The sequence below is a fragment of the Aegilops tauschii genome, chromosome 5 (genome assembly GCF_002575655.3).
Source record: "Aegilops tauschii subsp. strangulata cultivar AL8/78 chromosome 5, Aet v6.0, whole genome shotgun sequence".
Classification (NCBI taxonomy): Eukaryota; Viridiplantae; Streptophyta; class Magnoliopsida; order Poales; family Poaceae; genus Aegilops; species Aegilops tauschii.
This window is the reverse complement of record NC_053039.3, coordinates 573,340,391-573,412,479: the sequence shown is the minus strand read 5'-3', so window position 1 is coordinate 573,412,479 and position 72,089 is coordinate 573,340,391. Positions and strand designations below refer to the sequence as shown.

General features: G+C 46.7%; 2 protein-coding genes across 3 annotated transcripts; both read left to right on the top strand.

Moving 5' to 3' along the window:
- The first annotated feature begins 38,312 nt into the window (after nt 1-38,312).
- On the top strand, nt 38,313-54,581 carry LOC109732277 (probable WRKY transcription factor 14). Its single transcript, XM_073499556.1, has 3 exons — nt 38,313-38,464; nt 53,974-54,421; nt 54,573-54,581. The coding sequence occupies exons 1-3, from the start codon at nt 38,313-38,315 to the stop codon at nt 54,579-54,581; spliced, it is 609 nt and encodes a 202-aa protein (XP_073355657.1).
- Nucleotides 54,582-68,885: 14,304 nt separating this feature from the next.
- LOC109732287 (uncharacterized) lies at nt 68,886-70,659 on the top strand. Of its 2 annotated transcripts, none has more exons than XM_045228218.2 (2): nt 68,886-69,811; nt 70,282-70,659. In XM_045228218.2, the coding sequence occupies exons 1-2, from the start codon at nt 69,378-69,380 to the stop codon at nt 70,505-70,507; spliced, it is 660 nt and encodes a 219-aa protein (XP_045084153.1). In that variant the 5' UTR covers nt 68,886-69,377; the 3' UTR covers nt 70,508-70,659. The 2 variants fall into 2 exon arrangements, with proteins under 2 accessions (XP_045084153.1, XP_045084154.1); XM_045228219.2 differs by having other exon boundaries at nt 68,891-69,811; nt 70,321-70,659.
- Nucleotides 70,660-72,089: the final 1,430 nt, after the last annotated feature.

Here is a 72,089-nt window from a genome sequence, read left to right as displayed (position 1 = left end):
TAGATCGAACAGCAATCCTCATCCCTCTCATCAGCATATACAATTCCGGCAAGGATTTGATTTATATGCCAAAATGCATGGTAAATGCCAAAAAATGTCTTAAATATAGCATACGAGACCTGAAATGTGCCAACAAATTAAATCTGTGGTATAGTGGTGATTTCTTACCGTGGGAAAAAATTAGAGGCGAAACGATAAACTCACGTCTTCATTTCAAATAAAATTATGCTGTTTGTGCACACGAGCGCTTAGAGGCAATCGTTTGCATAGGCCTTTCTACACGGCGACCGCAGATATTTTTTCACCCTTTTCACCTAGGCCGCCAACACCCCCCACCGCGCGCCCGCGTTTCACTCAATTAGTCCACCCAATCACCATCCCCAACTCCCCCTCCCCTAGATCCACAACATGACCCTCTCCGGCGCCGGCGTGCTCAACCCGGCCTTGTGCTCGCTCTTCGGCGTCAACCCTACCTCCACTGTCGTTCCCAACACGCGGCTGCCCACACCTTGCTGTATTCGTTTGCTCGCCAGCCACCCTCGAGCATATCGATCCTGTAACCCTCGCCTCTCCTGTGGTTCTGCCGTGTTTTCATTATGAAACCTGTTAGTTACTGCTCTCCATCGCGGTGAGGCATATTTCCTCGCAACCCGTCTTCCTATTTCGTTCTGTATGTTCCCAAATTGGCTATAAAATAACGGAGAGCATATTTATGTTCATTATCTACCTTCCAAACTAGTACATATAAGCTATATTTGTTCCAATAAGTTACTGTCCATTTACAGAACATGGGTGCCCAAGTCACAGAAACTTCACAAATAAGCTGTACATTTTCTAAATTATTGCATGAAATGTTTAGACAACTTGATACCAAGTTGTTAGCTTCATGCTTATCCTCCTTTCCCGAGTTTCACATGTGTTATCTGTAGATGCCGAGTAGCAGCGATAGCACTCATGCTTCAGGCGATGTATCTTCATCTGATTCCGACAACCCTAGGTGTTCAGCAGATGGTGAGGGATCAAGTAATCTGGAATGGGATAGAGCTGCAGCAATTACCCTTTCGGTCAGGACACGGAGGAACGCTCCATGGAAGCCCACACACCAGCCTAAAGGTGTATATGAAGTAACCGACATCGACTTAAAGTCTTGGGCTCCAACTAAACCAGATAAAGCACACACAAAGTTCAGGAGTGTGTGTGGATTTGTTGGCGGGGCAAGGTTCAACATCAATCTGTCAGGGTTTCGGAAGGCTCACACAGAAACACGTCAAAGGATAGCTCGGGAGATCATGGATCATTTCAACATTCCAGAGCAGTGGAGAATGCAGGTGGAACAAGCTGCACGGAAGAAGGCTAGGGATGCTTGGAGAAACTAGAAGCACGTGTTGTACAAGAAGTACTTGAGTGAAGGCAAGGACCCAATCCTCGCATAGCCCCAAATTACAAAGGCAGACTGGGCAAAATTCAAAAGGGTCAGGGCAACTACAGAGTTTTCTAGGAAGAGTGCCAAGAAATAGGAACTTGAGAAGAGGAACACACACACCCGCCGTATGGGTGTGGCAGGATACAACAACATGAAACCGATATGGGACCAGGAGGAGAAAGAAGCAGTAGCTGCGGGTGGGAAAACCAGCCTTTAATGAAATCAGGGGCGAACGTGCTAGAGACTACTTGCGGGCACGTGCAAGGATGCGGGATGACGGAACTGATTACTTTGAAAACACGCATGACGAAAAACTTTATCGCGTGATGTTAAAGGCTTCCGAGATCCCTGGAAGGTTCTATAGGAACTCAGGGCCATGTGCCATTCTGTCCGATGCTCTGGAAACAAGAGAGCCCCTGGTCATGCAAGGGGTATAGGTCTTAATGTCCCGCACAAGAGGGCTTTCACACTCAGCAAAGAAGAGAAGCTCAGCATGAAAAAAGAGAGGAGTGAAATGAATGAATTGTATGAAAGGCTGAGGAAGGACATATATCCGACTGTTCAAAAGGAAATTGAGGAGTCAATGATGATGCAAAAGTCTCTAACAATGACAGATAGCTAGCAGATGTGAGGGGAGGAGGGCATGGAGGATGCTGATTATTGCGCGACAACACCGCACAAGAGTAGCCGTGCATCAGCTGACCCCAGCGACACTGAGACTGCAGCTGCTCATGATGATGCTATATCTGATCTATCTGGAACGAAAGACAGACTGAAGGGTGTGCTTAGACATTATGAAGGTACACTAATATGTGCAACAGCCTGGGTTTGCCCACCCTTCTTGGAAGAGGGCCTCTTGTTGGACAATTTTCCATTGAGGTCGGGATGTATGAAGTGCTACATGACTGAACTAAAGCCTGGATTCAATGAATTTGCGCTGAAGAATATCCTAGGGGACTTTGATGAGCATAGGACCTTGGGAGAAACACTGTTACATCACATCCAGTGGCCACAAAAGGAGATAGACTTCATGGATGAGACCCCTGAAGCCCCGCCAAGAGCAACCAATGTCGCCCCTCAACCGGTGACGCTCTCCTTGCCATGGAAGCTCTCGCATGCTTCCCCAGGGAACCTAATACTCGTATTCCGACGGCTGATGCATCAACCTGTGATCAGCCCGCCTGACTTTGTGCTGTACAGGCCATGTGATCGTCCGCCCCAGAGCAGCCAGTGGCAAGGCCTACAACTGCTGAAGACGCACCACCAGTTCAGATGCCGGCCGCTGAAGCAGCGGGGGGATACCTAGCTACACCACATGCTCAGCAGACCAACCTGGTGGAATAGAGTGCTAAGTAGTCTGATGCTTCGGAACCGCCTGCTAAGCAGTCTGTAGGTCCAGAACCGACTCCTCATCAGTCCATCGGTCCGCAGCCGCGTGATCAGCATACCAATGCGTCAACACTGCCTGCTCACCAAACCAATGCGTTGGCATGGCCTCCTCAGCACACCGACAAGTTGGCACCACCTGCGCATAAACTCGACATAGCTTCAACGCATGGTCAGCAGTGTGATGCCTCTGCTCCTACAGCCCAGCAGTCCATCACAGCAACACCACCAGCTCAGCAGTCCGGCATAGCTAAACCGTTTGCTAAGCAGTCCATCGCAGCTTTACCGTCTGCTCGGCAGTCTGCCTTTCAGCCAACCAAACCTTGGACCAGAGCTACTTCAAGTACTAAGAAGGAAGCGGGCAAAAAGGCTGCACCCATGAGGACGCGCGGCCCGAGAGCAAAGAAGAAAGAGAACGATTACCTCTTACTTAAAGCACTCATCGCCCAGAACCAAATTAACAGCAAGTAGTTCGAATCAGAGGGTAATATTATTTTTGACGGCATGAATGATGTAGAAATAGATTTGTTGCTTGCTAAAAATAAAGCATACGTACTTGAAGCACGCAATTACGTCCACGACCAACCACTTCTTGTTTGCGAACACTTTTATGAGTGCAACTCCAGTTGCCGCGAGTTACATAAATATTGCATGGATCAAATGTTAGCAGGTCATCATGTTCTGCTAGTCTGCTACAACAGAGATCATTTCCAACATGATGCTGGTTCCATCAGTGTGAGTTTCAGGGACTTACATCTCTTCTTCAACTTCGACGAGCTTTATGCCACTCTTGTTAGATGCCTGATTTTGTATGTACTTAACAAACTCTGATCAACTTCTCCATACAAGGTTGTAAACGATAAACAACTAACTGCATTTTATTCCTCTCAGGGGATTGAACGCGCAGAGAATAAAAAGGGAGAGTGTGTATTTCATAGATCCTACATTAGCGAATGACACAACATTATTACATGGTAAGGATGAACGGGAGTGGGCCATTAACAGGTCGCCCGTATCATCGAAAACACGTCCCATGCAGAATCATATCTCTAGCCATATCATGAATTGTAAGTCAAATAAACAACCATGCATACACTGATTGTCTTTCAGATTTCGACATAATTCGTAAGTTCATGCCTCTCTTAATATGTAGCAATCACTGGATCTTGGTATTCATTGTTCCAAACGAGAACATAGTTTACTACATGGATTCTCTCAGAGACTCAAAAAACGCTCAGGATCTGACGCATCTTCAGCAATTCATGGATAGGTATTGAATTCTATGATGTTGAAATTAATTTGAATTCATGTCTAGTTCAATAATTGATGTTGTCAAAATTCACCTTCATTTGCAGTTTCCTCGGGTTGTGGAAAACTAAACAGGGAACCTGTTCAAGAAAGAACTACCTCTGCAACACGAGATCGTTTCTCCGGTAACACACCGAAATCCGTTATTTTCAGAAAATGTATCCAATAGTCTGCAAATACCTTTTCTTATGCTAGTCAAATGTTCGAGCTTCTAAATAAACCTCTTTCTATTTCTCTCCAAAGAAAAAAAATACATCTAACACCGGTTAGGTTGTTCCTAACAGGACAAATACATGACTAATTATGTACAAAATATTTTAGTGTCCTCAGCAACAAGCACGGAACAACCATTGTGGATACTATGTTTGCCGACACATGATCTCCATCTGCAAATCTACTGATAGTTGTGAAGATGCTCACCAATTAGTACCAATAAGTCTATCTTAATTAATATCTTCTACTCCACTCATATGGCACATTCTGATCTTAAAAATACTGCAGCTCATCTTAGAACCGAGGATCACTGGACCGCTCCCCGCTGATGAATTGCGGATGATTTGGAGATTTATCAACGACTTCTTCCTGGATCACTACATCAATCCCACTGGTGATAATGAAGATTTCAGCATGCCTTCTCCTAAAACATTGAGTAAGAGTTAGCCGCTAAACATATACACATGGATCCATTGTTTTCCATCTGATAAGGTCTTCGTATTTCGTACACTATGATTAATTATGTTATGCATATATATGTCGACAAATCATTGGAATTTAGCTACCATTTGTTCAGTTGCAATTGTTGCGAAATTTGATGAATGTTCTTCCTATGGACACTATTTGTTCAATTGCATATTGTGGCAAATTTGCCTTTTGCACCCCGATTCAAATGGGATATTTTTGCTTTAAGCTCGCAATTGCTCTGCACACTGTTCAACTAAATGAGTGTGTGCGATCCACATCAGAAAGCATACGTCAATCATAGTGGAACCGTCGGTGATACACAACAGGTCGCAGATGATTTGCAGCACTACCACGTCTGCGTAGGGGCTCCGGAACCGTTCGTGATACCACATTATCACACACGAGAGCTTGGAGTAAACCGTGCCCAATGTAAAATACCATCCCAGTCATAAATTTTTCAGGAAACGTGTGGGATCCCAAAAGAAAAGCACACGTCACTCTTACCGCAACCGTCAGTGATACACAAGAAATCACAAATGGTCTGCATCTCTAGTATGTGTGCGAAGGGGCTCTTGAACCGTTTGTCATAGGACATCATCGTACAGGGTTAATTGTTCGGAAACGTGTGCGATGGAGTCTTGCATGGCAGACGAGTCCCGCAGAAAACTCGTGTGCGATGGGGCACATATCGCACACAGTTCATATGTAGGTCCGTGTGCCTTACATACTCTTTCCCAAACGGTTCATTACGACACACCATTTGGTTTCACTGCGTCATTAGAAATGTTTAATCACCGATCCCACACATGTGAAAGAATTTTGTGTGTGCTACATCGCACACGATTTCATTTGGCAAGGCCTCTGCATCCTATTGCACGCACTCACTCGGCGACAGAATGCCGTCGCGGAAAGGGGTTAAAAACTGTTTGTATAGCACCTCGCTGTACCAGTGAAAGAGCATCACCATACTTTTCAAGCAAAGAAGCAATTTCATAAGCACCCTTAAAAACAACAAATTCTTCTATTTGTTCTACATAATAGTACTAGAAGGGGAGCCTTGGCGCAGTGGTAAAGATGTTGCCTTGTGACCATGAGGTCACGGGTTCAAGTCCTGGAAACAGCCTCTTACAGAAATGTAGGGAAAGGCTGCGTACTATAGACCCAAAGTGGGCGGACCCTTCCCCGGACCCTGCAAAAGCGAGAGCTACATGCACTGGGCTGCCCTTTTTTTGTTCTACATAATAGTAATCATATACACCATTAGAATAAGAGGCCAATGTTTCATTATGATTAAATTCACATTAAAAGGAAAGGTGTTGAATCTCCATTCTAGAGCAACAAGTAAAATCTGTCGGAGTAAATAGCCACGGGTAGCCTAACCGACTCCCCTGGCTTCTCAAGAAATTATCAGACCATTTGAGCCTTCAAGCATTCGAAGCGCAGGGCCGCCTTCCCCCGGCCGGCTATCCCAGGGGCCGACTCTCAGAAGGCGACCCATTCCCAGAAACCTCCCCCAAGATAGCTACGAGATGGCCGACTCCAGGAAGCCGGCTCCAAAAGTACCGACTCCCAAAAGCCGGCCATGAAGAACACCGACTCCCAAAAGCCGGCCATGAAGAACGCCGACTCCAAGAAGCCGGCCAAGACCGCACCCACCAAAACTATGCCCACATAACGGAGATAAGACGGGGCGTGGCCACAGTACAGCCCACTACCCCCGAATCCCGAAGCAGGCATGGCCACAGGACGCCGTACGGGTCAGCCATCTCCCGTCCGGCGCGGCACTGTAGCCATGTTGGCCTCGACGTCATCCACAACAGACGCCAGTTTGGCCCGCGGGCGGCGGGCCCCTTTAGCCAGAGAGACGCTCGAAGGCAACCCGGCCTTCCCCTAGTCGGCCAGGGGCGTAGCCGGCCCCCAGAAGCCGGCTACCCCCTCCCTCGAAACATGTGCCACATTAAGGAGACAAGACGAGGTAAGGCTACAGTGAGAGCCCACAAGGCGGCACACTGTAGCCACGCTTACCTCGACAAAGCCCTCGTCATCAGGGGCGAGGCTACAGTAACCAGCCGCCGACAAGACCCCCAAGCGGTGGGGCCGGCCTGTCGACCAAGAGGCCGGCAGCCGGCGGGACCCACCATTCGGCGGGCCCCCAAGGCCGGCGGAGAAGTCGGCGGGCACAGACACTTACGGCTGGGGCCCGCACCCAGCCGGATTACTATTGTACCCCTGGGGGGTAGGCCTATATAAACCCCCTGGGGCACCCATGCAAAGGGTTGGTCTCATAGAGTTACACACACAGCATATAGAGAGGAAAGGGAGAGCTAGCCTTGCTCTTCTTCTCCCTCGAATCCGACAGCTCAAGGAGCACTTGTAGCTACTCGTTTTGATCTAGTGATCATGCGGAGACCCCGTAGAGCAGGACTAGGGGTGTTATCTCCACGGAGAGCCCCGAACCTGGGTAAGATTCGCCGGCGTGCATGTCTTTGCCTCATCCCGTTTCCAGGCACCGGCGACGTCTTACTGGCTCCCACAATGATAAGCCACCCGGTGGTATATGCCGCACCTACCACCCGACATTTGGCGCCCACCTTGGGGCCAGGTGCACCGTCGTCCGGAGACCTGTTCTTGACGGGAACCCTTTTTCTCCCCCGCGAGCGCAGCCAGCCTGCTGCGCCCGATGGCGTTTGCCCTGACGCGCTGCAAGGCGTCGACGACGCCTGCGCAGCGAGCTGCCTCGCCGATCTGCTCGGCGAGACTCGCATCTTCGATGAGCCCGCGTCCGATGCGAGCACGGACTACCCCGAGAGCCGCCTCGTCAGCCTCCTCGACCAACTTCACGTCTCCAGCGAGCTTGCTGTAGACTTGGAGTCGGTCGGCTCCACCGACCCGATGCTTGTCGACTCCGACACGGCATCGCTCGACGCCTACCCCTCCGATGTGGTGGTCTTCGATGACCCTCTCCCTCGAGCTGACAGCGGCAGCAGCGCTGTCAGCGAACTGTTGGTCATCAGCCACGTCGCCAACTCGGGCGAGAACGCCCACGACGCCCTGCAAGCGGTGATGCACGACTTATCCATCCCCATCCCGGCCGACGCCGACGCCGACGCCGAGACCTTGGAGGCACGCCGCCTCGCCCTCATCGCGGAAGGCCAGAAGATAGCCTCCATGAGACGCCTCACCGAGGCTCGCCAGCGCGAAGTCGACCGCGCCGCCTTTGGCACGCCGCCTCGTGGCGGGCCGAGCCGAGACGGCTTCGTCCATAAGCGCGGCGCAGCCATCGCCAGCATGCTGGGGGCAGACCGCCCCGTCTACACCACCCCGCTCGAGAACCTGCGAGCCGCTCAGGCGGCCGCTGAAGAGCTAAATGGGCTAGGAGCCGATGACCTCCCCTACATGACAAGGCGGATCCAGCAGCTGATTGACGCGACCGCAGAATGGCACGAAGCCGGCGCCCGCGCTGAGGGTCCGCCCCCGCACCGGGAGCACGCCGCGACATCCCGGTCGCCGACTGCGAGCGGTGCCCGCGTGAGGAAAGACAAGGAGCCGGCTGCTAGCCGCAGCCGGACTCGTATCACCATCGAGCGCGACGCGGAAGGCCGCCCTCGAGCGGTGGAGCGTGAAGGAAATCCGCCTCCTCCCCCGCCTCGAGGGGAGATATACCCCACCCCGCCGCCTATCACGCATCCGACTCTTGGTGGTCGACTGGGCCACCGCGAAGGAGTCGGCGAGAACGACGCCCGCCACCGGATCGACCGCCTGGCTCGGTCCCTGGTGCTAGAAGAAGAAGATGATGTCGGTCCGCCATGCTTTGGCCCCCGCATCCGCGACGAGCCCTTCCCCAAAGGGTTCTCGCTCCCCAGAGACACGCCTAAGTACAACGGCTCTGTGAAGCCGGAAGATTGGCTCATCGACTACTCTACCGCTGTCAGCATAGCCAACGGCAATCGGCGCGTAGCCGTGAAGTACGTCCCCCTCATGCTACAGGGCACGGCGCGCACCTGGCTCAACAGCCTCAAGCCCTACAGCATCAACAGCTGGCTGGAGTTCACGGAAGTCTTTGTCCGTAACTTCACCAGCACGTACAAGCGGCCTCCGAAGCCTCGCCAACTCTCCCTATGCGTCCAAGGGCCAAACGAGTCGACCCGCGACTACCTCACGCGGTGGGCCGAGCTCCGCAATTCCTACGAGGGGGTGCACGAGGTTCAGGCCATCGAGTACTTCACCGCCGGGTGCCGAGAGGGCACCCTCCTCAAGCACCGACTCCTCTGCGACGAGCCGGCTACCCTCGACGAACTGCTGATCATCGCGGACAAGTACGCCACGGCCGACTCCTCTATGAAGACTGAGCTTCGAGTGGACGCCTCTGGGAAGGTGATCGCTCCGGCTCCCAAGACGCCGGCTGGCGACTCCAATCGGCGCCCCTACCAGAATGATCACAAGCGCAAGGCCCCTATGCCGCCCTCCACCAGTCGGCAAGTGGCCACAGTTGAAGATGAGCAGCCCGAAGAGCGGCCCGCTCCCAAGAAGAAGGGTGGTAGGCCGGCTTGGCAGCCGGCTTTCTCCTACGAGCAGACTCTCGACGCCCCTTGCAAGTTCCACAGCGGCGCGAAGCCGTCCAACCACACGACCCGAAAATGCCACTGGCTCACGCGAATCTCCAAGGGCGAGGGGCTGGTGCCGCCTCCGCCACCCGGCCCGCCGCCTCCAGCCCCCAGCAGCCGGCGGCTGGACCAACAGTCGGAGCCATTCAAGATGAGTTCCCTGAAGAGCACGCCGCCTACGTCGTCTTCACAAGCCAAGTTGAAGACAAGCGTAGTCGGCGCCGTCAGCACCAAGAGGTCAACGCAGTCGCCTCTAGCACCCCCGAGTTCATGCACTGGTCCGAGAAGCCCATCAACTGGAGCCAGGCCGACCACCCAGAGGTGATGCCATCCACTGGCTCCTACGCACTAGTCTTGGATGTCACCCTCACGACGGAGAGGCGAGCTGCCCGATTCTCCCGTGTCCTGATTGATGGTGGAAGCAGTATCAATATACTGTACTGCGATACCATGGAGAAGCTGAATATCAAGGCAAAGCAGCTCATGCCAAGCCGGACCGTGTTCCATGGCATCGTGCCCGGCTTGTCTTCTTCCCCGATCGGCAAGATCAAGATGGATGTTCTCTTCGGAGACAAGGATCATTTTCGCCGAGAAGCGATCTGGTTTGAGGTAGTGGATCTGGAGAGCCCCTACCATTCTTTGCTTGGCCGACCTGCTCTGGCCAAGTTCATGGCTGTGCCCCACTACGCCTACCTGAAGATGAAGATGCCGAGCTCGAAGGGGATCATCACTATAGCCGGCGACTACAAGAAGTCCATCGAGTGCGCTATGGCCAGCAGTCGGCTGGCCGAGTCCCTCGTAGTGGCAGAAGAGAAGAAGATGCTGGAACGGGTTGTGGCCATGGCCGGCAAGCAGCCGGCCTTGTCCCCCAACCCCAAAGATTATGATGCTCAGGGCTCCTTCCAGCAGGCCAAGGAGACGAAGAAAATACCTCTGGACCCGGAGAATCCGGAAAGGTTTGCTGTCATTGGGGCAAACCTGGACTGCAAATAGGAAGGCGAGCTCGTCGACTTCCTCCATGAGAATCGAGACGTCTTTGCATGGTCCCCAAAGGACATGCCGGGTGTCCCGAAGGATTTCGCCGAGCACAAATTACACGTCCGAGCCGACGCGAAGCCGGTCAAGCAGCCCCTCCACCGACTGTCAGAAGAGAAGCGAAGAATTGTAGGAGAAGCGATAGCCCGGCTCCTCGCCTCTGGCTTTATTATGGAAGTATTTTTTCCAGAGTGGCTTGCCAACCCAGTCTTGGTATTGAAGAAGAACAACAAGTGGCGCATGTGTATAGACTACACCAGCCTCAACAAGGCCTGCCCCAAGGATCTGTTTGCTTTGCCACGGATTGACCAAGTGATAGACTCTACGGCCGGATGCGAGCTTTTAAGTTTTTTGGATGCCTACTCAGGGTACCATCAAATCAAGTTGGACCCAGCAGACTGCCTGAAGACTGCCTTCATCACACCATTCGGAGCTTTCTGTTACCTGACTATGACATTCGGCTTAAGGAATGCCGGTGCCACTTTTCAGCGTTGCATGCAGAAATGCCTCCTCAAGCAACTCGGCAGAAATGCCCACGTCTACGTAGACGACATTGTGGTGAAGACAGAAAAGCGCGGCACCCTGCTGGAGGACCTCAAAGAAACGTTTGCCAACTTGCGCCGATTCCAGATCAAGCTCAACCCCGAGAAATGCGTGTTCGGAGTACCAGCCGGCCAGCTGCTAGGCTTTCTGGTCTCTGAACGCGGCATCGAGTGCAACCCTATGAAGATCAAGGCCATCGAGAGGATGGAGATTCCCACCAAATTTCGAGATGTGCAGAAGTTCACTGGGTGCCTGGCCTCCTTAAACCACTTTATCAGCCGGCTAGGAGAGAAGGCCCTTCCCCTTTACCGACTCATGAAGAAATCCACTCATTTCGAGTGGAATGACCAAGCCGACCAAGCCTTCCATGAGTTGAAGAAAATGCTGACTACTCCACCTGTCCTGGCGGCCCCGACTGAGAAGGAGCCCATGCTCCTTTACATTGCCGCGACTAGCCGAGTGGTCAGTACAGTTGTCGTGGTCCAACGCCCGGAAGAAGGCCGAGCCCAACTAGTCCAAAGGCCGGTGTATTATCTAAGCGAAGTACTATCCAGCTCAAAGCAAAACTACCCGCATTACCAGAAGATGTGCTATGGGGTGTACTTCGCCGCCAAGAACCTGAAGACCTACTTCCAAGAGCATCCCATCACGGTCGTGTGCACCGCCCCGCTTGCCGAGATCATAGGCAGCCGGGATGCATCCGGCCGGGTGGCTAAATGGGCCATTGCATTGGCACCGTACACAATCTTCTACCAACCCCGCACCGCCATCAAGTCCCAAGCGTTGGCCGACATCCTCGTCGACTGGGCCGAGACCCAGTACCTACCGCCGGCTCCCGACTCTACCCATTGGCGGATGCACTTCGACGGGTCCAAGATGCGCACCGGCTTGGGAGCCGGCATCATCCTCACATCTCCCAAAGGCGACAAACTCAGATACACGCTGCAAATCCACTTCGCCGCCTCCAACAATGTGGCCGAGTACGAGGCGCTCATACATGGGCTCCGGCTGGCCAAAGAACTCGGCATACGCCGGATCCTGTGTTATGGCAACTCAGACTTGGTGGTCCAGCAGTCATCTGGCGACTGGGACGCCAAGGATGCAAACATGACGAGCTATCGATTCCTCGTCCAGCAGATCAGTGGGTACTTCGAAGGGTGCGAGTTCCTTCACGTACCAAGGGCCGACAACGACCAAGCAGATGCCCTGGCACGGATCGGCTCCACCCGACAGGCTATACCAACCGGTTTCTCCCTCCAGCGCCTCCTCAAGCCGTCCATCAAGCCGTCTCCAGAGTCGGACTCTATCTTTGTACCGCCTGTCCCCGATGCAGCCGGATCCGACTTGAGGAACCCCGCAGGCGGCACGGGGACTTCGACAACCGGCCCGGGGACTGCCGTAGTCGCACCCGGCTCGGGGACTTCAGAACCCGGCCCGGGGACTGCAGCAGTCGGGCCGGGGACTACAGCAACACAAGAAGCGGTGGCCGACTCCAATTCCACGCCACCCGACCCACCCACCCGAGTCATGGTGGCCGTACTAACAGTAGAAGAAGTCACAGCTCCATCATGGCCCCAGCCCATCCTCAAATTCCTAGTCAACAGAGAGCTGCCGGCTGATGAGATCTCAGCAAGACTAGTGCAACGACGAGCTGGAGCATATGCAATAATAAACAGAGAGCTTGTCAAGCGCAGTGTCACTAGAGTCTTCCAGCGCAGCGTCGAGCCAGAGAAAGGAGTGACAATCCTCAAGGATATCCATCAAGGTGAATGCGGCCACCACGCAGCCTCAAGATCACTTGTGGCCAAAGCTTTCCGCCACAGTTTTTTTGGCCGACTGCTTTGAAGATGCCAAAGAGATAGTCAAGAGCTGCAGAGGATGCCAAGTCTTAAGTTCCAAGCAACACCTGCCGGCTTTTGCACTGAAGACCATTCCCCTCACCTGGCCCTTTGCCGTCTGGGGACTGGACATGGTGGGCCCATTCAAGACAGCCCGCGGCGGCTTGACACATCTGCTTGTCGCCGTGGACAAGTTTACCAAGTGGATCGAAGCGAAGCCGATCAAGAAGCTGAACGGGCCGACTGCCGTGACGTTCGTCACCGACATCACTACTCGGTACCGCGTACCGCACAACATCATCACCGACAACGGCACAAACTTTGCCAAAGGAGCACTGGCACGTTTCTGCGCGACGCAGGGTATCCGACTGGACTTAGCATCCGTTGCCCACCCGCAGTCAAACGGCCAGGTTGAGCGAGCAAATGGACTCATCCTCTCCGGCATCAAGCCCCGACTGGTCGTACCACTGGAGCGATCGGCCGGCTGCTGGCTCGATGAGCTGCCGGCTGTCCTCTGGAGCCTGCGTGCTACCCCTAACAAGTCAACCGGCTTCACTCCGTTCTTCCTTGTATATGGTGCCGAGGCTGTCATCCCAACTGACATCCAGTTCGACTCGCCTCGGGTCACCATGTACACGGAGGCGGAGGCCAAGGAAGCGCGAGAAGACGGTGTCGACCTGCTGGAAGAAGGCCGGCTGTTAGCACTCAGCCGGTCCGCCATCTACCAGCAGGGGTTGCGCCGTTACCACAACCGCAAGGTCAAGCTAAGATCTTTCCAGGAGGGCGACCTTGTGCTTCAGCTGATCCAGCGAACAGCCGGCCAGCACAAGCTCTCGGCCCCTTGGGAAGGCCCTTTCATCATCAGCAAGGCACTAGGCAACGACTCCTACTACCCGATCGACGCGCAAAAACCAAGAGCACGCAAGAGGGATGATTCTGGCAAGGAGTCGGAGCGACCATGGAATGCGAACCTCCTGAGAAGATTTTATAGTTAAAAGCAGTATGTATCATGCTACCCTTTTGTATTAAGTACGAAAACAACAGGCCCCTCGAGGGGCAGTCGGGGACTGCCTTCATTTATCTATGAGTGACGAGTGTCATATCCATGAATGTATTATTACATTTGATTTTTTGTCTAGCACCGGGTTCGACTAGTCGGCCCGGGGACTGGCCGCCTTAAGCTATATTAAAGTTCTACATGAAGTCAGACAAGTAGTGTGCCGGCTCCCGAGTCCTCTCTTGTTGAAAGTCGCAGCTCGAAGAACCGACTGTCCGACTAGCAAGAGCCAAGACAGAAAGGATGCCCACACGAAAAACGGCTAAGGACTAATGAACTTGTATAGCGAAAGGACGGCCTCCAACCACGCTTGCCGGCTGTCAAAACAGCCGGCTAGCCGGCTTCCCAAACACTTCGCGATAATCCAACAAAGCTAGAGTACTTGCCCTCCCAACTGGCCAAGCACTTCTCCAGCCACAGATTGCAGAGCAACTGTCTGACTGGGGAGGCGGCAACCAAGGGAGGGCGGCAAAGGAAACAGCAGAAGGATGAAAAGCGAAGAACAAGGAAAAGCCAAACACATGCATAGTCATATCTACATATAAAGCCCCCAACAGGCCGGCAATCAACATAGTTCGAATACACCCCCAGTGGGTGGAATTGTGCAAACTTAACAAAATATTGTTCTAAAAGTGATAAGACAGGAAAATAAAGATAGCAGACTAGACTAAAGGCGCGGTGTGGGAGCCGGGTTGGTCGGTGGAGACGGCGTCACCAGCAGAAGGAGTGGCCGGCTAGCGGGTCTCGGCTTGATCATCGCCGGCGGCATGCGGTGCACCCGCGCGTGCCGTGCTGCTGGAGGCACGGTCAAGCTGAGGCTAGCCGGCCGCTCCACCATCCGGCCCGGCGTCTTCACCCTCCTCCTCCTCCTGTTCGCCCTCGTCGCTAGAGTCGATCTCCTCCGCCGAGTCTTCGCTGTCTGCCGGGTTCAGCCCGAACCATTCCTCCGGCTGGGCAACACCGTTGTCGTCCACCTCAGGGGCGAAGGCGCTGGTGTCGGTGTAGTCGGCGATCGCTGAAGCCCGTCGGATGATAGCCGGCCGCGCCGGCTCCAGCTCCGTGTCGGCCTGCTGCCGCCAGGTGGTCAGCTGGTCCAGACTCAGCCCGGGATACCAGGCCTTGACGAACTCCAGCACCCGCCTGGCGCCGGACCGAGCCGCCGAAGCCTTCCAGGCTTCGAAGCGGCCGACCACCACCTCCAGCCAGTCGGCAGTCCGACCGGGGGTGCGGGGAACCACTTCGCCAGGCCAGAGGGTGGCCAACATCTGCGCCCCGACACGTTGAAGCCGGTAGAGCAGGCGATGAGCCGGCTGGAGGCGGGCTTGGATCGCCATGACCTGCTCCTCCAGTGACCGGCGAGCGTTTGGCGCAATCTCGGCGCCAGCCTGCCTCTGTGCTTCGCGGCGGGCCTCGATGATCTGGTTGGCGGCGGTGGAGTAGCCAGGGAAGTACTTTGCGCAAGAAAGAAAGAGAAAGAAGAGAAAACACCAAGATAAAAAACGAGCCAAAACGGCAAGCGGCAAGAAAGGACGAAGAAGAAGGCGGCTTACCGTCAACCAAATCCTCGATCTGGCCATAACCATTGATCAACGTCTACTTCACTTCGGCCCAGCTAGCCGCCTCTGTCTCGTACTCGGCCTGGAGGGCGGCCTCGCTGTCCTGCACCACCTTCAGGGCCGCCTTGTGGCTCTCCTCCTGGTCGGCCAACCTCTTGGCCAGGCGGTCACGCTCCTGCGCCAAGGCGGCAAACTCGGCCTCCTTAACACGGAGGGCAGCCTGAGGAAGATCCGACCCGACTGCTCAGCAGTCGCCCGAATCTCGGGGACTACACCCAGTGGGTGCGCTGACGCACCCCCACGTGAGATAAAGGACGAAGCACTTACCCCGGCTCTCAGATAGGTCAGCGGTCTTCTGGGTCAGCTCCCGAGCCTGGGAGTTGAAGGCAGCCGCGCGAAGGTTGTGGTAGTCCTGCAAGACAAGCAGAAGAGCGAAGTAAGAGCAAGAATAGCAAAACTAGATCCGCGAAGAAGTTCCAAGCCGCCTCTCAGCAGCCGACTCGGAACTCGGGGACTACACCCAGTGGGTGCGCTGACGCGCCCCCACGGAAGAAACCATGATCAAAAAAGCAAGAAAAGAAGACAAACCCGGATGGCCGCCCGCGTCGCAAGGAACTCGTCGTTGTACTTCCTCAGTGCCGTAGCCTGGGCTTGAAGCCGGGTCCGGACGTACTGCGCGGCCACATTCATCACGGCCGTCCCCCCGCCCGGCGTCCACCCCGAGCTGGCGCTGGCCGCCTCCATATCCTGGGCCGACGAGCTGGAGCCCCCGGCCGGCTGCGGCTCCGATGCAGCCTTCGGCGGCTCTGATGCGGCCTTCCCCGTGCGCTGGCGCGACGGCGTCCGGACCACCAGATCAGTCTTCGCGGCCGGCTCGCCCCCGACCGATTGCATAGGCGGCAGGTCAGGCCGGCCGCCTTGAGTCGCCCCAGTCGGCGGGGCCGGTGCCGCCACCCTCTCCAGGATGACGATGTCGTCCTCCCGCTCCAGCCCCGGCTGGTCACCGCCGGCTTCTTCTGGCGAGGGCCCTGGGGCCCCAGGCGCCGCGACGCGCAGTGGGGTGATTAGCAAGGCCCCCTCCGCCATCGCCGCAGCCGCAGCCTCCGCTTGGGCCTTGGCCGCGGCGTCAGCAAGCGCCTTCGCCGCCTCCTGCTCCTGCGCCGCCTTGGCGGCGGCCGCCCTCAATGCCTCCGCCTCCCGCGCCTCCCGCTCCTCCCGCACCTCCCGCGCGTTCCGCTCTGTCGCCGCCTGAATATCGGCACGGGGGTCCACGCGGCGAGTAGTGCTCCCAGATCCTCCCGGCGACCCAACGGCGGAGGCGGCAGCAGCCCGCTCGAGCGATAATGGAGCCCTGGTTTTTTGGAGAAAATACAAGGACTCAGGAGCTACCAGAGAAAAGAAAAAAACAAGAATACACGAAGGAGTATATACTTACGCCGACACCGTCTGCGGCTGCCTCACCGCCTTGCGGAAGCGGGCCGCCTTCGCGGCTGCCTCCTCCCGCCGGGTCGCCGCCGCCCCGCCTCTGGGCTTCTTCGGCCGACTACCGAACAAGCCCGGCGCGGCACGACGCTTTTGCCCGCCGCCCCGAGCAGGCGGCGCGGCGGAGGAACCCGCGCCGGCTGGCGGCGTGGGACGACCTCCGTCTCGTCATCATCCGGCCAATCGTCGAAGCTAACTCCAAGCCCGGAGCCGCCTGCCTCGCCGCCGGCTTGGCCACCGCCCGCCTCGGTGTTGTCGTCCATGGCGGCCGCCCCCAAGTCGGGGTCCTCCAGATCGTGCTCCGCCCGGTCGGGGATGAATCGGCGCTCCGCGTCCGACCCGCCTGCAGGCCGAAGAAGAGGGCTCTGTCGAGACAAGCCGACTAGTCAGAGGCGGCCAAAAGGAACTCGGCGATAAAACTGAGAGAGGAGATAGAGAAAAAGAGAACATACCGTGGGTGGCGGGTGAGCTCGGCAATATGGCTCCTTGCCAAACTACCACTCTGTGGAGAGCTTGAAGTTCGCAAGGTAGTTCACCATATGGGCCACTTCGTCGTGCGGCATGTCTTTGGTGCACATCCGACTCGGATCGAGCTGGCCGCTCATCTGACAGATCAGATGAGGGCGGCTCTGGAGCGGAAGCACCCGGCGCGTGACGAAGGCGGCCAGCAGGTCGGGCCCCGATAGGCCCTCCGACTGGATCATCACCCGCAGTCGGGCGACAGCTGCGGCTCCAGCCGGCGTCAGCGTCACGGCCCGATAGGACCACTGGGGCCGCCTACCCACCGGCGGGCCGGCTTCGTAAGCCGGCAGATTGACGTAGTCGCCCTGCAGGGCGACGTTCTTCACATAGAAGTATGGCTTCTGCCATAGCTTCACCGACTGGATCAGCGTGATGACGAGGAAGGGGTTGTCGGCAGTCACCCTCCGCATCGCGATGAAGGCGTCACTCTGAGCCGGCACGCCCTGCATACGCGTGCCCAGCTTGGACTGGAAGAACTCCCCCCAGAGCTCGAGGGTGGGGAGGATGCCGAGGTAGCCTTCGCACAAGGTGACGAAGGCGGACAGCAGCACCACCGTGTTCAGGGTGAGGTGGTGCGGCTGGAGTTGGTAGAACTCGAGAAAGGAGCAGAAGAAGGCGCTCGCGGGCAAGCCGATGCCGCGCAAGAAATGCGAGTGGAAGACTACCTGCTCGCCTTCCTCCGGCTCCGGCGTGATCTCCTTCTCCGGCGCGAGACGGACCCGCACCTTGTCCGCACTGGGCAGCCGCCGCATCTTGCGGAGGAACTCGACGTGATCCTCATGGACGTTGGAGCCGTCCCAATCCCCGCCGTACTGCATCGCGCCGTAGGGCTGGCGAGAATGAGCGCGGCGGCGAAGAATCGAGTGGTAAAACGGTGCGGCGGCGAGGCGCTATTGCAAGGAAGAGCAGAAAGAAGAAGATGGCGGAGAGGAGAGGGGCGTGCGAGTGCCTGCCGCTTCCCCCCTACTTATAGCTTCGCACGGCGAAGCCGAGGAGGCGAGGCGTCGGGTGGGACGTGGGATTAACTGCACCCACTCCCCCCACGCCCCGCGATTATTACGCCCTAAAGGCGTGCCGAAACCGCCGCAGGAAGCCGTGCGGGCTGCTTTGGGCCACAGAGAATCCGCGCCTGGGCCCGGGCGCAGGAGTGGTGGGCCCCCGACCTGCGGCGACGTCTCGTCGCGCGCGTGGGCTGGCATGCTTTTTAGCCAAGGGATGCCACGTGTTTCGTAGGCGGCAAGTGGCCGGCCCGCGGCCCGGTGCGCGCGGCGGCAGACTCCCACCCTCCGACTTCAAAAAAATTCGCCAAGACGGCGCGCCAAGCCGAAGCTGGCTCCCAGCTGTCGGCTTGTCAAGATAGGAAGCTGACCGAGCCTCTCGACCCCCACCCCACCTCGAAGCTCAATCAGCTTCGGGGACTACTGTCGGAGTAAATAGCCACGGGTAGCCTAACCGACTCCCCCTGGCTTCTCAAGAAATTATCAGGCCATTTGAGCCTTCAAGCATTCGAAGCGCAGGGCCGCCTTCCCCCGGCCGGCTATCCCAGGGGCCGACTCTCAGAAGGCGACCCATTCCCAGAAACCTCGCCCAAGATAGCTACGAGATGGCCGACTCCAGGAAGCCGGCTCCAAAAGGACCGACTCCCAAAAGCCGGCCATGAAGAACACCAACTCCCAAAAGCCGGCCATGAAGAACGCCGACTCCAAGAAGCCGGCCAAGACCGCACCCACCAAAACTATGCCCACATAACGGAGATAAGATGGGGTGTGGCCACAGTACAGCCCACTACCCCCGAATCCCGAAGCAGGCATGGCCACAGGACGCCGTACGGGTCAGCCATCTCCCGTCCGGCGTGGCACTGTAGCCATGTTGGCCTCGACGTCATCCATGACAGACGCCAGTACGGCCCGTGGGCGGCGGGCCCCTTTAGCCAGAGAGACGCTCGAAGGCAACCCGGCCTTCCCCTAGTCGGCCAGGGGCGTAGCCGGCCCCCAGAAGGCGGCTACCCCCTCCCTCGAAACATGTGCCACACTAAGGAGACAAGATGAGGTAAGGCTACAGTGAGAGCCCACAAGGCGGCACACTGTAGCCACGCTTACCTCGACAAAGCCCTCGTCATCAGGGGCGAGGCTACAGTAACCAGCCACCGACAAGACCCCCAAGCGGTGGGGCCGGCCTGTCGACCAAGAGGCCGGCAGCCGGCAGGACCCACCAGTCGGCGGGCCCCCAAGGCCGGCGGAGAAGTCGGCGGGCACAGACACTGACGGCTGGGGTCGCACCCAGCCGGATTACTATTGTACCCCTGGGGGGTAGGCCTATATAAACCCCCCGGGGCACCCATGCAAAGGGTTGGTCTCATAGAGTTACACACACACACCATATAGAGAGGAAAGGGGGAGCTAGCCTTGCTCTTCTTCTCCCTCGAATCCGACAGCTCAAGGAGCACTTGTAGCTACTCGTTTTGATCTAGTGATCATGCGGAGACCCCGCAGAGCAGGACTAGGGGTGTTACCTCCACGGAGAGCCCCGAACCTACGTAAGATTCGACGGCGTGCATGTCTTCGCCTCATCCCGTCTCCAGGCACCGGCGACGTCTTACTAGCTCCCACAATGATAAGCCACCCGTTGGCATATGTCGCACCTACCACCCGACAAAATCATACATGGGGCCCAAATTATAAGCATACCAATGTACCAATGTAACATTTTATGTGATCCAATAAGGGTTTCCCTTTTTGATTCAAGCAATAATCCCTAAAGTATTCATGTTTATCCAAAGTATATCCCATTACCATTTTGAACAGAGATTTATCAGAATTATCGAAGTAATATTTAGTGTTCCACACATAAGCAACATCAAGGGTCTTAGAAGGTTCCTCATCTCCATGGGTTGCAAGTGCAACTAATTTTTTTGTGTGTTTTGTGTTCCATATCCATAAATAAATATAGAGAACAACAAAGAACAAAAAATAAAATATACTTAGTGATAAAGCAAACGAGCTCACATTAGAACACTCTCCATGCTATTGCTCCCCGGCAATGACACTATAAAAGGTCTTGATAACCCACAAGTGTAGGGGATCGATTGTAGCCTTTTAGGTGAGTAAGAGTGTCGAACCCAACAAAGAGCTAAAGGTAGAATTAATATTCTGTCTAGTTCTATAAACCATTGATACAACTCTATGCACACTAAATGTTTGCCTTACCTAGAAACAAGAAATAAACTACTTTGCAACTCTAATGGGATAGGTTTGCAAGATAATAAAGAACATGCACATAAGAGTTAGTTGTTGTTTAAATAAAAGAACAATAAAGTAAATATAGCGATTTGCGGAATTGTCCCTAGGCAATTGATAACTAAAGAGATAATCTTCATTACAATTTTATGTGTGGGAGAGGCCTCTACTAACATATCATCCCTTACTTGGAATTTTATGCACTTATTATTGGAAATATTAGCAAGCACTACTACGAAATACCTTATGCACAGAATCTTACCAACAGTGCCGTTTAAAATAAGGCGCTACTGCTACTTAGCAGTAGCGCGTGACAACGAACCGCGCTACTGATATCCACATAGCAGTAGCGCGTCAGGAGGAAACAACGCTACTACTTCAATTGCCACGACGTTGCCGCCATACTAGGTATAGTAGCAGCGCCTTTTCATAACCATGCTACTGCTATTGAACTTAGCAGTAGCGCTTTTCGCAAACCCTCGCTACTGCTAAGTTTAGTCCCCTCCTTGCAACTAAGTTTAGTCCCACCTCGCTCCGCAAACATGGTGTTTACCACCATAAATATGTTACTGCTCCAACTATCACAACCACTTGGTCTTCATTGAACTCTGTAGGATTTGTGGTCGCAATATGAATCTTCACTGGTTCCTAAACCGGTGAGGTTTCATACTAACAATTTAGATTCTACACAAAAAGATCATTGATAACCAATGTATTTTTGATTATTTTTTTACATGCTTAGCCTTAGTAGTAGCGCGTTTTCGCAGAAGCCGCTACTACTGTCGGCATGGCAGTAGCACGGCAAGAAGAAAGAGCGCTACTGCTATGGTGTTTAGCAGTAGCGCTTTACCCTAACGTGCGCTACTGCTAAAGCCATCCTATCTTCTCCACTGGCCGCCCCTCACTCTCCCCTCTCCACTCCACTCTCACTCTCCCCCGCACCCCGTCGCCGCCTGCCGCCACCGACACTCCTGCTCCTCCTCCATCGAGATAGTTTCTCAATCCCTCCTTCCACCTCCCTCCCCTCCTCGTCCCTAGCTCTCTCGATCCCTCCCTCCCTCCCTCCTTCCACCTCCCCTCCTCACTCCCGCCTCCTCCCTCCGACCTCCCTCCCTGCCTCATCCATCCTCCTCCTCTCTGCCTCATCCGTCCTCCTCCTCCCTTCCTCCCTCACTCACATTGCATTGTTTGTAGTAAGAAATTTTAGTAAGAAATTTTTAGGTATTAAATTTAGTAACAGAACTTTGTAGTAAGAAATTTAGGGTAGAACTAGGGTAATAGAAATTTAAGTAAGTTTTGAATAGAGTAGAACACTTACATTGCATTGTTTTTCGTAAGTGTTTAATAGAACTAGTTAATTTAGTAAGTGGTTAGCAGAACTAGTTTAGAGAGAGAGACCTATATTGCCAAATTTAGTTATGTTAGGATTATATATAAGATATATTGAAATGTTTTTGTTAATATTTTCAACCATTGAAATGCAATGAGCATCAAGTTTGAATGCTCATGTGGCACAGGGTACGTAGATCACCGAAAAGCCGGTCGACAATGCCAAGAAGATCACCGACGACACCCTCACCCTCGATAGCCATCGTCTGTAGTGAATAAACATGTATAACTAGTGTTGTGTACTAGCTAGTGTTGCTCAAATATGATGTAGATATAAACATGTATATCTAGTGTTTCTCAAATAGGATATGTGCTTGCCCAAGTGGCCTATGTTTGCAGGGATCACCTCCGAGTGGCCTATGTTTTGCCGGAGTGTTGATTAATTTCTGTTCCGAAAAATTTCAGGCGCTCGATATGTCCTTTTGTAGCAAAGGCCGTGCCGTATTTTTTCGTGAATTTTGGTATGGCTTCTGCTATAATATAGGAAATATCGAGTGTGTTCGAAATGCCGGAAAGAGCATTAAACAACATTTTGGGTTTTGCTGTCGAGTTATAATCTTTGAATTTTGAACACATGAGATGTATGATGATGGGATCCCGGAGTGTGGGAAATGCTACGATTACCGGGGTTTGTGCGATAGGTTTCCTCACCTGCAAAATGATAGGTTTTCACCATCAAGCTGGGAGAGACCTTTGATGTTTGTACCGTACGCAACGACAAGCATTTCATCGTAATTAATATCATCACTTGTGCTTCGTTTGTTCGACGTGTAATTTCTTGATTTTTTTCAATTCGATTAGGTTCACTTAAGAACTAAACATGGTTATGAGTTTCTGGTTAAGCTGTACAATGCGATCAATCACTCCCATTTCGGTTGCTCTAATTGGAAAGCTCTCTGCAAGGCATATGGATTTGAGGAGGGTATGCAAATAAGATTTGATATTTGTTTCGAAGATTATGATGATGATAATATTGACATCTGGGTGGATGTGGATATGCCTCCAGTTTTTCCTAGATGTGAGTTTGTCAAACTAATTTGTTAAGTTAAGTACTTTATATTGTTAATTGAAAAATATTTGGTGTTCGTCGGTACTAAACTTATTTATTTCTAATTGTCAGTTTATTTCTTATCTTCAAGAAATACTCGGAAGGTTGTAGATAGCACATACTACAGTTATGACTCCGATCTTAATTGTCAGGAGAAAGGTTATCTTGTCTCATTCATAGAAGATATTGAGGCCTCTAAAACAAATCACTATATCAGCCCAAATTTTACTAGATACGTGCCACTAGTCCATAAATTGCTTGATGGTAACTTCATTGCCAAAAACTTGGTAAGATTTTGTTAATGATGGTAACTTCATTGCATACATCATTCTTAACTAAACTACATTACTATTATATATGTTACTATTACATTTTTCAACAGAGGCTTCCAAAGGAGGTTGTGCCTGACTTGATGTTTATCGAAGGTGATATGCATATGGTTAGCTTACGACCAACTCCTTCAAAGGCTTACCACAGTGCATACTCAATTTCTTCAAACGATGGAAGGCTTAAAACCAAAGAATGGAGCAAAGTGATGAATGCGCACACGCAACTAATTGGAGACAAAATGAATGTGCGCAAGCCACAAGTTGGAGATAGGTTTATCTCCATTCTCCATTATGGAGATGGACCGGTTTATCTGTTTTATGGTATTTTACCTGGGAGACAGGAGTAGGTCCTAGGTATTAAGAACAATTAGTTAGTGTTGATTATATACGACTATGATGATGATGAGAAGTTGTTATTATGTGCTACAGTGTGTTAGAGTTGATGATGATGATGAGGAGGAGGAGGAGTAGTGATTATGAGTACTATGATGATGATGATGATGAGGAGTTGTTATTATAACTAGTGACCAAGTTGTTATATGATATCTCATGGATGAAAATGATGATGAGGAGGAGTTGCTATATGACAATGATGTATTATGATGATAAGTTATTAATGATATTATGATGATGATGATGTGTTATTATATCATTGGGTGAAAGAACCGCGAATTAGGTTCAAGTGGACGAATCCAAAGAGACCAAGTTGGATTAGCACAACTTGGTCACTTTGGATCCATCCACTTGAAACTAATTCGTGGTTCTTTGACCCAATGATGTAATAACACATTATGATGTAAGAACAATCTCTAAATTGCTATTGTATGAAAACTTGCATACCAGTGTATGAATACGACATAAAATAAATAAGAAATAGAATACTACATAATAGTAGTAGCGCGGGTCAGAGAGGCGCTGCTAGTAACTACCAATAGAGCGTTCTTGAGACGGTGCTACTGCTAAGTAGGTATAGCAGTAGCACTAGAAAACAAACACTACTGCTATACGTTAGCTGTAGCGCCTTATCAGTAGCGCGGTGCCCCGCGCTACTGCTAGGCTTTTCCCTAGTAGAGAAGCATCCGCAGCTACTAACAAGTTCATTAAGGTAAAACCTAACAATAGCATTAAGATAGATTAGCCCCCTTCATCCCATATGTAATGAATCCTACACTCGGCCCGTGTAATTCCTTCGCTCCGGCCGACCTATGCATAGTTATCTCAACATACAACTAATCCTAGGATGTGATCCATCACTAGTAGAATATAGGGCTTTGGTCCAGGCCATGCCAGCCCATTAGTACCAGTTCAGTCACGAACCGGGACCAATGGGGGAATATGTCCCGGTTCGTGAGCCCAGGGGGCCGGCCAGGCCTCGTGCGACATTGGTCCCGGTTCGTCTGGACCCTTTGGTCCCAGTTCCAGACACGAACCTAGACCAATGGGCCTCGCTCCCGAACTGCATCCGTTGGTCCAGGTTCGTGGCTAGAACCGAGACCAAAGGGGGGCCTTCAGTCCTGGTTCCAGCCACGAACCGAGACCGATGAGGTGCCTATATATACCCTCGCCCGCGAGCAGAGCCCTCCACTACTCTGTTTTTTCTGGCCGGCGAGCGGGGAGCTTTGTGGTGCTCTAGTTCACCTCCTATGCACATGAGGTGTTCGATGAAATGCCCGAACCACACTACTTAAGCTTTCTCCTCTCCAAGCTCCACCTCCAAGCTCTATTTTCCTCAAGATTTGTCTAGGTTTAGCGGTACGTCACGTCCCGTCCCCGTCTTCACCATCGTCGATCGCCCGCGCTGATCTCGTCGCCGGCACCACCGTGGTGAGCCTCTTGTTCTTATCTTCTTTCTAAAAAAATTCTTACTTGTATGATTTAGATAGATGTTTAATTTTCTTACTTTTATTATTGTTTGTTATTATATACTGCGATGGTTTTGGTGTCCGCTCCCGTCGGCCCTCGTCCTGTCTATGATTCGGATGTGGTATATATTATATTTTATAACTATTTGGTTCATTCATTGTTTATGACAATTATGCCGACCTACGTGACATAGAATTTATTTATCTAGGAGGTATGTGAACCGGAAATTCCAACCGACCCTATTTTCAAGAGGTTAAATTTAGTTGAAGAAGAAAACAATTACTAGAAGGAAAAATTAAAAAAAATTAGGAGGAGAAGCTGATATTGGAGTTGCATGTTGCGGATATCGTCGATGATCACAAGATCAAGATGTATGCAATGCGCTTGAAGATTAGAAAGATTGGAAAATATGCCATTCATACTAAGGCTTGGTATCATTATGCCGTTGGATCAATTGTTACCTTGCTTCCGATTATGATCGCTTTTGTTGTTGCATCGAAATGTTGTACATAGTTTCAATGTATGGTTTAATTAGATGCTCTGGAGAACTATGTATGTACTTTGGTTTTAATGTGATGATGAACTTCTATTAATTTGGTCACTTATGTATTCATGATGTTCTGTAATGGTTTTTGACAAACTTAATTATATATAATGCACACAGATGAACCGGCAATGGATGTCCGGCCACAGACTCACCTTCGAGTACATTAAGGGCATTCATAATTTTGTCGAAGTGGCTGAGGCAAACAAGCAGAATGGTTTTATCTGTTGTCCATGACCTATATGTGGGAATACGAAGTCTTACTCTGACCGGAAAATCCTTCACACCCACCTTCTTTGTAAGGGTTTCATGCCACACTATAATGTTTGGACCAAGCACGGAGAAAGAGGGGTTATGATGGAAGACAATGAAGAAGAAGAGGATGATGACAACTATGCGCCCCCTGAATACGGTGATGCTGCAACGGGGGCAGCTGAAGATCAAGAGGAACTAGACGATGTGCCCGATGATGATCTTTGCCGGGTCATTGTTGATACAAAGCGACAATGCAAAAGTCAAAAGGAGAAGCTGAAGTTCGATCGCATGTTAAAGGATCACAAAAAAGGGTTGTACCCCAATTGCGAAGATGGCAACACAAAGCTCGGTACCGTACTGGAATTGCTGAAGTGGAAGGCAGAGAATGGTGTGCCTGACAAAGGATTTGAGAAGCTACTGAAAATATTGAAGAAGAAGCTTCCAAAGGATAACGAATTGCCCGACAATACGTACGTAGCAAAGAAGGTTGTATGCCCTATAGGATTGGAGGTGCAGAACATACATGCTTGCCCTAATGACTGCATCCTCTACCGCGGTGCGTACGAGGATTTGAACGCATGCCCGGTATGCGGTGCATTGCGGTATAAGATCAGACGAGATGACCCTGGTGATGTTGACGGCGCGCGCCCCAGGAAGAGGGTTCCTGCCAAGGTAACATGGTATGCTCCTATAATACCAAGGTTGAAACATCTATTCAGAAACAATGATCATGCCAAGTTGATGCGATGGCATAGAGAGGACCGTAAGAAAGACGAGAAGTTGAGAGCACCCGCTGATGGGTCGCAATGGAGAAAAATCGAGAGAAAGTACTGGGAGGAGTTTGCAGGTGACGCAAGAAATGTATGGTTTGGTTTAAGAGCGGATGGTATTAATCCTTTTGGGGAGCAGAGCAGCAATCACAACACCTGGCCCATGAGTCTATGTATCTATAACCTTCCTCCTTGGCTGTGCATGAAGCGGAAGTTCATTATGATGCCAGTTCTCATCCAAGGACCTAAGCAACAAGGCAATGACATTGATGTGTACCTAAGGCAATTAGTTGAAGAACTTTTATAGCTGTGGAATGGAAACGGTGTACGTGTGTGGGATGAGCACACACAGGAGGAATTTGACCCGCATGCGTTGCTGTTTGTAACCATCAATGATTGGCATGCTCTCAGTAACCTTTCAGGACAGACAAACAAGGGATACCACGCGTGCACACACTCTTTAGTTGACACCGAAAGTATATACCTGGAAAAATGCAGGAAGAATGTGTACCTGGGGCATCATCGATTTCTTCCGACCAACCATCAATGTCGAAAGAAAGGAAGACATTTCAAAGGCGAGGCAGATCACAGGAAGAAGCCCGCCATGCGTACCGGTGATCACATACTTGCTATGGTCAATGGTTGACAGGTAATCTTTGGAAAGGGTCCCGGCGGACTATCTGTTCTGAATGATGCTGAGGGAAACACACCCATGTGGAAGAAGAGATCTATATTTTGGGACCTACCCTGCTGGAAATACCTAGAGGTCCGCTCATCAATCAACGTGATGCACGTGACGAAGTACCTTTGCGTGAACCTGCTAGGCTTCTTGGGCATGTATGGGAAAACAAAAGATACACCGGAGGCACGGGAGGACCAGCAACGTGTGCACGAAAAAGACGGCATGCCTCCAAAGCAGTATGAAGGTCCTACGAGCTACGCTCTTACCAAAGAAGAGAAGGAAATCTTCTTTGAATGCCTCCTCAGTATGAAGGTCCCATCTGGCTTCTCGTTGAATATAAAGGGAATAATAAATATGCCAGAGAAAAAGTTTCAGAACCTAAAGTCTCATGACTGCCACATGATTATGACGAAAGTGCTTCCGGTTGCATTGAGGGGGCTTCTACCGGAAAATGTTCGATTAGCCATTGTGAAGCTATGTTCATTCCTCAATGCAATCTCCCAGAAGGTGATCGATCCAGAAATCCTACCAAGGTTAAGGGGTGATGTGGCGCAATGTCTTGTTAGTTTCGAGCTGGTGTTCCCACCATCCTTCTTCAATTTCATGACGCACGTCCTAGTTCATCTAGTCGACGAGATTGTCGTTCTGGGCCCCGTATTTCTACACAATATGTTCCCCTTTGAGATGTTCATGGGAGTCCTAAAGAAATATGTCCGTAACCGCACTAGGCCAGAAGGAAGCATCTCCATGGGCCATCAAACAAAGGATGTCATTGGGTTTTGTGTTGACTTCATTCCTGACCTTAATAATATTGGTTTCCCTCAATCGCGGTACGAGGGGAGACTGACTAGAAAAGGCACACTAGGAGGGGACTCAATAATATGCAGGGTCGGGCATTTTTGGTCTCAAGCACACTACATAGTTCTACAGAACTCTACCTTGGTGACCGCGTATGTCGATGAACACAAGAACACTCTGCGCTCCAAACACCCGGAGTAGTGTGACGACTGGATTACATGTGAACACATCAGGAATTTTGGCAGTTGGTTGCAAACATGTCTCAGGGGCGACAACACTGTTTCTGATGAGCTGTACTCGTTGGCCAGGGGACCATCTTCGACTGTATTGACTTACAAAGGGTATGAGATAAATGGGAATACATTTTACACGATCGCCCAAGATCAAAAGGGCACCAACCAAAACAGCGGTGCCCGCTTTGATACAACAATCAAGAGGGGAAAGGACACATATTATGGTTACATAGTGGACATATGGGAACTTGACTACGGACATGATTTTAAGGTCCCTTTGTTTCAGTGCAAATGGGTCAATCTGTCAGGAGGCGGGGTACAGCTAGACCCACAGTACGGAATGACAACAGTGGATCTGAACAATCTTGGGTACGCAGACGAACCATTCGTCCTAGCCAATGATGTGGCACAGGTTGTCTACGTGAAGGACATGTCTACCAAACCGAGAAAAAGAAAAGATAAGGAAGCGAATACATCATACGATGAGCCAAAGCGCCACATAGTTATTTCTGGAAAAAGAGACATCGTGGGATTGGAGGGCAAGACAGACATGTCCGAAGATTATGAAAAGTTTCAAGAAATTCCTCCCTTCAAAGTCAAGGCTGACCCAAGCACCGTGTTAAACGATGAAGATTATCCATGGTTACAACGCAATAAGCAGAGGACAGAAGCGAAGAAAAAGTGAAGACTTTCTCTCCACAACTATTATGATGATGCCTTTGATCTAGAATATCACTGCAGTTACATGTGAAGAAATGAAATGCCTTTTGTAACAGATGAGTTTTCGTCAGAAACCCTGATACTTCGAAAGAGATTGTCCATTTTGTACACGAAGTGCATCCAGTTTTTGCCGTAACCCACTAAACTTTTTACCACATGCTATGTGGGTGAAATGATGATACCATCCAACTTTCAACCTTTTCAGAGTTCATTTGTAGTGTTTTTCAATTTCAAGGTCATATAGCTCAAAAAATCAGTAAATGCATTAAAAATAACAAATGAAGTCAGAAAGGGTTCAAAATTGATGATGTGGCTTTGAATGGTGCATTTTGAACACACAAAAAGTCTGGAGTTCAAATAAGTTCAAAATAATGAAATGCCTTTTATAACAGATGAGTTTTCGTCCAAAACCCTGATACTTCGAAAGAGATTGTCCATTTTGTACACGAAGTGCATCCACTTTTCGCCGTAACCCTCTCAAATTTTTATCACATGCTATGTTGGTGAAATGATGATACCATGCCAACTTTCAACCTTTTTAGAGTTCATTTTTAGTGTTATTAAATTTCAGGGTCATTTAGCTATAAAAAATATCAGTAAATGCATTAAAAATAACAAATGAAGTCAAAATGGTTGAAAATTGATGATGTGGCTTTGAATGGTGCATATTGAACACACAAAAAGTTTGGAGTTCAAATAAGTTCAAAAAAAGAAAGGCCTTTTGTAACAGATGAGTTTTTGTCCAAAACCTTGATACTTCGAAAGAGATTGTCCATTTTGTACACGAAGTGTATCCTGTTTTTGCTGTAACCCTCTCAACTTTTTAGCACATGCTATGTGGGTGAAATGATGATACCATGCCGACTTTCAACCTTTTCAGAGTTCATTTGTAGTGTTTTTCAATTTCAGGGTCATTTAGCTCAAAAAACAGTAAATGCATTAAAAATAACAAATGGAGTCAGAAAGGGTTGAAAATTGATGACGTGGCTTTGAATGGTGGATTTTGAACACACAAAAGGTCTAGAGTTCAAATAAGTTCAAAAAATGAAATGCCTTTTGTAACAGATGAGTTTTCGTCCGAAACCCCGATACTTCGAAAGAGATGGTCAATTTTGTACACGAAGTGCATCCATTCTTTGCCGTAACTCGGCCTTCTCCACTTTTTAGCACATGCTATGTGGGTGAAATGATGATACCATGCCAACTTTAAACCTTTTCGGAGTTCATTTGTGGTGTTTTCCAATTTCAGGGCCATTTAGCTCAAAAAAATCAATAGATGCATTAAAAATAACAAATGAAGTCAAAAAGGGTTGAAAATTGATGATGTGGCTATGAATGGTGCATTTTAAACACACGAAAAGTCTAGAGTTCAAATAAGTTCAAAAAATGAAATCCCTTTGTAACAGATGAGTTTTCGTCCGAAACCCTGATACTTCGAAAGAGCTTGTCCATTTTGTACACGAAGTGCATCAAGTTTTTGTCGTAACCCACTCAACTTTTTAGCACATTGTATGTGGGTGAAATGATGATACGATGCCAATTTTCAAACTCTTCAGACTTCATTTGAAGTGCTTTTCAATTTCAGGGTCATTTAGCTAAAAATGAACTAATATAAAAAATAATGAACTAGAATTTTTTTTATGAAACTCTAGTAGCAAAAATAATGAACTAAAGAATGAACTAAAAAACTTTAATGAAACTCTAATAGCAAAAAGAATGAAATAGAAAACTTTAATGAAACTCTGATAGCAAAAGGAATCAACTAAAAATCCTTTATAAACCTCTAGTATTTTTGAAACTAAAATTATATCAAATTTATGCAACTAAAATTATCAAAGTATTTTTTGTTCAAAACATTAATAGCAAAAAGAAATTTCATAAAGAAATTTTTTGTTTGAAACTTTAATAGCAAACTAAAATAACAAAATCTGTTTTTGATTAAAACAGATATTTCAAATAACCTAAAATTTACCAAATTGAATATAATGATAAAACACAGTAATATTAAATAGCAGGAAAAAGAATCACTCAAAAAATCTATTTTTATAGTAAAGTTATTCACAAACTAGTGATTCACACAAATTGCACAAAATTCAAATTTAAACTATTCAAATTAGAAAACTAATGGCACTAAAAGAAAGTTTATAATTTTTATTAGCTAAAAGCAAAAAGAATCACTCAAAAATAGTAAGTATTTTGCTGTAAGTAGAAAGAAAATAAAGTAAATAAAGCAAAAAAGAAAACAAAAAAATGGAAAAAATGAAAAAATGCCACCTACTCGGCCACCACAGCCTGAATACGACTAGAAACCCAACCATGGGCCAGGAATCAGGCCCACAGAAGGCCCAGTAGGCCCACAAGCAGCATAGTGTGTGATTAGGCCCAGTAAGCCTGCATTTGAGAGGAGCTCAACAGGGCAGCCGCAATGGGGCTTATAAACCACTCCGAGCTCCTCTCAACTAGCGAGGTGGGACTAAACTTTTGGTCGCGGGCAGCACAAGGCCTTTGGTCCCGGTTGGTAGCACCAACGGGGACGAAAGGGGCGCATTGGTACCGGTTCATGGCACCAACCGGGACCAATGCCCCCCTTTAGTCCCGGTTGGTGCCACCAACCGGGACCAAAGGTCTCTTTTCAGCAGCCCTAAGGGTGCCATTGGTCCCGGTTGGTGCCACGAACGGGGACCAATGCTCTGTGTATATAAGCAGGACTTGTCAAAATTTTCAGTTTCATCGACCATTTGCCCCCCGACGACGCCGAGCTCATCGACGCCGCCAGGCTGCCCATGCTTGCCGTCGCCGCCCCGTGGTCGCCGTCGCCGCCCGCTCCTCGTCGTCGTCGGCCCGCGCCCCCGCCCTGCCCCGACGCGCCGCCCCGGCCCGTGCCCCTACCCCGACACGCCGCCCCGGCCTGTGCCCCTGCCCCGATGCCACCCCACGCCCCCGGCCTGCCCCAAAGCCGCCCCGCGCCCCCGGCCTGCCCCGACCACGCCCTGCCCCAACCACACGCCACCGCCACGTTCAGTCTGGCCGACCTTCCTCTCTGTGTTTATACACACAGAACATACATACATATATACATTTTTATAAAAATGCAAAAAACAAATCATCATATATATGAACAAAAAATCTGAAAAATAGGAGGTCGCTTCCCGCCCTTTGGGCTGCTGAAAAGAGGTCGTTGGTCCCAGTTGGTGGCACCAACCGGGACTAAAGGTGGCGTTGGTCCCGGTTGGTGGCACCAACCGGGACTAAAGGTGGCGTTGGTCCCGGTTGGTGCGACGAACCGGGACCAAAGCATTTCCTATATAAGGAACACTTGGCGAAAATTCACAATTTCATCGCGAGTTGCCCCCGACGACGCCGACCTCCTCGACGCTGCAAGGCTGCCCCGCCGCCGTCGCCGTCGCCCGTGCCCCCAAGCCCACGACGAAGTTGTCCGCCGCCCCCGAGCCCACACCGATGCCGTCTGCCACCCACGGCGTCGCCCGGCCGCGCCCCTGCGCCACGACCCGCCCCCACCGTCGCTGTCGTCGCCGGCCACGCCCCTGCCCCGGCCCGCGCCCCCCACCGTGGCCGTCGCCGACGCCCTCACTGCCCCCGCCGTCACCCTCGCCTGCCGCCCCCGATGTGAGCCGCCACCGCCACGGCTCTCTTCAGTGCTTTTTTCTTCATATAATGTTTATTATTTTTTTGTTCATTGCATTTTTTTCATATATATATAATGTATATATGTATGTGGTAGCTATATGATGAATGGATGTGGCTATGTATGTATGAATATAATGTTAATAATTTTTTTTTGTTTATATATGTTTTTTTTCATATATGTATTAATTTTTTATTTAGGTTGTTAGTAGATATCGATTTTAGGTTAGTGTAGAGGAAAAGTAAAATTAGTAAGTACTACTTGATTTTAGGTTAGTGCTTAGTAGTTGAACTAGTTGATTTAATAAAACTACTTTATTTTACTATATATAGAAGTAGTTTATTTTTAGTAAGTACTACTTTATTTTATTTATAGTAAGTGCTTAGTAGTTGAACTAGTTTATTTAAAAAAAATACTTTATTTTACTATATGTTGAAGTAGTTTGTTTTTAGTAAGTACTACTTTATTTTATTTATAGTAAGTGCTTAGTAGCTAGTTGAACCAGTTGATTTAATAAAACTACTTTATTTTACTATATATAGAAGTAGTTTATTTTTAGCAAGAAAATTAATAGAACTAGTTTATATTTTTAGTTAAAGCAATTATTCCTGCATCGACGTCGACGATGCCAATCCCGCATCCTCGTCGTCGACTCGGCGGAGGAGGCCGGCTTGATCAGAGGGGCCATGTCCGGGACTGGGCTCCGCCGGGCTGGTTTTGGGAGGTGCTACCTTCCGGGGGGCGTAGGTTGGTGAGGAGCCAGCCTGTCGTTGACCTGATCCTTGTTTGGTGGCGGTCGCGTGGGCCAGTGACGGTGCCAAGGCTTCCGGACACCGCGGAGGTGGTACGTCACCGTGTCAGCGAGGAGGACCAGCACGTCCATCGCTACATGGTTGCGTTGGAAGGCAGGTTCGACAATACCCGGCAGGTTCTTCAGGGATCTCACTGGAGCTATGATCCTGTGATGGTTCCTTCCCTTTGGGTGTCCACCACCCGCGCCGATACCCGTCGGGCGCTACGGTTCTAGCTGCACTTGCGATATGTATGATAGTATTCGAGGTGTATTAGTGATAATATTCGACGATGTACGGACGTATGGAGATGATGTAGTTTTGCTTATAATTGAATGCATCCTAATTTGAATACTACTTTATTTTGTGATTTGATTTTGCTTATTGAATGCTCAAATTGGAAAACTACTCCTACTTTGAATGCTAAAATTGGAGAGCACTATGCAAGGCGTATGCATATGATTAGTTGATAGCTTATAGGGTTTTTGTTTTCGCAGAAATCTAGGAGCCCCCCTCCATCATCCCCGCCGTCGTTCCCGTCACCGACCCCCTCCGACCTCGAGGTGAGACCAGCCACGAACCGGTTTTAGAAAGATAATTAAACGATATTTCGGGTTGACTTTAAGTCTATTGAGTCTCCACCATATATGAGAGGACAAAGAATCCCGACTGTTGTCGTGGGGGTAGCTTCTCCTTCGTTCCCGTGTGCTAGAAAATTTGGGGTAATGCACTCGGGTACGAAAGGAAGGAGCTACCATCACCGACGGTCGCAAATGTCTGAGAGGAATCAGTGAGGGAGAGTTCCACCATATATATATATATATATATATACCATATATATATATATATATATATATATATATATATATATGAGAGGACGAAGAATCCCGACTGTTGTCGTGGGGGTCGCTTCTCCTTCATTCCCGTGTGCTAGGCATTTTGGTGTAATGCACTCGGGGATGAAATGAGGAGCGACCATCACCAACGGTCGAATGTATACACCACGTGAGCTGAGAGTTCTGAAGAAAAGACTCGACAAACCGATAGTCAACCCGTGATGAATAATAATGATCTAACTTAGGTTTTTAGTACATATATTTAATTGTAGATGTTTAATATTTGAATTATGAACATAGGAAATGTCGTACTCGGACGACGAAAGTCTCCCGGGGGAGTGCGACTGGTGCCAGGACGACCGAGGTCTGTGCGACAGGCCTCACCAGGACGAAGATCGGCACTTCAGTATTAAGCTGGAGGAGACCTTCGATGTTGAAACGGTACGCAACGACGACAAGTGTAATTTTTCGTAATTAAGCACAACTTCAACTATTTCAACGTGTACTTTTCATCTTTTACAATTCGACTAGCTTATCCCATGCCATGCAATACGCTACGTCTTGGAGAGGATGGGTTTTGAAGACCATGAAAGTATGGAAACAAAGAAAATTCACCCGAAGGACCCATCATGATATAGATTTTGAAGTAAATCTGTATAATTCTGAGAGCGTAACCCATTTTGGTTGCAAAAATTGGGAAGCATTTTGCAAGATGTATGGTTTTGATGAGGGTATGCTTGTCACCATGGATCTTGGTGATCCTGACATCGAGCAAGACAATATGGACATTTGGGTCCTTGTTGATACGCCTCCAATTCTACCGCTATATGAGTTTCTCAAACATAGTTATTAGCTAATTTATATTGTTCATTTCAAAATAGTTGACAGCTTATTTTCATTGACAACTTATTTTCATTGTTCAAACAATGTGCGGAACATGGTAGACAGAACCTACTACACCGATGGCTCTGAGTTAACTTATAAGGAGAAAACTCATCTGGTCGGATTTTGTACTGATCTTGAAAATTACAATATCTATTGTAAAACTCCTCCACATTATGGTCAATACGTGCCACTAGTGCACGTGTTGAACTACGGTAACTACTATGGAGATACCCTAGTAAGATTTCTTGCTATTACGACATCCGTGCATCTTTTGCATACTTCTAAAACTAGTACATCATTGCTAACTATGAAGTTATTACTATGTTTTTCAACAGATAATCCCAGAGGATTGTGTGCCTCATTTGATGTATCAGAATGGTATCCTTGATGTTTTGAACATACAACCAGGTCATCCTACGAATCTCAACTGTCCATACCGGATTTCTAAAAGAAGTGGAGACATGAAAATCAAAGAATGGAAAAAATGTATGGACAGTCGCAAGGAGGTTCTTGGAAGCAAAAGGAAGCGAAGCGCAAAAATTGGAGACAGGATGATCTCCATTCCCCATAATGGAGAGTCGGGGTCTATATTGTTTTATGCTATTTTACCTTAAAGCGGGTATTTAGGTCCTACCTAATACCGATGATCATGTGCTAAGAACAATTAAGTAGGGTTGGTTCGATGACTATGAGGATGATGATCGTATGACTTGTTATTAATAACGAGTAGAAGTTGTATGATGATGATTAGTAGGACTTGTTATTATGATGATGCATGATGCGGGCATGAAGAGTTATTATATATCAGTGGGTGAAATGAACATGGATTGGAATGAAGTGAAGGCAACAAGCATGTGGTGCATGTCGAAAGTAGTACTAATCCAAACTTGATCAAGTTAGGATTAATATTACTTTCGACATGCACCACATGTTGCCTTCACATTAATCTAAGCCATGTTTAGGCATAGCAGTAGTGTTGGTAAATCAAGCACGGAAATAAGAGAGGACAGTTCGCTCTGTTAGCTAGCTTACACACCCTAAATTACCCACTAAACCCTCCCCCTTTCAAAAAAAACAAAAACCCCAGCCACTGAACTGGTGACGCGTGGATGCCTTTTGGTCCCGGTTGGTGTCACCAACCGGGACCAAAGGCCCTCCGGCATGGGCTGGCCGCAGCGGCACGTGGAGGCCCATCTGTCCCGGTTCGTGTAAGAACCGGGACTAAAGGGCTAGGGCATTAATAACGACCCTTTAGTCCCGGTTCAACAACCCGGACAAAAGGCCCTTACCAACCGGGACAGATGACCCTTTTTCTACTAGTGGGTGGCTACCTCAATGCCCGGCCGTTGTGGGACAAGGCTGAGCAAGACCTGCTTGCTAAAGGGGTCGAACCAGAGACACTGAACTGGCCAGACCGTTCAAGGACTTGGATCTTCGGGGTTGGGGGAACCTTGGACCCTGAAACAGGGAAGTGCCGTTGGATGGAGGAGCAAATTGAAATACCCGTCAAGAAGCTTCAGAAGTGTATCGCCGCAGCGCAGCAAGGGACGATTGTTCCCGACAGAGAGAATGATGAGCTCACCGAGGCCCTCAGGAATCCTGAGCACCCTTGACGAACACGAGGCACGGCAGGTTCTGTTGCGTGGAAGGTTTGGTTTCCCGGCATAGGCAGTTGCAAAACCCAGTAGAGGAAGAGGAAACTGGAGCAGAGCGAACTACAGAAGCTGAATGCAAGGGTACGAAAGCTAGAGGAATAAGTTGAGAGCCAGCGATGTGCCGGATCTACCCCAGAAACTACCCCGCCATCTCAGCAGAGAAGCAGCGTGGCTTCCACCGAGCTTGTTCAGCAGCCAGCTACCCCGTGGATGCTATCACGGAGGCTCAGCATTGCCAGCTTACGACGCAATGGCAGCACCTCAACGTCAAGGCGGCTGTCGGCTCTGTTGCACCTCCTCAACCCGACGCAAGTTTTCACTGTCGTCCAATTCCACAAGGCTATGCTGTTGTGATGGTGGATGAAGTAACGGAGGGATTTGAGGAGCTGGAACTTGACCACCCTACAGGTGAAGGGGATACTCAGCTAAGTCTTGCTCTGAAGACTCCATGTCTATGGCGGAAGGAGCACATCAAGCTTCCGAACTGGACGCCTCCGCCTCCGCCTCCTCCTCGTCCTCCGGCAAGTCAGGGCACTATGTCTCCTCCTCCTCCGGCGAATGATCAGGGCACTCCGCCTCCTTCTCCGGCTGCTCCGGTGCATGGGGGCGGCACTCTGCCTCCTTCTACGCCTGCTCTGGCGCGTCCGAGCAGCCCGCCTTCTCCTCCACCTCGTCATCAACGATGGAAGACAGAAGCCGCTGCTCCGCCTTCTCCGGCGCGTCGGAGCACTCCGCCTCCTTCTACTACTCGTCAGCTGCAACGGAAGAGAGATGTCGCCGCTCCGGCGTCCAGCAGTATAGCCAGAGGCGGGAGGCAATATAGATTCGGTCCATCTCTCAAGCCTCTAGAGAAGTTACCATACGAGATGACCGAGGAGCAAAACGCGAAGATCTGTAAAGCCCAAGTGAAGGACTTTTTTGCAAAGAAAAATCCACCTCCGAAGAAGCCGATAGATCTGGTGAAAGCGAAGCGGACTATCGATGCCCTGAAGCGACCACCACCGTCTCCGCCGCAAACCAACTATGAGCGCATTATTGAAAGGACATATAAGAAAGTGGAGCGGTCGGGAAGTACTTGCAGTCATCGAATGTTAGCAGAATGAAGAAGTGGAAAAAAATCCCCAGCTCGATGAACAAGCGAACCAATCCTGTCCCCCGCTCAAGGTGTCTAGCGATATCGTCGCTAATCATCCGGGGATGGTGCCCGGTACCAATCCTGCATATTACCTGCCCGATGATGCACAGTTTGATACAATGGAGGTGAACGAATTCAAATACCGGTATGGGAAGCCTCTCGTCAAACCTGGTCATCCTCCTCTAACAACAATGATGCAAAGATTGCATGAGTGGTACATGGACACCTGCAGCGAGTCTGGGAAGGATACTTTGACGCTGAGAATTAAAGAGGAGCACCACCTCGTTGGAATTGATCTGTTGTCTGTTCCATTTGAGGAGTTCTTCCAGTTTCACAATCAAAAGGCCATCGATAAAATAATTGTCACTTGCTACTGTCTGTAAGTACTACTTCTGTAAGTAAGTCTCTATATATAGATCAGCTCTTTCATTGCATGTATATATAATTATCCTCACTATATTATGCAGATTGAAGATCGTCGAATGCAGAAAAGCACAAATCTATGATATTGGGTTCAGTAACACAAATCTCATAGATGAATGGACGTTTAAATATAATGCCACAGAAACCGAGGCCAACTTGCTACAATCGTTGCTTCAAAATCAAAGCAAAGAGAAAATACTTTCCTTACAACTTCAAGTGAGTGTTACTGTCTTGTGCATATTCGGTTTCCCTTATTACTCGAGGTTATAGTAACGTAATTGATGAGTTATGCATGCGTGTGCAGCTTCCACTTTATTCTGCTGGAGATTAAGCTTGAGCTGGGAGTAGTAACCGTCTTAGACTCAAGACGAAAAGATCCCCAGGAGTATGCGAACATGACTGAAATGCTCCAGAAGTAAGTTCAATCAATCATTATCGCACCATATCGGCAACTTTGTTCATTTCCTGATATGAAGTAATTATTTTCTTTGTCTCGCAGGGTTTGTAAAGAGTTCACCGCAAAAGATCCGGGACTGCCGGGGGAGCTTCGATTTACACACCTGAAAGTAAGTACTACTAGCTAGTTCCGCACATCACCCATTGATTCTAGCCAGTTTCATCAATACCATTTAGCATGCTTGCTTATCAGTTTGATTGACCTCTATTTCTCGTAAAGTGCTTGTGGCAGGAAGCTGGGAATGATTACTGTGGATACTATGTTTACGAGTTCATCTACAACGCGACGTCCTCTAAGCGGGGCTACTCTAAAAAACAACATGAAGTGCGTAAGCAATAATATTCACAATTTTATTTTATTACCATCATTTGTGTTGAGTTTCATTCATATATATGTATTGAACCCATTCTTCAAATTAGATGTGGCACATGTTTATGAACTCCTACCAGAAGATCGCATACGAGCAATTAAAGAGGAATTGGCGGGATTCTTTCTTGACCATGTCATAAATAAAGCCAGAGAATACCATGTGGAATTTGACATTAGATGTTAGGGAATTGTAAGAGACCTTATATTGTAAGAGACCTTATATTGTATATATTGTTATAAGAAAACTTGTTGTTCGACAAATCTCTCGGAGAAGGAGAGGTCGATCACTTCTCTCTGTATATGTTCATGACTATCTTGTGTACTTAATGGTTTCCTTCATTTTCTAATTACTAGCTAGCGTGTCGAGTCCTCTCTATACGTATAGTATGTAGCATCGACCAAGCACGGAGATAGGAGAGGACACTTCTCTCTATTAGCTAGCTAACACAATATATGAAACCCCTAAATTAACCCTACAAAACCCCCAAAACCCCCATACCCCACCCCCCTTTCAAAAAATACAAAAACCCCAGCCTCTGAACTGCTGACGCGTGGATGCTTTTTGGTCCCAGTTGGTGCTACCAACCAGGACAAAAGGCCCCCCTGCCTGGGCAAGCCGCAGTGTCCAGATGGAGCCCCATCTGTCTCGGTTCGTAGGCGAACCGGGACTAAAGGTATTGGGCTTTAGTCCCGACCCTTTAGTCCTGGTTCCAGAACCGGGACAAATGGGCCTCTGGAACCGGGACAAATGGGACTTTTTCTACTAGTGCATATACGTGCGCATTCATATTATGGGCACCAAAGGACATGCAACTCAAACCAATCATGATCACCAATTAACCCATAGGGTAAAAAGAAACAACTCAGACATAATAGCGATGAGACAAATCATTGGATAATAATTATAGCATCAAAAACCATGTTCAAGTAGGTGATATGTCCATTTTGCATCATGTTTTCCTGCTATTATTTATAAAAAAAATTCTCGATTTATAAAGCAATTCGAATGCCTTTTCTCTCTTATTTTGCAAGTTTCACTTGAAGAGGGAGATTGCCGACAGCTAGAATTCTGGACCTGAAAAAGCTACAACATAGATAGATATTCTCCTGAGCTCCAAATGACCTGAAAATTTATAGAGAATTATTTTGGAATTGATAAAAATACTGGAAGAAGAATCATCGGGAGGGGCCCACTAGTGAGCCAGAAGCTCAGGTGGTGCCCCCTAGGTCATGCCAGGTGAGCTCGTGGCTCCACCACAGGCCTCTGTGGCCCCCTTCTCCTACAAGATCCTATTTTCTCTAGAAAAAAATAGAAAAATAATTTCGGGATGAAGCACCATCATCTTGAGGTGGAACCTCGGCAGGAGCCCTTTTGCTCTCCAGCGGAGCGATTCCGCCAGGGATACTACCCCTCGGGAGGGGAAATCGAAGCCATCAACATCACCAACAATCCTCTCATCGTGGGAGGACCAATCTTCATCAAAATCTTCCCCAACACCATATCGTCTCAAACCCTAGTTCATCTGTTGTATTCAATCTTTGTCCCTATACCTCATATTGGTACCTATGGGTTGCTACTAGTGTTGATTACATGTTGTAGTTGATGCTAGTTGGTTCATTTGGTGGAAGATTATATGTTCAGATTCTTAAGCATATTCAATACACCTCTGATCTTGAACATGAATATGATTTATGAGTAGTTACTTTTGTTCTTGAGGACATGGGAGAAGTCTTGTTATAAGTAATCATGTGAAGTTGGTATTCATTCGATATTTTGATGATATGTATGTTGTACTTCCTTTAGAGGTGTCATGTGAACGTCGACTACATGACACTTCACCATATTTCACTACTAGGAAAAAGCCTAGCAGTAGCGCGGGCGCCCTTGCTACTGCTACGGCGCTACAACTAACTTTTATCAGTAGCGTGGGTAAGACTGCGCTACTATTATCCATAGGTAGCAGTGGCGTGTGTTAGGTAATATCGCTACTGCTAATAGCTGCAACGCCTCAATAACAAGCTTGCTACTGCTAAGGACACGCTGCTGCTACACACATACCCCACGCTACTGTCATTATTTTTTGATTTTTTTCTGCAGCATATTTCCTTTGTATTTGTACAGGTTTTATACAGTAGTCTCATCATATGATTTTATGATTGTGATGGGTTATTATATCAGTGCGTGAAAGAGATGTGTATTAGGTTCAAGTGGAGGCAACATGGTGCAAATCGAAAGTACTACTAATCCAAACTTGGTCACTTTGATCAAACAACTCAGCATCATCATTATCATAATAGCAAGTCATACTCATCATCATCATAGTCATCTAATAACTCATCATTATAGCAGATCACTCATCAGCATAATAAAAACTCCTCCTCACATGATCATGAGTACTAGCTAGCTAGGACCTGTTATCCTCTCTAAGGTAAAACAACATAAAACAGGATAGCCCCTGACTCTCCATTATGGAGAATGGAGATTATCATATCTCCAATTTGTGGGCATCACACCATGTTGCCTCCAAGTAGCTCGCTGTGATTATTCATAACTTTTTTCCATTCTTTGATTGTGAGGTCTTCATCTCTTTTAGAAATCGTGTATGCACAGCGGAGAACCATAGACGGACTTGGTTGTAAGCTCATAATATCAATGTAACCTTTCGTATGCATCATATGAGGCACAAAATCCTTTGGGATTTTCTGTTGAGAGCATAATAATAATGTAGTAAGCATATTTTATCTTTAATTAGAAGAATGTATGTTCAAGATGCACTAGTGTCATAATAGTAAATATTTTACCATGCCATTTCCATGGATGTTGTCGTAGTTCAACACGTGGACTAGTGGCATGTATTGACCATAATGTGGAGGAATTTCATAATTGTTATTGAAAGTCTCAACATCAATAATAAATGAGACAAGATGATCTTTATCCTCGAAAGTTAGTCCAGAGCCATCAGTCTAGTAGGTTTTGTCTACTATCTTTCGCACATTTCTTGAAGAATGGAAATAAGTTGTCAATAGAAATAAGCCGTCAATATTTTTTTTAATAAACAAGGTAAATTACTTAACAAATTTATTTGTCAAACTCCCAAAGATGTAGAATTGGAAGCATGTCCACATCCACCCAAATGTCGATATTGTCGTCAATTTCATCTTCGGGACGAATATCGAAGGTTATTTTCATATCCTCCTTAAATTCATAGGACTTGCAAAGTCCTCTCCAAGTTGAGCAACCAAAATGCGAGCTATTTGGTAAATTAAATAGCTTAACCAAAAAAGTTAAATCACACTTTCTCCTCAGGTGAGCTCTCTTCATTTCTGTTCTCTCCCTATCTTCGAAACCTAGCTTTTCCAAGACATACGGTCTTGCATGACATGGGATGAACTATTCGAATTGTAAAAAAAAATGGAAATTACACGTTGAAGCCAAAAATCACAAGTCTGGCTTAATTACGCAAAAATACTTGTCGTCAAAAACGTCGAAAGTCTCCTTCAGCATGATGGTGAAGCACCTACCATTTTGTAGATGAGGCATCCTGTCGCACATACCCCGTGCATCTTCGCAGTAGTCGCACTCAGGGATCATATCGTCGTTAGACATATCCTGTGTTCATAAGTCAAAGATTATAAATCGACGACAAACAATAGGAACTCAACACACAAATAATTAATATTCATCACGGGTTGATTGTTTGTTTGTCGAGACTTTTGTTGAAAACTCCTATCTCACGTGGTGTATATGGTGGGCACTCCATCTCTGATATATTTGACCATCGGTGATGGTCTCTCCTCCCTTCGTCCCTGAGTGCATTACACCAAAATGTCTAGCACACGGGAATGAAGGAGAAGTGACCCCCACGACAACAATCGGGATTCTTCCTCTCTGACATTTGCGACCGTTGGTGGTGGTAGCTAGCTCCTCCTTTCATTCCAAAGTGCATTAGACAAAAATGTCTAGCACCTTGGAATGAAGAAAAGCTACCCCCACTACAACAGTCGGAATTCTCCGTCCTCTCTCATATATGGTGGACACTCCCTCACTGATTTTTCGACCGTCGGTGATGGTCGCTCTTCTCTTCCTTCCCATGCATTACCGAAAGGTCTATCGTGGGAAGGAAGAGGAAGAGCGACCCCCACAACAACAGTCGAAATTCTTCTTCTCTCATATATGGTGGACACTCTCCCTCGCTATTTTTTTGACTGTCATGTAAGGAGCCCCGACAGACTTAAAGTCAACCCGAAATGTCGCTTAACTCTCTTTATGGCAAATCCAAGGCACTTGATATTTACTAAATTCTAGCACAAGTCATGCTAAAATGCAGGAAAAATCTGGCATGATCTTTGCTGAAAAGGACATATCAAACGCCTGAAATTTGCCAGAACGAAAATGAATCAACATTCTGATAAAACATAGGCCACTCGGATTTTCCCTGTGATACAAAGATGACATACACATAAAATGATGTTTAAAATTGAAATTCTATCCGTATCAATTATTATTTAGAAAAACTAGCTTCACATTGCCACAACTACTCTTCTACTACTACTACATCTAGAACCTGAACATTTCATTTAGACATGAAGCATAACTAAAGACACTAGTTATACTCTATTTAACACCAAGGAGAAGACAAGGAGGAGGTGGACATTTAGTTACCGACTCAGGTGTAGAGGAGTAGAGGAAGCTCTGACGACGATCACTCCAGCAGGGAGATGCGACACTGCAAAGCCTGCATATTCCATCGAGTGAAAATTTTAGATCATCAACTCTCGTATAGCATTCTTTGATGAAAAAGTGATAATGACATAAAAATAATTAAATTTTCCAATACATTTCTATATTGAAAAGAAAATTTATATACCTAAAGTTTCTTACTAAAAATTCATATTACTAAATTTGATACCTAAAAATTTGTCATATAGCATTCCAATACATTTCTATAATTGAAAATTTTTTATACCTAAAAATTTATATTACTAATTTTTTTAGGAAAATTTTCTATTACTGAAAATTTCTATCTACATTCTAGACCAAAATTCTACCTATCTATTCTATTCAAAATACCTAAATTCTACAATCATCAAATTCTACCATTGTACCTATGTACCACTACCATTAAAAAACCTACATTCTACAATCAAATTCTACCATTCTACCTATCTAGCACTAACATTCTACCTATTTAGTGGAAGAACAAAGGGTGGGAGGAAGAACAGAGGAAGAACAGAGGGTGGGAGGGAGGGATGGAGGGAAGGAGGGAGAGAAGGATGGAGAGAGGAGGGACGGAGGGAAGAATAGGGGTGGGAGGGAGGGAAGGTGGGATGGAAGAATAGGGGGTGGGAGGGAGGGTCGGAGGGAGGGAGGGTGGGAGGGAAGAACATAGGGTGGGAGAAAGGGAGGGAGGGTCGGAGGGAGGGAGGGTGGGAGGGAAGAACATAGGGTGGGAGAAAGGGAGGGAGGGTTGGAGGGAGGGATGGGGCTGAGGGAGGAGGGAGAGCTACCACGGGAGGGAGGGAGGGTCGGCGACAATGGGCAATGGCAGACTGGCGATGGCATAGGAGGTGGACGGCGGCGGCAAGCACTACAAAAAAAAGACATCCGTGACATTTTGGGCCGAACGAAAAAATTAATGTCATACTTATGACAATTCTATGATGATAATTGTGACAAAACACGGTATCATCATAGATGTGGTGGGTTCCTACTTCTATGACAAAAAATCATGACAGGAAATGGGTTTCGTCCTGGGCGGGCCGGAGACGCAGCTGCATGGCATTCTTTGGGCCGTCCATGACGGAAAAAATAGTGGTAGAAGCGAGGGCGAGGAAAATATCGGGGTGGTCCCTTTACGGTGGGTGGTCGGGGCCGAGCGTTGCACGTTTCTCTCGTACACGCACACGCGTAGGTGTGAGGCGTTGGGCTCTAACTGAACCTGAGCAAGGCGTTGGGCTCTAACTGAACCCGAGCGATTGCACTGCAGGCTACGCGTTACTGAACCCGAGCGATCGATCGATGGCTGTTAACTGAACCCGATCGAGTGATTCCTTCGCTACTGCTGCTAACTGAAGCCGATCGATGCTGCCTCTGGATGAACAATGAGCGTTGCTGGGGGGTTGGATGAACAGTTCCCGGTGGGGGTGGATGAACAGGACCCTGTGGTGTTGCCTCTGGATGAACAGGACCCCGACCAATCGAGCCGGTTGGGGCCGGATGAACAGGACCCCGTGGAGGGCTGAATGAACAGGACCACCCCATGGAGGGCTGGAAGAACAGGAGACGGTGGAGGGCTGGATGAACAGTAGCCCGTGGAGGGGAGGTTGAACAGGATCCCGTGGAGAGGGCTGGTTGAACAGTAGCCGGTGGAGTAGCACGCGGTGGAGGCTGGATGAACAGGAGCCCGTGGATGAACAGACGTAGGTGGAGGCTGGAGGAGGTCGACGGTGGATGAACAGTAGCCCGTGGAGGCTGGAAGGGGTCGACGGTGAAGATGAACAGTATCCCGTGGAGTCCCGTTTTGCGGTACGCAACACCCCTTCGGATGAACAGGACCCCCGTTTCGACCGTAGCGCTCCAACACAAGTCCGTTTCCTCCATTTTGCGGTACGCCACACCCCTCCCGATCAACAGGACCCCCCTTTCGACCGTAGGAGGTCAGTTTCCTCAGTTTTGCGGTACGCCAGACCCCTCCCGATGAACAGGATCCTGTTTCGAACATGGCCGGTTGAACACAAGGCCGTTTCCTCCGTTCTGCGGTATGCCTGGCCTCGTTTCCATCGGTTGTTCCGTCCAACACGGTTGGCTCCCACGCGTTCCGTTGCCTCCCGATGAACATGATGCATTCTGTTGCCTCCCCATGAACACGAGGACGACGCAGTTTCTCCGTTCCGACCCAGTCATGTACCCGAGCCCTGGCCGTATGTACGCGTGAGTGGGTCCCAGCAGTCAGGGGGGCGAATCAATTTTTTTGCCTGGACGCACTTCCTAGCGTGCAAAGATGTAGCTGGTAGGTCCCAGCATTCAGGGGGGAAACGTTTTTTTTCACGAAATATGGTGCCCCGTCCGGTGGGTCCCCGCTGTCCAGTGCAGGAATAATTATTTTCCGCGTAATAAGGAGGCACTTCCTTGCGGCTACCGTGGACCCAGCTGTCAGCCTCTCCACATACAATACTCTTCCGATGGAAGTCGGTCGTTGACCACATTGACCACGCCGCGCCGAGAGCACCAAGGCGGTGGATGACGGCGAGGCCTAGAAAGGGGACGACACGGAGCCAGGGAAGACGCGACAGTGGATGCCCACACGGAGAGGAGTACGAGCGTTCACTGGTTCGGCTGCGGTGCGAGGCTGCCGTCGCCGCAGAATAACAGTGGGTGTGGGTGAGTAGAGGGATGGCCTGGCCAGCGGTGGGAGTAGTAGGGGGAGGTGAGGCCTCCGCGGAATCACAGCCGTCCACGGGAGGCAGGAGCCTCCGTCCCGACCGGCGCTGCTTTGGGCGGCTGGAGCAAGAAGACCAGAGGTTGAAGAAGCACTACGACCGTTGGATAGACATCGTATGGTCACTGGAGCTAGAATCGTTCATATTGACTAAGATGACAAAGCATTCCGTCCCCGTCAACTTAGTAGGCCCACAAGTCAGCCTCCCACCAAGGTGGGTCCCAACTAGCATGGGGAGTATTCATTTTTTCGTGCCCAATAAAGAGGCTCTTCCGGCGGGTCCGAGCTGACAGCGGGGGGAACGTTTTTTCGTGAAATACGGTGGCCCGTCCGGTGGGTCCCAGTAGTCAGGGGGAAACATTTTTTTCGCCAAATATGGTGGCCCGTCCGGTGGGTCCCGGCTGTTAGGTGGAGGAATAATTATTTTCCGCGTAATAAGGAGGCACTTCCTTGCGGCTGCCGTGGACCCAGCTATCAGCCTCTCCACGACAGTACTCTTCCAATGGAAGTTGTTCCTTGACCACGTTGACCACGCCGCGCCGAGAGCACCAAGGCGATGGACGGCGGAGAGGCCTAGTAAGGGGACGACGCGGAGCCGGGGAAGACGCGGCAGTGATGCCGACGCGGAGAGGAGTACGAGGGTTCACTGGTTCGGCTGCGGTGTGAGGCTGCCGTCGCTACAGAATAACAGAGGGTGTGGGTGAGTAGAGGGATGCCCTGGCCAGCGGTGGGAGTAGTAGGGGGGCGGTGAGGCCTGCACGGGAGGCGGGAGCAGGCGGTCCTGCCAGCACTGGATTTGACGGCTGGAGCTAGAAGATCAGAGATTGAAGAAACACGACGGCCTTTGGATTGACATCCAACGGTTACGTCTGCTAGAATCGTTTGTTGACGTATATAATAACTAAAAAAATCTTGCATACGCGTCAACTTAATAGGCCCATAAGTCAGACCATTCTCTCTTTTTTTAGTAATTTATATATAGCTCATTGCGACTTCTTATGCAATTTATTGCAGTCTGTTTTTTGGTTGGCCAGTGCCAATTTCGCATATTTCTGTGGGTTCCAAACTATTTTTAATACCGAAATGTCGAGCCAGATTTAAAGTACTTTCAAGATATATTAAAATTAGGTTAATGCCCACTAAATAGGAATCTGAAAATGTGAAAAAATTCAGAAATTATAAAGTAATTGCCAATTTGTCATCTGTTTTTATATTTACAACCCATTTCATATTACTTTCAAGATTTGCAGGCATCTTGAAAGAGTTGCTGCCCATCAGGGCGTAGAAAAATAAATAGGCCTGGATTGGGTATTCTTCAGAAAAAATAAACTGGGCTCATTTACACAAAGAAAAAATAGCTGGGCTGGTCACATGGTGAACATAAAATATAAGGCTGGGCTAGATGGGCCACAACCCAGTTCAAACCCTGCACCGGCTCAACAATAACAAAAAAATACTACTCGAGCAGCTACGTCCCAGGTGTCAGCCGATCTTGTGTTGTTCTCTTGCCTATTGACTATATACGCTCACAATGTCGTGGGTCCCAGATGTCAGGAAAACACTAGGAGGAAGCATTTTATTTTTCCATACGCTGACATGGTGGGCCCGTACTGTCATCCTCTCCACGTACTTCTGCCGATTCCTATTGTTTGTTGACCATGTTGACAACGCGAGAGGGCGGCGCCGCGGCGAGCGCACCAAAGCGCACGGAGGACGACGGAGAGGCCTCAGACGTCGGCGTTAACAATTTAGGAGACGGTGGGGCGGTGATGCGTGCGCTGAGGCGCAGCCAGCCGTGGGAGGCGGATGCAAGCGGCCCCGCCGCCGCTAGTTTGGTTTTGGCGGCTGGAGGAAGACATGACTGAAGAAACGCGACAGACTGTAAAAGCAGCAGGAGTACTTAACAACCTTAACTGCAACCAGCAGGGGCACTTAACAACCATAGCTGAAAGCAGTATGAGTACTTATGCAGGTTCAACCGTACAAAGCACGCCTTAAATAGTGCTACTTTGCCTACAGTTAACCAAGGATGAGGCCGCCAAGCCCCAGGACAAGGCCCAGGCGCCACCCCACGCATCCACAACCTTCTGAAAGCGGCCTCATCTCGCAATGTGGTCAATAAACAGGATATTCGCTTTGGAGCCATGGAAAAGTAGGAACATAATCTTCTGTCCTATTCTCCAAGATGGACGGGCCTTCATTATTTGAGACCACCCATGAATAAGTATCTTTTCACCTCCAAGGGGAATGGAGTAGGTCGACATAAACATCATGCTGTGACCAAGCGCAAGTCTGACCCGACCATGGTCAGGCATCTGTAGGAACAATAGAACTGGGCAGTTTCTGTTTCAAGAAGGTCACGGGTGTAAAACTGCGTATAAGCAATAGTTTATGAACAACATATATAACAGAAAACAGCTCGTACCATAAGTTTCTCGACACAGTTGGACCTGTTCAACGAGTGCAGCAGTGGCACACATATCCCACGTGGCCTTCCACCATTGAAACGCCCCACAAGGACCTCAAGACGATCAATAAAGTGTAGACACTTGTGGATGTTGTCCCAGTCAACTTCAGTGCCATTAGTAACAGTCGAGTTGTTACAAAATAACAAACGAGCAGCCTACTTAACTCTGAAAAAACCTACACGTGCCACGAATTATAAGAAAATATTAGTTAGAAGTAGCATCTTCGTGAGAGATTCGTTTCTAGACAGAATAGGTGGATAAAGAAGTAATCGAGGCAACAAGCAAGAACCAGATACAAAACTAACGTGGATGAACAATTGGAACGACGTCGGGGTGGAAGATCGTAGTGAAGATGAGACCAGGTTCTTCTATTTCCATCAACATTCGTGCGCCAACTTTCAGTCCGTAACACTTGAGAAAGCTTATCCAAGTTCGGCCATAAAAAAAGCAGCGATCTTCTTGGTTCATGAACCCAACTCGGAACTTATATCCATGGCTTGTCTTCACTGTGACCATTAAACTGGTGTCTTCAGTTATGGCAAGTCTGAGCATCTTGAGTACATGTGTTCTAGCAGAGCAAATAATGCACTGCAGGACAAATAATATGAGAACACAATGTATTCCCTATCCAAATCTAGAAATAACTTCCTCCTTCACGACAGTGTTGACCATCGTACTGGTAGTACCTTTTACCCAAATATAGAAATCCAAATTTCCAAATTAGTCGACAACATGTTCAAAAAAACCCCACCCTCCCGGATAGAAAAGAGGACTCTAGGAATATACTGTGCGTGTTTTAAAATCCTGTGTTAGGATGAGAAGGAACAAGTGTGGCGTCCCGCCGAGGGCGCAGAAACCTGTAGGGTCCTCGCACTTTGGGCACTGCAAATGAAACACACTAGATTCAGTAGAAATAAAAATGCATCAACGGTAGCGGCTGCCATCCTAGGATTACCCGTGACCAAAGGACTTGGATTTATCGGGGATGGATGAAGAAATCGTACCTGGTTCTCCATGAGAAAACCCTATGCAATCGCCGAGAGGGGGTTTTCCCTGAACAGGCAGGCGAGGGAGAAGGGGATTCAGGCCCAGTAAAATATTGCCGCTTCGTCCGTCCAGCTTACTGCTAAAGCAAGAAAGGGGGGTTTGAGATTTGACGGCTCATTGGCCATTACTGTGGCGCTACGACCGGGGTGTCTCTACCGTGCAGTTGTGCGCTCTAATTTGTGCATATGGCACGTGGACCCCGTTGCCGGATGCCCCAGATATCAGCGAAAGGAAGTAGAAAGATAGGAGTAACTAGTTACACAAAAATATATTTTTGACAGAGAGATACTCCCTCTGTAAAGAAATATACAAATCTTTTATATCATAAGTTTATACATAAGAAAAATCAAGGGGAATATATATAATTATAAAAAACAGAGTTGTTTTTAACACAGTATAGACGAGTTGGTGATGATGGTGTGCCTCCCATCCTGCAATATAGGCCGTCCGATTTATATCTTACGGATAGGAAGGAAACTGGCAATTTTGCAAAAAGGTACCCACACACCTCTCCACATTTGCAAATAAGGCCTTCCCTCGTTCATCCTTTTCTCTCACAAGATAAAATACTCATACAAATGCATCTTGATGTTACGTGCAACGCACGGGCATTATGGGGGTTCAGCTAAGAATATAATACTCAGACAGGCTCACGGTTCTGGACTTTGCGCCGCAGGCCCACCCTGCATGTTTGGGGGCCCATGTGTTCTACCTCAGCGCTTTTCACATTGCAAGTGATCGGTACGGCTCTGGTTTTAGATGCTGTCGCAAGGCGAATACACAAGTGAATAAAGCACAGCAGTTGTTGGAATGAAATCGAACGACAGTTCCTAACCAGCAATGAGAGTTGCAATTCTATCAACTATATACCATGTGCTAAATAATACTGTCATATTACTTATACACACAGGACACTTGTTTCACCATGGCAGATTATTACATCAAAATCTCTTGTAGGATAGATCAGTTCGGCAGTTGCGTGCTGCTACTGAAGAATTTCAAAGTTGATTTGGACCAGCTCTCCTTGCCGAGAAAGTTCGATTTTGAGATCATCCCCTACCGCAAGATATGATTTAGATTTGAACCTTGACCATCCTTTAGCATCAATCATCATGCGACCATCCTTTGTACTTACGGTAAATTGAGCAGGTTTCATTCACACCAAGGCTGCGCATGGTAAGAGAAACTTGGCCGCTGTCGCCCGGATTGTTGAACGACTCCCTCGTTGCACTAGGAATTCTCTGTTTGCAAACAAGAAGACATACCCAAACAGTTAGATCAACACAATGAATCATGCGAAATAACATGGAAAGAAAAAAGAACGAAACACTTGGGCGGCCAATGCTTACCAAGAAGGTGGACATGTCAGTTTTTGTAAGGACTTTGGTATATGACGTGCGAACTGCAGCCCAGTCTGTTGCCGGTGCAACTGCTCGTTAGGTTGCCGCTGCACGGGCCAGAGCAGATGAAAGTGCAAGTGTTGGTGCAGGTGTCGAAGCCGCTGCTGCTGCCGGAGATGGTGCTCCTTGTAGAGCTGGTGCCGGTGTCAGAGCAGGTGCCGGTGTCGATGCCCGATCCTCCGGTAGATCAGCCTGATCCACTGACGCGGTCAGTACCCAATCCTCAGCTGGATCAGACTGAGTTGGTGCCCCTGTCAGTGCTAGAGCAACTTCCGGTGCTCGATCCGTTACTTAAGGTGGTACCGATGTGCGAGACAGCGGCAATCGTGTCTGGTCTACTATGATCAGCTTTCTAACTTGACTTGGCTTCGTGACCGTTTTTTCTTCATTTATCTTAAACGCGAGAAGGACTAATTGTGGCATTTTTGTTAAACCAAACTGCGGTTAATCATAGGGATTCAGCTTGTACTCAGACAACAGACTGATCCAATTTTTTCCAGTAATATAAGTGATGGAGAGTGCCTTCGTTACTGACACGACATAAGAAGTGAAACCTGCAAAAATAGCCATCGTAGAGCAAACCAAATGGTTTATTCTGTGATTAATACTACTTCCTAGCCGTCCGGTTAGAGAGCCAGCGAGCCGGAGCAATAGAGTGTGTGGAAGTGTGACGTAGGGCGTGTGTATAAATTGACTTTTAATTTGTGGGAGGTGGGTCTTGTCGCTGCAAAACATATCAACCAGGGAAGTCATTTATCAATAATATAAATTGTTATGTTGTGATCCAAATTCAAGTATAAAGAGAAAGGCTAACTTCTAACGAGCGAGCGGAGCGAGGACCGTCGTCGGTAGGCTTGGGCCGAAGTGGTACAGATCAGTTTTGATCTAGATCACCTGTGTTATATATATCCTTTGTAAGCCACCACACGGGATAAGTTGATCAGTTGTAATCCCCGGCATTTGTAACCTCCCCCGACATAGTGAAGATTTGCTGGCTGGCGCCCGTGGTTTTTCCCCCTTCATGTTGGAGGGGTTGTCCACGTTAAATCTCGTGTCCCCTGATTGATTTTCGTTCTTCGCCGTGTTGATTTGCCTGTCGTATCTCTAAGATAAGTTATAGAATATAAATGATAAATGACAAATTGAGATTGGTGCCATTTACCTGGAACAAGCAGGTTTGGCTCTTTATTCAAACCCAACAAGTATGTACAAAGAAAATAAGGTTACCTATAGGCCAAATATTTGTTGTATAAATTCTATCAAAAAATCAACTATTCCTAAGTTTGACCAAATATATGGAAACAACTATTAACAACTATAATAATTGAATAAGTACATTATGAAAATATATCTAATGGTGCATATACTGATATTGATTTGTTATTATTTATCTTCATGTTTTTGTATATTTGCTTGGTCAAACTTAGAAATCATTGACTTTTTGAGTCGGTTTATATGCCATCTTTGACATTCTGTTCTCAAAATCAATAATCTATTTCATAATTCAACAAGGCATTGTTTATATTCAAATATTGGTCAGTTCATGAGTTGTTTCATTATGCAATCGGCTCTAACCACGGGATGATGACATTCTAAAATAGTACGTGCATCATTTTATAAAAACAATTACCCAAATATTTAAGACAATATTTTTTATTAACATTCTCAATGTTTGAACTAAGACATGTCCAAAACGTCTAAACTGCAGGGGTAATTAACTAAAGAACCAAAACACAATCATTCTACACACATATATACAATTAAACATATTTGTATGTATTCATGTCTCCCTTTTGGCTGGTGAATTACTGAATTGTGTGGCTATCTATTTCTAGCTGTTGATTTCTTTATCTGGGTAGTTGCACATTTTGCCTTAGCTAATAGCTGTGAAATTGTGCATCTGTCACCTGCACACGACCACACCAAATTAAATTTAAACACAGAACTTGTCTTTTTTTTTGCGGTAACGCACACAAAAGGACAGTTTGCAGCTTAAGGATTATGCTGTGTAATTAACTTAATCCACTTAGAAATCAATTCTTAAGTAAAGGGGAAAAAATAACGCATACGTGTTAATAAGTATACAATGACGATGGAATATTTTTGGTGCATGCATGCAGGGGTTACTACAGATGCAGCAGCTCCAAGGGGTGCCTAGCCCGGAAGCAGGTGGAGCGCAGCCGCAGCGACCCCAACATGCTGGTTATCACCTACACGGCGGAGCACAACCACCCATGGCCAATGCAGCGCAACGTTCTTGCTGGATACGCTCGTGCTCACACGCACGCCGCTGCCAAGAAGCAGCAGAAGATCAGCAGCAGTAGCTCCGCTGATAATGCCGCGAGCTCGTCCTCCATCAACAGTTTCCACGTCGAGCAGATCAATCCGATCTGCGGCGACCAGCTGCCCGTCAGTTGCAAGATGCCGGATAGCACGGCCACTGCCGGAGATGGTGGTGGCCTGTTGTTTGAAGGCATCCAGCCTGACGAGGTCTTTGCAGAGCTGGAGGAGTTGGAGACTCATAATAATCCCGTGATGACAAGTGCAAACGTCTACGGATCCAGGGGGGTAAGTAGTAACTACGAGTGGCACAAATTCTAATCACGATGCTTCTAGCTAATCAATCGATCAGGGCGGCTGTGATACATATATGCATGCTCGACTAAGAAGATCATACATATCTTAAAACGCATGTTTTTTTCCTTTATTTGTACAACAGGATAACTAATATATTTGTTTCCGCCAATATATGATGATAAAACTAAGAGTGTACATATCCGTATATTTACGAGGTAATTAATCATGAGAAATATCTGCATGTGTCATATGCCTACTCCTATCGCTAACAAAGTTTCCATATTATTAATTGATAGTATTACAAATGCATAGTAACTACTTTCTCCATTCCTAAATATAAGCTTTTGATAGCACACAAGGCATTCATTCGGTATTCGGGAGTTGCAGAATCTCATAGTCGAAGGAATATGTATTTGACATGAATAAAGCAATAGCAATAAAACTGAACGATCAATATGCCAAGCTAACGGATGGGTCTTGTTCATCACACCAATCTCCTAATGGTGTGATCCCGTTATCAAATGACAAATCATGTCTATGGTTAGGAAACCTTAACCATCTTTGATCAACGAGCTAGTCAAGTAGAGGCTCACTAGGGACACAATGTTTGTCTATGTATTCACACATGTATTTAGGTTTCCGATCAATACAATTCTAGCATGAATAATAAACATTTATCATGAATAAGGAAATATAAAATAACAACTTTATTATTGCCTCTAGGGCATATTTCCTTCATTTACTTGCTTTTGCAGTTGTGTGATGTGACATGAGTACTTCAGAGAAGGCAGTGGATCACGATTGTCAAACCGAGCGAAGCCCACATGGTATCGACAGCGAATGATGCAGAGCTATCCAACCTATTTTGAGTCCCTCCTATACACATCAACAACCACTAACTAATATCACACATGATACAGCTCCGAACATGTATGATATTTATCCAACAATCTTAGTAAATACCATACCATTTATACTATTCCACGGACCCCCAGAAGACCGCATAACTACCAATATTGAATGTGGATTGTAGATAAACCACCCAATTCTTCGCTACACATGAAAAACACCCACACCAAAGCACTGTGTGAATTGTTTTCAAATATTTCTTGCAACCATACAATCAATCACAAGGTGTTGAACAAATTCCAAATCTATGCAGAACACACAATCCAAAGGTCATCTCTAGTCATAATTTTATTTGGATCAAAACAACCACAGGAAAATGTGTATCTTCAAAGAACTAATACATCTCAAACGTATCTATATTTTTTTGCTTGTCTCATGCTAATTTTATATCATAGTTGCATAGTATTGGTTTCATTTTTCTAGACTAACCTATTAATTTAGTGCCCAAAGCCACTTGTTGTTTTCTGCTACTTCTTGACTTTCTTAGAAAATCAATTTACAGATAGAAAAAAAAGGAAAAATACAGCATGAAGTGCTAGATCAGGAAGCTTAAGGAGGGAACCAAAGCCACGAAAAGGGACCCTCATGGTGCCCACACGACCCTAGCTCGTGTCCAACAAAGGGTCGGGTGGGGCCCATGGGTATCGTATCCACCACCTATTTTCATCATTGCCTTTATATACCCCCAAAAACATCCTTCATATTTATCGAGAATTTTGTTCCCTCACTGCACGTCTCTGTTATGCGAAGATCCAGTCTGAAGGCCTGTTCTTGTATTTTGACGGAGGAGGGATCCATCGCTGGAGATATCTTCATCAAGCTTGCCGCCGCTATGACCTTGTGTGATTATTCCTCCTTAGACTATGGGTCCATAGTAGTAGTTATACGGCATCTTATTTTCCTTGTTCTTCAATGCAAAGATCTCATGAGATGCACTACATGATGGAGATCCACTACTAGGGAAAAGCCTAGCAGTAGTGCGGGTTTTTGGCCTAGCAGTAGGCGGGTAACCACGCTACTGCTACGGCGCTACAGCTAAAGGTTAGCAGTAGCATTTGTTCACCCGCGCTACTGCTATATCTACTTAGTAGTAGCGCTTCTGCAAAAGGCGCTACTGGTAATTACTAGTAGCGCGTCTCACTGCCCGCGCTACTACTATTATTCCGTATTTTGTTTCTTTTTTATTTTATGCCGTATTCATACACCTTTGTACAAGTTTTCATACAGTAGAAATTTAGGGATTGTTTTTACATTATAATGAGTTATTAAATCACTAGGTGAAAGAATCACGGATTAGTTTCAAGTGGATGGATCCTAAATGACCAAGTCATGGATTATCACGATAATCCATGACTTGGTCACTTAGGATCCATCCACTTGAAACTAATCCGCGGTTCTTTCACCCAGTGATATAATAACTCATCATCATCATCATCATCATATTAATATAAAAACTATTGCATCATATCATCACCAACAACACTAGCTAATAATCATCATAGTCATTACCACCAACACTACTTAATCATCATAGTCATAGTGTAGCTATCTAATCACCACCAACACTAGCTACTAATAATCATCATCGTCATTACCACCAACACTAGCTATTTAATCATCATAGTCATAGTGTAGCACATCATCATCTTCAAACTCATTCTAGCTAGCTAATCACTCCTGTTGCTCTCTCTCAGGTAAAATAGCATAGAACATGTGTAGCACTCCTGCTTCATCATATTGGAGCATGCACATAAACCTGTCTCCTAATTGTGGGCTACGCTACTGATTGCTGCCCCCTAGTACTTCTCTGCGATCCTTCACAATTTTGCTCCGGTCTTGGACTATTAAGACTTGCTCGCTTTTAGAAATCCTGAATGCACTCATGTGCAATGTAGGATGTCTTGGCCCTAAGCTAACCATTTTCATGCGACTTTTAGCCTCGATCCAATGAGGCACAACTATCATCGGGAGTCCCTGTTGAAGAACATCGTAGTAACATACTTAGCAATGAAGTTTAGCTTAAAAAATAATGTATGCAAAAGATGCATTGAGGACAAATAGTAAAAATCTTACCATCTTTCCTAAATAGATGTGACCGTAGTTCAATACGCACGCTAGTGGTCGCATGTTTTGAGTACTAATATTTTGAAGTCCAGGAAAATAACCTGTCTTGACAGTATCAAGATCCTCAAGCCATGAAACATAATGACTTATCTCCTCGCAGTTTAGTTCAGCCCCGGGACAGTAGTAGGTCATGTCTACCAAGCGCCGGACATGTTTGCTTGAATGGAAATAAGCTGTCAATAGAAAGACCGGGCACTTCGTCATCAGGTGGAGAAGAACGAACGGACATTTCCGATCTTTTGTATTCGATTCGGATCTCTATTAGTTGTCAACTATTTTTTAATAAACAATATCCAAGACACAAATATGGTTGAGAAACTCACATAATGGTAGAACTGGAGGCGTCTGCACATCGACCCAGATGTCGATATTACCTTCAACTTCATCTTCCGGACGAATATCAAAGGTGATAAGCATATCAGGCTCAAATGCATAAGCCTTGCATAGTGCTCTCCAATTTTTGCATTCAAAATAGGTGTAGGTGTCTGCATTGTATAATTTTACGGCAAAAGAATAACCATGCTCGGTCCTCAAGTGAACTCTCTTTACCTCCATAGTTTCCATAGTACTGAAACCAACCTTATCCAAGACATACATTCTATCATGGCACGGGATATGCTAATAGAATAGTAAAAATTTAAAATTATAAGTTGAAGCAAAAGAAGCAAAAGTCATGCTTAATTACGCAAAAAGACTTGTCGTTGTGACTTACTGTATCCACTTCAAAGGTCTCATCCAGCTTGATGCTGAAGCGCCTACCACCAACTAGGTGAGGCCTATCGCACAGGTCGCGCTCGTCTTCGCAGTATTCACACATACTGAAATCCTTTTCGTCGTCAGACATTTCCTATGTTCATAGCTGAAACATTAATTGAAAATCGGTCGAAGGAAACTACCAGGAAACTCAACACACATATCACTATTACTCAATATGCAACGGGTTGACTTTAGATCTGTCGAGTCTTCCTTCCTAAACTCTCATCTCACGTATATGGTGGGCACTCCCTCTCTGATATTGCAACCGTCGGTGATGGTCGCTACTCCTCCTTTTCCTAGTGCATCACAAATATCTAGCACAAGGAAAAGAAAGAGAAGCGACCCCCACGAGAACAGTCAGCATTCTTCTTCTCTCATATATGGTGGACACTCCCTCACCGATTTTTCGACCGTCAATGATGGTCGCTACTCCTTCTTCCCCTAGTGCATAACAAAGGTCTAGCACAAAGAGAAGAAGGAGAAGCGACCCCCACGACAACAGTCGGTATTCTTCTTCTTTTATATATGGTGGAGACTCTCCCTCACCGATTTTTTGACTGTGATGTATGGAGCCCTGACAGACTTAAAGTTAGCTTGAAATGTCGTTTAATTCTCTTTCTAGCAAATCCGAAGCACTCGATATTTCCTATATATTCTAGCACAAGTCATGCTTAAATTCATGGAAAAATCCGGCATGACCTTTGCTAAAATAGGACATATCGAGCGCCTGAAATTTACCGGAACAGAAATGAATCAACACTTCAGCAAAACATAGCCCACTCTGAGGTGTTTCCTGCAAACATAGGCCACTTGGGCAAGCACTAGTAGTACACAACACTACATATGGCATGTCTAAATCTCCATCATATTTGAAAGACCTACATTGAAAATTTTCTATTCCATGGAAATTGTCACAGCTACTCATCTACTACTTTACTACATCTATCAAAACATCTACATCGTCATCAACATGGGGATTTGGCTGGTCTCACCTCGAGGTCGGAGGGGGTCGGTGATGGGGAGGACAGCGGGTATGATGCAGGGCTCCTTGATTTCTGCAAAAAACAATATAAACAAAAACATTATTATCCTCATTTTAGGACTTAGTGAAACCCTATAAGCTATCAAGTAAATATCCAATTTGAATATAACTTACTGTCTACTTCTTGAACCATAGAAAAATGCCCTAATTTCACAATATAACTTAGAGTTTGATTGCTGAAATTCCTATTACTAAATTTGATACCTAAAAATTTGTCATATAGCATTCCAATACATTTCTATAATTCAAAAAGTTCTATACCTAAAAATTTATATTACTAAAATTTTGTATTACTAAAAATTTATATCTACCTTCTACAACAAAATTCTACCTACCTATACTATTCAAAAAACCTAAATTCTACAATCAAAGTGTTACATATCAACTAAATCTACTAACTATGTTTGAATTTTTACTAATTCACTCTAAACACTATAAGCTATCAACTAAACCCTAGAAGCATACTAAATCAAAGTGTTACATATCAACTAAATCTAATCACGATAAGCTATCAACTAAACCCTAACTATGTGAATGAACGAGGGGAGGGAGGATGGGTTGTGGATGGAGGAGGGGGAGGGAGGAGGGGTTGTGGAGGGAGGAGGGGCTGTTGATGGAGGAGGAGGGGCGGCTGGAGGAGGGAGTAGCAAGGGGAGGGATGAGGGGAGGAGGAGAGGCGGCTAGAGGAGGGAGGAGTGGGGCGCAGGAGGGAGGAGGAGTGGGGCGAAGGAGGGAGGAGGGGTGGGCAGAGGAGGGAGGAGGAGTGGGTGGAGGAGGGAGAGGAAAAGGAGGAGGCTTACCGAGGTTGGGGGATGGCGGCGACGACGGCGGCAATGCAGCGACGACGGCGATGGTAGGAGGAGGACGGGCGCGATGGTGACAGTGAGATAGGGAGAGTGAGGAAACGGGCGGGCCGGGGCGGGGATAAGGCCGGGTTAGCAGTAGCATGGACCAAGGCCCAGTACTACTACTATCTAGTTAGCAGTAGCGCGGTCTACCAGAGCAGCGCTGCTGCTATCCCTTTAGCAGTAGCGCCTTGTGGGAAAACACGCTACTGGTAAGGCTAAGCATCTAAAAAAATCAAAAATACATTGGTCATCAATGATCTTTTTGTGTAGAATCTAAATTGTCAATAGGAATCTTCCTTGGTTTAAGAACCGGTGAAGATTCCTATTGCGGCCACAGATCCTACACATAGAGTTCAACGAAGACCAAGTGGTTGTGATGGTTTGAGAAGTAACGTATTTAAGGTGGTAAGCACCCTGTTCGCGGAGCGAGGTGGGACTAAATTAGTTGCAACGAGTGGACTAAACTTAGCAGCAGCGAGGGTGGGCGAAAAGCATTGCTGCTAAGTTCAATAGCAGTAGCGCTCTTAGAAAACAGGCGCTACTACTAAACCTACTCCGACGGCAACGTCGTGGCATTTGTAGTAGTAGCGCTGTGTTTTGCTAACCGCTACTGCTACGAGGGTAGTAGTAGCGCTGTTTTTCTACACACGCTACTGCTATACTGCTAAATAGCAGTAGCGCCTTATTTTGAACCGCGCTGCTGGTAAGATTCTATGTATAAGATTTTCCCTACTAGTGATCAATATGATGTACATCTTGGTGTGTTTATTGTGGTGTGTTGAATTTTCACTTTATGATCAAATCTATTCATGATTTCTTGTGAGAATTCTTTGGTTTCTTTGTTGTATGATTTACATACATTCATGCTCTCCGATCTACTAGTCTTGCACTGGTCGTGTTTAAATGACTGATCCTGAAAAGGGAGTCATGTATGTTGGTTGGGTTCAATCTTGTAAATGAACCACCGCGATGACATAAAGGGGAAAAATTACTTGTATTGTAGTGTTGCCACTAAAGATAAATAGATAGTTGTGTAGTTGTCTTGGTGATGAACCGGAGGTAAAGACAATATACTATCAACATTATGCTACATTGCTTAAAACAATACTCTGTTTTACTTAATAGCCATCTTGGGGTGGAGTATTAGCTATAGAGGTAGTTGAATAACAGTCTACAGATATAAGGACGTAATGCGTATGTGCAATCATTGCACGCATGATCATACTCACAACAACTGTAATTTAATTGACACACAACTATAATTTGTTCACAACACACCTATGTCATCTTGTTTCGAGAGATGCCTCTAGTGAAACTATGGGTCCCAATTCATTCATTCTCATTACTTTCAACCTCATTCGCTTGCTTTTAATATTGTTTACAATCTGGTCCATTTCTTTAGTTACTTGCAATCATCAATTACTTCCACAATATACATAATTTATTCTTATAACTAGCAAGACCGGAAGACTGACAACCTTCATGGCCAAGTTGGGGACAAGTGAAGTTTTTTAATCGTGTGCATGTACCGATCATTGACTATATTTCCAATGGTTCCTACTAGTTCGATAAACATTGATTCTCAACTGAAAAAAATACTTGTTTGCTGGACTACCCAAACAAATTATGCGGATGTAGCAAGGACCTTAAGCTTCCACACCACAGGTAAGTAAATTGGCGACAAGCCTCTATAATTAACAATCTTATAGTTAAAGGGCCACAAATTCTTGCATGATTCTTGTGAAACAAGGAACGGTGTTTGGACCAATTCTTTCTTAGTCACGTTGCAAAAAACCAAAACGATTTTTTTTCTGAAGATGGACTTGACTTTTATGATGGTTCAACTGATAATTTGTAGAAAATCACCTAGTTATTTACTTGAGAACAGGTTTATATCATCAACCAAAAGATATGTGTATGAACCCTTCTGGCAAGACTAGCTAACGCGTGATCAATGATGTTCGCTTCACGAAGATATTGTTTGTACAAAGAAATAACAAGGTTTCACAAGCACAAGTTACGGACAAGTATTTTTTAGTGGGAAATGTTGTATCCATGTGTTGAAAAAGTTCATGTATTTAAAAATAGTCATAGATTAAGAAAATTGTTTACATACATGTGGATATATATTATATGGTGTGTGGAAAATGGTCAAATGCATACACAAAAAGCGAGAACATAGAACAAGGAAAAACATAAAAAGTGAAGGGAAATTTGGCAAAATAAAAAGAATAAACATGAAACAATAATGAGACAAAAAATAGAAAGGAAAAACAAAAAAGTCATAAAAACGAAAGAAATAAATTAAACAGAAGTAGAGAAGGATCGACAGAAAAACAGAATGGACCAGGCCTGTGAGGAGCGAGGGGGGTGCATGTTAGTCCAGCATTTCGTTGCATACGCGTTAAATACTCTACGCCGGGTTGGATAAAAATAAGAGTCATTTTCATTTTTGTCCCTAACTCGAACCATCTACTCAGATTTGCCTATAATTACGAAGGCTGCTCAAATTTGCCTCTCTGCCGTTATTTTCCCTTACAGAAATACCCTTCTGTGCCGTTTCCGTCTAGTCAAAGGGCTTTGATCGTCTATGAGGCATTTGTTGGACATTTTTACCCCTGGCAAAAAATAAAAAATAATAAAAAGAGAAGAAAGAGAGTGCTTACCTTTTGGCCCAAGTGCAATGTGCACTTCGGCCCAAGTGCACAGCGCCAGGCCCAACCCACCTCAGCTCACCGACTGCGCACGCGCCAGCGCGCACCACCTCAGTCACTGTTCGACAGTTGCCGCCGTAGTACCTCGAGTAGGGCTACTTAGCGATGCCCGCAGGCCCCTGGAAAACCTTAGCTAACTTTCCCTCCATTCCCCCTCTCGATCTCCTCTCCTCAGACGCATTCCAGAACGGCCGTCTTCATGACCTTCGTCATTTTCGTGGCTATCGTCCTCACAGACGGCTGGAAAAGCTGTCCAGGAGATGTGCACGCCTCGACTTCGTCTTCTCCTAGGAGCATCTCGAGCAGGACCTCCCAAACATGACCGAATCGACTATCTTCCTCGTCTACGGCCACCGGAGCGCCATTGTCAATTCGTCACCCCTTTGCCGCTAAACCACAAATCAATGTCCCTGTCATGTTCGTGGTGCCCCTAAGATGTCGTCGAGCCCCTTAAACCACTGGATCCATGCCCGCCTTATTGAATCCGTCAAGCCCCGCCGCCGGCCGCCGCCTAGCTCCTCGCTGCGGTTGATTCCGACCACCCCTGCATGCTCTGTTGGTACCACTGGGCATGCATCATCGCACTCGTCCAAATTCTACTCTCCTCCTACCAGTTGGTCGCCGGAGTTGCGATTCCGGCCATCGCCGCTGTGGCTTTGGTCACCGGAGCGCGCCGCCAGTCCAGCGCACGGTCCAGGGAGAGGGAGCGAGAGGAAGGGTGGGAGGGAGAAGGAGGATGGGATGGAGGGAGGGCCGCGACACGTGGCGAGCTAGTGGCAGCGGCGCACAGTCCAGGGCAGTCGGCGCTCGCCGGAGGTGAGACAGAGAGGATGTGAGGTAGGGGAGAGAGGTGGGAGGGATTTTTTTTCTTTTTTTATTTCTCTGTTTTGTTTGGGGCCCACATGTAAGTGTGTGTGAGAGAGGGGTGAGAGAAAGAGTTTTTCCTTTTTATTTTTTCTGACTAGGTCCCACATGTAAGTGACACATGGAGGCAGGGGCAAAATGTCCAATAAACGCCCTGTAGATGGTCAAACCTCTTTGACCAGACGAAAACGGAACAGAAGGGCATTTCTGTAAGGTTAGTTAACGGCAGAGTGACAAATTTAAGCATACTTCAAAATTAAAGGTAAATCTAAGTAGTGGGTTCGAGTTAAGGACATAAATGTAAAAGACCCTAAAAATAAATACTCTATGACGATCCTGGCTCACAGGAGGTTGACGAAGAATACAACATGAATAGAAGTGCGGCGGCGTGTTTCATAGCGCGTACAAGGGAACGTGCACGTGTGTGTACATAGCAAGGAAAAACAAGTTATGAACGAGAAAAATCAAACCCTACTCAAAGCAAATAGGACACTAGAGCTAAGTCATGTGAATATATAATTATCCAAGCGGCCTAACCATATCCCGTCGAAAAGCTACATGTTGAAAAAAAACCCATAAAATCACGGGAATTCCACCGGAATTAAATGTCAATGAATGGAGGGTTTCTTACGAAATAGTCCCAAGTAACATCAAACAATTAACATGGTATATATTCATGTAATGTGTGATCATTTTGTTCAAGCCTTTTGCGAAAAATATCTTTTGAATCATGAACGGGAGGCCATTGACCGATCAGATCGACACTAGTGCCACACAGTGGCACAGTTGGATGTTCTGGGGCTTTGTTTGATTCGAGGCAAATCCACCGAAGGCTGCCGCCATGCTTAATTGCCTGCCTCTGCGCTCCTCCATACAGCACCACAGAATGACAGAACCACATATAAGAGGGAGAGAGAGGATACAGGTATGCATAGTTGTTGAGAGAGAGAGAGAGAGAGAGAGAGAGAGAGAGAGAGAGAGAGAGAGAGAGAGAGAGAGAGAGAGAGAGTACTGTCTGGTATGCTAGGTAGCGTCCCAAGCAAGTTCCTTTGTCGCTTGATCCATCACATCACCCTCTGAGACTTTGCTGCCACCCATCCGCATCGAATCATATTCATCGATCTCATTCTTCTTTCTCCTACCTCACCATACACCAACTCACTTGTTAGATCTAGAGGGAGAATTGACAGTTCTGTACCAGAACAGTGAACCTTCAAATTTTCTATGGGTTGATTTCTAAGCTAGGAAATTCTAGCACGAAGTTAGGCCCTTGGAAAAATTTCCTTCAAAGTCACATGGAGGATGCACACAACGAGTTGTCTTTACAAATATTGTTTATGTAGGAATTTTTCCTGCAAAAAAAGGCTATGTAGGTATTTTATAAAAAAGAATGGTCCATCCCGGCTTTTGCCTATCCCAGTTCCCTAGAAAAGGGACTTATTTTGTTGGTGCTAAAAAAGGACTTTCGGGGGGTGGGGGGGGGGGGTCCCTTTGGTTCTCAAACCTATGTACACCTGATATGGGGAATACAATTTAATAATTTAAAAAGTAAAAAATTCAGGAGCCTTTTTGGAATAGCGTAAAATCAATGACATAAGACTTATATGTGCAATACTTAGAGCACATCTAGATGTGCTTTAGCAAAACTGTTTGGAATAAACTTGACTTTCTTTTGCACCAATATATATATATATATATATATATATATATATATATATATATATATATATATATATATATATATATATATATATATATATATATATATATATATTCGCGAATATGAACTCACAGTTGACTTCAAGGCAAAAAAAATTATTGCTATATACCAGTCGCCATTCACACTATTTTGGTCCTGAAGTCAATGGTGGGTTTTCTTTCGTGGCTTTTTTTCAAGTACAAAGGAAAGTCAAGTTTATTTCAAAAATATTCTCAGTTTTTCTGACTTTTTAATTAATTATAATTTTTTCAATAAAAGGTGCATATACATGCGAGAGTGAAACATGCTTGTCCTTTTGGGGGGTCATGATATTTTAACCTGACGCAACACCATGTTCCCTTGTCATCATGCATTGGAAATGTCCAAAACCCTGTCCCGCAATCACAACTTATTGACAACGGTGCAGATTTTCCAAATTTAAATCCGTTATTCTTTTTTTTAACATTACATGCCCGAGCTAATTTGTAAAAGAAACGTGTAGGAAAACAACATATTCCATTAGCAGATAGGAATAATCCGAATGCATTAAAACATGAAAATTGGTGTTCGTGTGTTGTCAATGAAGGGAAATGATGTTGTTGTCTGTTTGTTATGCATGGTTTGTGGCGTCAATTTTTTCCCTTCTTCTTCCTTTTATCTTTTTGGTGGTGTACATACTCAATGTCTCGATTAGGTCTTGAAATTGTGTTATTGTAAAGGCTGGGAGTAATTTGTTTCATCTCGGTACTAATATATTACCCTTTGTCGAAATCTGTTTGAAATTTGGTGTATGCATTATTTACCCACTTCGATGAGCTAATATGATGTATACTCCCTCCATTCCAAAATAATATTCAATATTTTAGATTTTTTTAGGCGGAGCATTTGACCACTAATGTTTCTATCAACATGTAAGTAAATAATTATTAAAGTACATTTTATGAAACTAATTTTCAGAAGAATCTAATTATACGTTTTCTCTCCCAAAAAATCTATATATTATTTAGCTGGCAAAGATAGGGAATTTTGACTTTACGCTTCTAAGAATTCATTACTTTTGCATGTAGTACTATGCCATAGCTTGCCCGTGGGAGTGTTGGTAACTTGACAAATAAGCATCTTTTTACAGGCCTGGCTGTTCATGCATGCCGCATATAAAATGATCAATCGATCAATGCTCACGATCGGTAGAAAGTGACACGACAATGTTAGTTAAACTTAAGTCAAAAGTTGCACTGTACATGCACATAGGCATACGTACGTGCACACATATATGACAAGGGGGAACACAAAATCTAATTAAATATGTTGCTCAGCACGGTATGTTTCTCATGAACAGCAGGCCGGTCTGATTGCACAGGCTGTATTCCTCACACTTGTGTTATAATTTAGTTTTTTGCCGCCCGGTGACGGTAAGAGCATGCTACAGGGGAACAAACACCTTTGGTTCTCAGGTGTATATGCACCTGATATGAAAATATAATTTAGTAATTGCAAAGAAAGTTAAAAAGTCTAAATCTTTTTGAAAACAATCTTGACTTTCATGGTATTCTACGTGGAAAAATATCAACACTATGTACAAGTTACTATTCACACTTTTTGTTCTCGAAAAATTGTTATTTTCACCCTAAATCGATGGGAGTTTTTCTTTAGCGGAATTTTTTATACAAGTACAACAGACGGTTAAGTTTGTTTCTGAATTTTTTCAAATTTTTACTTTTGTTACAATTACTAAAGTATTATTTTTCCATACCAGGTGCATATACACCCGATAGCCAAAGGGTATTTCCCTGCAACACGTCTCCAATATAGTATAGGAGGCACACCTCTGGTCTGCAGTTAATAAAAGAATATACTTACCTGCCATCATACTTCGATTGTTGCCTGGGACTAAGGCTCTATTTGCGGTTACTGAAATGTGGCATGATGTGTTCAATTTATATTTTAGTGCAGAAAATTAGGTAGAAAAGTAGACAAAAGTGAGTTAAACAAACACTAAAATAGGGGGAATAAATTTCTGCTTGGACAACCAGAGTTATCATAATCCACCACAACTTTTTAGGGAAGTGGAAGTACAATCCAACAATTTGGGTTCAAGTCCTCATGTATGTAGGGGCCTCATCTATCATTTTCATTGTGGAAAAAAATGATACATGCAACTGAAAAGTTTGATTATTTCTTCAACTTTGCAACTCTAGTTGTCAGATTTGGACCCCTAAGCACACAGATGCGTACTCATAATTAAACACATTTGACACCAAAAAGGGACAAACAAGAAAATGTATGAGTTTTTGAACAAAATTTGGGAAATTAACAATTTTGAAGAAAAACATAATACTCCCTCCGATCCAAAATAAGTATCGCAGCGTTGAACTAAGGTTAGTTGAACCTTAGTTCAAAACCGTGACACTTACTTTGGAGTGGAGAGATTAAATAATCTATTGGAGTCATGAAGAATAAAATATTTCAAGGAAAATTTACTAAACTCAAATAAATTCAAAGTTACTAAAATGATTTTAAATTTGTTAGTAACATACATGGAATATTCTACAATTATAGTTTTGTCATTTATCCCCCAAATCCTTTTCCCCTCACATTTTTATAAAAACAAATAAAATTGCAGTTTTCTTAAAGGACTATATATTTTATAACTCTATTTATAACATGTCTAAATTTAACTTTTCCATAACTTTTGATAAATTATCCATGATTTCTACAATTTTGTCGAATTTGTTGATACAATTGACCTTCTCTATTTTTTTTGTTTCTCATATATATTTGACTAGGTTGTATTGTGTATAAAACGAGCGCCGCACCTGTGTAAAAACGGTTTCACATGGAGTGAGGACTAAATTTGCCCGGTATCAATAGTTTGGTGACCAAATAAATGGTGGATGTAATAGGCTACCCACAATGCTGCTTTTATTTTTTCCATGTTTTACCATAAAATCTTCTTGGTAAAACCCTACTCAACCATCTCTAGTGATAAATAGCACGTTGAGACTGTCCTGAGATGTATCTAAGGATGCTTCTACAGCGAGTTGTTCACTATGTACTCCAATTGCGTGAACATCGCTCCACTCTTCTTCCTCTTTTACCTAGACACTTCTCTTCCCTTCTTCCTCACGCCAACTCCTCCTTTTGTCACTTTTCCACCGACCCCGTTTCCTCATACTTTGACCAACACCTATGATGAGGCTAGGAGTCAGACCCCATACAGCCATGCCATCTAAGCCGTGGCGAGAGGGCGTAATTCCTCCTCCCGATTCCTCTTCATCTCTTTTACGGCAACATACGACCAGATTGGACGCGCGGGAACGTGCTCTCCCTAAGACTGAAGAGCGAACGTTCATTCACTAGATTCTCCCAAAAAAAACTGGAGGAGTGGTGAAAAGAAGCCGGTGAGTGGGAAAGGACAAGCTTACCAAGCCCTACTCCTCTCTCTCTCTCTCTCTCTCTCTCTCTCATAAGTGCCACCATGTCCCTGTCCCATTGTCGCTTTCCTCTCTCTAAATAAGGGGGACAAAGGCAGTAGTCCTTGCAGAGAGACGGATGGAGGGAGTGCCGTAATGTCCTGACCGCTGTTCTGTGGTGCAATAAGCTGCCCACAGTTGGCGCCAACAGTGTCCTGAGCTCAAAATAAATGCAGGTCGCTTATTTCGTCCTACACATCCGACCGGCCCACCTCACCCTCACCATACAAAGACTAGACTCATAGCCATCAGATCGCGTATCTCCTCATGTGGTTAGTCCATGAAAAGATTGCCTTGCACCTCAGCAGCGTATCCATCTCCCTGCCAAATTGTGCTCCATTGTCACCTATAGCTACCTGGATATAGCTCATGAATGAGAGATGCAGGGCAGTGTGAGTGTGTGTGTACAGCTCCTGCAAGCTGGCTGCATGTGTGTGTGTGGCTAAGCTAGGAGTAGCAAAGACTAGGCTGGTAATAGTATAAACAAGAAAAGATACAGCAGAGAGCACAAGACCACTATGGATATGGAGGAGCAGGCCAACGCCGCCGCCACTGCTGCGCGAGAAGGCGACCTCGCCGACGTCGTGGCCCGTGCCAACGCAATGGCCTACTCCACCGGAGCCCGTCGCCAAGCGCCACCACCTCCCCCTTCTGCGGCAACTCGCGTCATGATCCCCTACGAGGAGGAGAGACAACGGCGGCCTGCGAACGTCGCCTGCGGCGGCGGCGAGGTTACCTTTGAGGCCCCGCCGTCAACCGTTGTGGTCGACCCGTACCTTCTGGCGGCGGCTGGTGGATATGGGCTGCCACAGCAGCACCAGCACCAGCACCAGCAACTGCTCGCTTTCCAGATCTCTGAGCATGCGTGCTGCGCCGCCGCCGACAGCGACGACCCCATGAGGATCTCGCCACCACCACCACAACCGGCTCCTCATCATCAGATGATCACCAGGTTATTAACTCTTAATTAATTCTCCTTCGATCCATCCTAATTTCTTTCTTAGCTAAGAGCCTTGATCTGGCCTATTCTTTGTTGCTTCAGTATTTTATTTGTCATTTGCCCTCTTCTACTAAAATTTCCCCTTCCCTTACAGTTTCATGAGTTCATGCATGTTCCTATGTAATTTTCTCTGGTTCTATTCTATCTTACCTTTAGTTATTTCTATGCATTTCCATTGGTACATTTCAGCATCATCTTTAATACTTCTTCATATCTGTGAAATTGTCATTCTGTGTCAGCTATACCATGAGTTAACTCCACAGTTCATAGTTTTCAATTCCTGTCATTTGATGCATGAATATATATAGCTGCATGCCCCCCCCCCCCCCCCCCCCTCTAATTAAATCAGGCTTCTTCATTCCTTTCATGATGTTTAATTGTTCTTCAAAAGCTCTAACTGCTCTGGCATTCACTACATTAAGTTATTGCGGCATGGCTTGCACGCATATACCATACTGCAGAAAGAACGATGTGAGGAAGGTGGTCTGCATCCCGGCGCCACCGGTGATGAGCAACCGGGCAGGAGGGGGAGGGGAGGTGATTCCATCTGATCTATGGGCATGGAGAAAGTATGGCCAGAAACCCATCAAGGGCTCTCCTTATCCAAGGTACTATTGTTTTCATGATCCAGTTGTAGTTTATAATTAACACCTGATGTCTTAGTTTGGTGCTGTATCCGAATAAGTACATGCCTCACATTAATTACTCTCGTTTGGTTTTTTCAGTAGGTTGTTCCAATTAGGTCGACTGGTCGTATAAATTTGAACGAGCTTACTGTTTTGCTGTCAACTCAAATTTCGCTAAGTTTTCCACATTTGATTGACATGGAAATTTATGATTTGACCAAAGGAAAAACAGCGACATCTCAGCATCTTCCTTGTGGATTGGACGGAAAACACAATATTAAAACTGGTGTTTGTTGCGTTTACTCATCGTTAGTGTTTGTTGCAGCGTTTCAATGTTAGGAAAGGGATGTTAAGGAACATGTGGATGATTTGGGTCGGTGGGATACATGGATGGACCTACTATGATATGGTGAACAAGGTAAAAGCTGAGGCGGAGAGTAGCACGCAATGCTACACCCTCTGCCAATTTCTTCACTAAGGCGATCGCAAAATTGCAGGAAAAGAAAGAAAACATGACATTAAATCAATAAGATTTAGACAGTAAATCAATAAGATTTACTTGATGTCACACGAGTGAATCCTTACCAGGAAATCACTATGTTGAAGTACTAAACAGAAGATTGATCGTCCAACTACGGGTGGCATGCAGGGGCCCCGCCTACTCCCACAAGCAGGACGGTCCAAAGGTCGTGACAAATCGTATGGACCGAACATCCATGGGACTGGAAATCCTGGTGGGTGCGATAAACCCCGCAATGCATACAGATATTGGAGTGTAACCATAATTGATAAACCGTCCTCACAAAAAAGATGGTCTGGATACTTCAAAATATACAGACTGAATTGAGTGGACAGACATTAACATAGACCATTGTTAGGACTGACCACACACCAAAAGCGGCAGTACTAATAAACAATACAGGGTTCACAAACACAAATCAAGTACTGAACAATAGTACTTACTACAGACAAGCAAAGTTGCACTAATTAAACTCTGCAGACTATTTCTTGCCACCGACCTACGGGATGAACCCCGCATAACTGACTAGGCCATGGACTTCGTGAGAGATGTCTACATGCACCATCACCATCTCGTCAACCTTGGAGAACCTAACAGAGTGGTCTTTCCACTCATAAACATGATCATGAAGACAGGCCGCATCAGATTTGTTGGGAAGCTTTACAAGAACCACACCCTTCATAATCGAAGGCACTGCCAGGAAATTGTTGTGGTCAAGTACAGCCTCGAGGACATGCCTGACAACAATGCTACCGGGAAACACTAGTTCAGGACACGTGGCGACAAGGACACACAGCTGGATAGTTTAGCAGTAGAATTCATCCTCAGGTCTTCCAGTTCACACGGCATAACTTTGAGAACTACATCTCCATCGCAGACCTGGTTCTAATTCAAACAGAAACCATATTTTATTACTATGTCCATTCAGAAATATAAGATGATTTTCGATATTATACTCCATGTATGACTACATATACGTACAGAAATGAGTGAACAAAGACACTAGAACATGTCTTCAAAGGCATGAGAGCAGAGGAATTACTTGCAATATCCATAACACAAGTTACTGAGGCAAATATACCCT

What these genes read in the sequence shown, in the direction of transcription:
- LOC109732277 (XM_073499556.1), top strand. Translation starts at nt 38,313, where the DNA reads ATGGTGCCCGGTACCAATCCTGCATATTACCTGCCCGATGATGCACAG. An exon ending in ATGCAAAGATTGCATGAGTG is followed by an intron (nt 38,465 to 53,973) that starts GTACATGGACAC and finishes GCATGCATGCAG; the next exon opens with GGGTTACTACAGATGCAGCA.
- LOC109732287 (XM_045228218.2), top strand. Translation starts at nt 69,378, where the DNA reads ATGGATATGGAGGAGCAGGCCAACGCCGCCGCCACTGCTGCGCGAGAA. An exon ending in CATCATCAGATGATCACCAG is followed by an intron (nt 69,812 to 70,281) that starts GTTATTAACTCT and finishes CACTACATTAAG; the next exon opens with TTATTGCGGCATGGCTTGCA.